The 72,089-nt window shown below is 40.4% G+C and overlaps 3 protein-coding genes across 4 annotated transcripts in view; 1 reads left to right on the plus strand and 2 right to left on the minus strand.

Moving 5' to 3' along the window:
- LOC116903198 (killer cell lectin-like receptor subfamily B member 1F) overlaps positions 1 to 2,054 on the minus strand; it is a 10,826-nt gene extending 8,772 nt beyond the window's left edge. The window contains exon 1 of one of the 2 annotated variants that reach the window (XM_032905574.1): positions 1,939 to 2,054. In XM_032905574.1, coding sequence (XP_032761465.1) covers positions 1,939 to 2,023 — 85 coding nt within the window. In that variant the 5' untranslated portion in view covers positions 2,024 to 2,054. The remainder of the gene's footprint in view (positions 1 to 1,938) is intronic. The other variant, XM_032905575.1, reaches the window with a different exon arrangement.
- Positions 2,055 to 47,850: 45,796 nt separating this feature from the next.
- Positions 47,851 to 56,557, minus strand: LOC116903205 (C-type lectin domain family 2 member D11-like). Its single transcript, XM_032905582.1, has 5 exons — positions 56,323 to 56,557; positions 52,757 to 52,882; positions 51,660 to 51,838; positions 51,001 to 51,107; positions 47,851 to 48,127 (listed from the first exon to the last, which is right to left on the minus strand). The coding sequence occupies exons 1-5, from the start codon at positions 56,405 to 56,407 to the stop codon at positions 48,001 to 48,003; spliced, it is 624 nt and encodes a 207-aa protein (XP_032761473.1). The 5' UTR covers positions 56,408 to 56,557; the 3' UTR covers positions 47,851 to 48,000.
- Positions 48,580 to 49,239, plus strand: LOC116903203 (chromobox protein homolog 3-like). The gene has a single exon (XM_032905580.1). It carries the CDS (start codon positions 48,661 to 48,663, stop codon positions 49,210 to 49,212), a length of 552 nt encoding a protein of 183 aa, XP_032761471.1. The 5' UTR covers positions 48,580 to 48,660; the 3' UTR covers positions 49,213 to 49,239.
- Positions 56,558 to 72,089: the final 15,532 nt, after the last annotated feature.

Genomic DNA, 72,089 nt, shown 5'->3' on the forward strand with positions numbered 1-72,089 from the left:
AGTATTCCTCCTGACATGATCTCTACAGGACACTGGACATTTGTGTTCCCCTACATCATAGGCCTGTTCTCCCTTTGTATCTGCAGGTTCAGCTTCCTAGAAGACTCATCTCTCAGATACTGATTCTTGATCCCCTGCACTTTTCATGGCTGAACTCCAGAATCATCTATCAGAATGCCTACCTGTATGCCTCTGTTTGCTGCTGTCTATAATGGCAAAACATCTTTTCGCTTAAATGTCTTTCTTGCTGTCATTCAACACCACGCAGTGTATGATGCAGGTGTTTAATGACAGCACATATACACATTCATAGGAATCCAATAATGAAAAAATATTCACATTTTATACCTGAATCTCATCATTTCAAGAAATACTGACACATAGTAGGGTTGTTGTATGAATGAATGAATGAATGAATGAATGAATGAATGAATGAAATGAACTCTGTACACATTTGATCCATCCTACCATCAAAGAAAAGGTTTTGTCCTTTGGTCACAAAGTATGTTCTTTTCTCTGTTTTTGTTCGTTTATTTACTGAGAGATATAACTACTGGGGTGTGAATTTCCCACAGTTTAAGCCATCTAGTCAATGGGTTGCTTCAGTTGGTTCAGGTTGGTTCAGTTCCTTCACTAATGGGTCACACACCTTATGCCTCAATGGCTTTATTCTACTAATTTTCCTTCAGCTTTCCATTCAAGTTAATGTCTGTAGGAAAATAATCTCAATGAGGGTAGGCAAATTTTCTAGTCTCTTGATTGGAGATCATGGACAGTAGTGTTGAGGAAACATCATTGCTCTTCTCAACCTGCATTTTCTTACTTCCATTTCGACAAGTCCCACCTCTGTTTTGCTAAGTAGAAACACAAGCAGAGGGAAAATGGCTTCTTTGTATCCTGGCTAGCTCACTTGGATCCTCTAGGCACTGTAAAAGCCTCCATTTTCTCCTGACCCTGACTTGAAGGTGAAGCTAGCGACTCTTATGATGTTTTCCTGATTTTAACTTTTATAATTTAATAGATCGTAACCAAACATCCTTTAATATTGTTAATCACATTGTTTTCACAATATAGGAATAATGTCACATTGGAAATGTTACAGCATTATTGATGTTAGTAAGCCCAGGTGAGTCTCAGAGTGCAGGGCTACCTCATGACAATTTGATGCATTTTCTACATTTTCATCATCCTGAGTATTACCTCAGTCTTGCACATTATTTCTCTAAGATTACTAAACTCTCTGGCAGAAAAGAGGGCTGATTTTCCCTAACACAAAATGCTAGGGGTGCAACTGCAGTAGAGCTGAGCCAGGTCTGTTCTGTCCCAGAATCTGGAATGGGAGAGCCATTAGAGCAAGTTTGCAGTATCTCTAACAGCATTAACCTGCTCATGTTTGTAAAACATTATTCCTCCATGCTTCCTTTAACTAAGGTTGATTAGGAGAAGCCCTGCTATGAAAATTACATGAACAAAAAGCTTTTTCTCTCTGAAGCTGTAGATATCTGCAGGCACGTTGTCCTACACCATCAACACAAACAGAACCACTGCTTAAAAAACAACAGAGGTGTGTGTGTGTGTGTGTGTGTCTGTGTGTCTGTCTGTCTGTCTGTCTGTCTTGTCTATCTGTCTCTCTGTCTCTGTCTCTCTGTGTAACTGCAAGTATGTGCATACCACAGTAGGTGTAGAGATCAGAGAACAACTTCAGGAAGCGATTCTCTTTGCAGCAAAAGCATTGGAAATTGTCAGTTTTCTTCTATTTCAACAAGCCACCCCGCCACACACACACTTTTCCTCCAGTTGTCAGGTTTGTGCAGCAAGTACTTTTACCTAATGAGTCATCTCACCATCCCAAAGCAATCGCTTACAATTGCAAAATAACAGGAGAGGGTTATATCTAGAATATATGCAAATTCCTAAAGAATAAATAAAGTTACTTACCTGTGGAGAGAGATGGGAATGATGCTTGCTTATGCCCTGGAGACCTAAATGTCTTTACATTACCATAGACTCTTGATGCGTCCATTGGAGACAAGGGATGAGAACTGTGAACAGTAACAGATTCTAAGTTCTGAGAAGCAACATTAACAAAAGGAAGTCTACTGTGGACACTCGGCTGTCTGTGCCCACACCCACCCACACTTGCAGCTGACGGTTTCTCTAAAGGTATTGAACTTGGTTTCCATTATGCCCACACAATTTAAACAATTTTATCTTTGAAAGAGAAGATGTAACACATGATATACTCGAGATGGTTTTATTTTCTTCTTCTTTAACCATCTGCTTTGAGTTACTCTTTCAAGGCCCAGGGTAAACAAAGCACTCAATCTTGAACTAAAGTTTAAGAATCCTGTCCCACCACACTTACAGAATCATTCTGTGCCATGTTGTGAAAATAAAACTATGAGTATGTCCCTGGGGTTATTTTACAGGAATGGAAGCTCTAAAATCCTCCAGAAACATCCAAGCCATAAAAGAAGCTGTGATATGTGGAAATAACAAAATTGTGCTTGTAAAACAAAACGAACAGAAAAAAATGACTGAAACAACAGGAAAAGGAATGAGAAGGGAGCCACATGTCCCTTCAGCATTGTCCTGAAGGTTGGCACAGATGTAGCAATGTTTACCTGACTTAAGGACTTTATCTGTCAGAGCTGTGAAGAGTGGAGGACTGAGTCAATGGGTGTGCTAACTCTTCCTGAGGGCCAGCAGAAAGAATCAAAACAGGGAGGTAGGAGATTGGGGGGGACACTCTAGAATGTACCAGAAACCAGGGAGGTGATTCTCAGGACTCAAAGGGAGGGACCTATCTCCTATCCTGAGCAGAGCTGTCCTGAATTCCTAATAGCCACAAAAGGCTTCAGAACTTATACTTCTGAAAAACCTTGCACACTTGCTGAAATCCAGATTAGATGAAGCATAAGGCAGAGTCCTCTGACTGACATTGAGCGAAATGACTGCCATCAAAGAGTGACACCTAAGGACACTTAAGTGAGCTGTGAGACCCTCACACAGGCTTCCCCTCACTTTGTAATCATCATGGTCATGGGAAATGAATGCAAGCCCCATGTTGTATGTACATGCACACACTCTGTAGTGTCGTAAAGACACTGCACCCAGAGCTGGGGTTGTTCCACAACCTTCAGACACAAAACCTGCCTGCAGAGAGCTGGTCTCCAAGGAGCAATCTCCATCCTAAGCCCACAGCCCACAAGAGAGACCTGATGAGAGCATATGGAAAACCAGACTGTGGCCTAGGACAGGACTCTTCTGGTCTTCCTCTACACCCAGACCTGGGGCTGTTCCACAGCTCACAACCCAAAACCTGAGGGCAGAGAGCTGGTGTGCCAGGAGCACTCTCATTCCAAAAGTCACAGGCTCACAGGCTCACAGGCACACGGGAGGGAAAAGCTGTAGTCAGAAACAGCAAGACCAACTAACAACAGAGTTAACCAAATGGCCAGAGGCAAGCACAAGAACCTAAGCAAGAGAAACCAAGACTACCTGGCATCATCAGAAACCAGTTCTCCCACCACAGCAAATACTGGATATCCCAACACACCAGAGAAGCAAAATTTGGATTTAAAATCACATCTCATTATGATGATAAAGGACTTTAAGAAGGGCATAAATATCTCCCTTAAAGAAATACAGCACAACACAGGTAAACAAGTAGAAGCCCTTAAAGAGGAAACAAAAAATCGTTTAAAGAATTACAGAAAAACACAACCAAACAGGTGCTTGAAAAAAATCATCCAGGATCTAAAAATGGAAATGCAAACAATAAAGAAATCAAAAACAAATTAAAAAAAAAAAAAACCTAAGAAAGAGATCAGGAGTCACAGGCACAAGAATCATCAACAGAATACAAGACACTGAAGAGAGAATTGCAGGTGCAGAAGATACCATAGAAAACATTGACACAATAGTCAAAGAAAATGCAAAAAGCAAAAATATCCTAACCCAAAACATCCAGGAAATCCAGGACACAATGAGAAGATAAAACCTAAGAATAATAGGTATAGAAAAAAACAAAGATTCCCAACTTAAAGGGCCAGTAAATATCTTCAACAAAATTATAGAAGAAAACCTTTCTAACCTAAAGAAAGATATGCCCTTGAACTTACAAGAAGCCTACAGAACTCCAAATAGATTAGACCAGAAAAGAAACTCCACTGTCACATAAGAGTCAAAACACCACATGCACAAAGCAAAGAAAAAATATTAAAAGCAGTAGGGGGAAAAAGTCAAATACAGTATAAAGACAGACCTATCAAAATTACAACAGACTTCTCAACAGACTATGATAGATGTCATACAGACACTAAGAGAACACAAATTACAGCCTCGGCTACTATATATAGCAAAACTACCAATTAATATAGATGTAGAAACCAAGATATTCCATGACAAAATGAAATTTACATAATATCTTTCCCCAAATTCAGCCCTAGGAAGGATAATAGATGGAAAACTCTGGCACAAGGAGGCAAACTACACCCTAGACAAACCAAGAAAGTAATCTCCTCACAATGAAACAAAAAGAAGAGAGCCACACAAACATAATTCCACCTCTACCAACAAAAATAACAAGAAACAATCACTATTCCTTAATATCTCTTAATATCAATAACCTCAAACTCACCTCAGTGACAAAGACAGACACTACCTAAGAGTAAAAGGCGGGAAAATTTTTTTCTAAGCAAATGGTCCCAAGAAACAAGCTGCAGTAGCCATTCTAATATCAAATAAAATCGACCTTCAATCAAAAGTTATCAAAAATGATAAGGAAGGACACTTCATACTCATAAAAGGAAAAATCTATCAAGATGAACTCCCAATTCAGAACATCTGTGCTCGAAATGCAAGGGCACCCACATTCATAAAAAAACACTTTACTAAAGCACAAAGCATACACACACAGTAATAGTAGGAAACTTCAACATCCCGTTCTCATCATGGAAAGAGAAACTAAACAGAGAGATAGTGAAACTAACAGAAGTTATGAACCAAATGGATTTAAGAGATATCTATAGAACATTTCGTCCTAAGAGAGCATCTCATGGTATCTACTCAAAAACTGACCATATAATTGGTCACAAAACAGGCCTCAATAAATACAAGGAAATTGAAATAATCCCATGCATTCTATCAGATCACCACGGACTAAGACTGGTCTTCAATAAAAATAAAAACAACAGAATGCCCACATGGAAGTTGAACAATCACAACTTAGTCAAGGAAGAAATAAAGAAATTAAAGACGTTTTAGAATTTAATGATAATGAAGGCACAACATACTAAACTTATGGGACACAAGGAAAGTAGTGCTAAGAGGAAAACTGATAGCACTGAGAGCCTCCAACAAGAAACTGAAGAAAGCATACACTAACAAGTTGTGAGCACACCTAAAAGCTCTAGAACAAAAAGAAGCAAATACACCCAAAAGGAGCAGAAGGCAGGAAATAATCAAACTCAGAGCTGAACTCAACCAAGTAGAAACAAAAAGGATTATACAAAGAATAAGCAAAACCAGGAGCTGGTTCTTTGAAAAAATCAACAAGATAGATAAACCCTTAGCCAAACTAACCAGAGAGCACAGAGACAGTATCCAAATTAACAGACTCAAAAATGAAAATGAAGACATAACAACAGAAACTGAGGAAATTCAAAAAATTATCAGATCTTACTACAAAAGCATATACACAACAAAATTGGAAAATCTGGATGAAATGGACAATCTTCTGAACAGATACCAGGTACCAAAGTTAAATTAGGATCAGATGGACCAACTAAATAGCCCCATAACCTCTAAAGAAATAAAGGCAGTCAGTAAAAGTCTCCCGACCAAAATAATCCCAGAACCTGATGGGTTTAGTGCAGAATTCTATCAGACCATAAAAGAACACCTAATACCAATACTCTTCAAACTATTCCACAAAATATAAATGGAAGGAACTCTACCCAATTCCTTCTTGAAACCACAATTATGCCTACGTGTAAACCACACAAAGAACCTACAAAGGAAGAAAACTTCAGACCAATTTTCCTCATGAACATCAATGCAAAAATACTCAATAAAATTCTCACAAACTGAATCCAAGAACACATCAAATGATCATCCAATATGATCAAGTAGGCTTCATTGCAGGAATTTAGGAATGGTTCTATATGTGGAAATTCATCAATGTAATCTACTATATAAACAAACTCAAGGGAAAAAACCCACATGATCATTTCATTAGATGCTGAGAAAGCATTTGACAAAATTCAACACCCCTTCATGATAAAAGTCTTGGAAAGATCAGGAATTCAAGGCCATACCTAAACAAGGTAAAAGCAATATACAGCAAACCAGTAGCCAAAATCAAATTAAATGGAGAGAAATTTGAAACAATCCCACTAAAATCAGGGACTAGACAGGGCTGAACACTCTCTCCCTACCTATTAAATATACTACTTGAAGTCATACCCAGAGCAATTAGACAACAAAAAGAGATCAAAGGGAAACAAATTACAAAGGAAGAAGCCAAAATATCATGATTTGCAGATGATATGAGTGTATACTTAAGTGACCCCAAAAATTCCACCAGAGAACTCCTTCAGCTGATAAACACCTTCAGCAAAGTGGCTGGACATAAAATTAACACAAACAAATCAGTAGCCTTCCTCTACTCAAAGGAAAAGACAGGCTGACAAAGAAATTAAGGAAATGACACCCTTCAATATAACCAAAAATAATATAAAAATACCTTGGTTTGACATTAACCAAGCAAGTGAAATGTCGTGCGCCCAAAGTCTTGCCAGCAAGAACGTCACGCGGACACCAGGATCCTTCTGCAGCAAAGCGTTTATTGCATCTTGAAGAGGAGAGACCCGAGCCCCAGAATGGCGCTGCTTATATACACCCTAGCTTGGTGCTTTCACACCTGATTGGTCGCTTACCCATGATCTCATTGGCACGCCCCGGGGTGGGCAAAGACTTGACGCTAACACACTCTTGCACATGCGCACACAGCTAGTTTCCTGAAAGGAAGTCGCGCTGGCTCAGCAGAAGCCAGCGCCATCTTGTAATGGTGAATGCTATCCCGGCTTTCCACGTGGGGCACAGCCGAAGCCAGTGCCATCTAGTGCTGGCGAATGTTATTGCGGCTTTCCACATCTCCCCCTTTTTGTTTTACTAGCATGAGGCTGGTCTGGGCCTCTGCAGTTACGTCCATCTGGTATGGCTCCTGTCTTAGGTCGTTCCTCTAATGTCACAGCCTTATCTGTGGTAGGGTAACCCTATCGCCACCGGGCCCCGTGTCTTAGATTGGTCTGTGCATGAGGAAAGTTGCCCGTCTCTGGATACCGCAGTGCTGTGTGACAGTAACTGCTAAACGACCTAGGGCGAACTCTACAAAAGAGGCCAGCCAGAAAATGAGTTAGTGGGGAAATCATGATCACCCTATCGCGTGCAATGAGGAAACCTCAGCGATGTAGAAGGGCTGATCAAAGAATCATTGAGTCTCTCTCATCCCAGTGCAATGGATCCACAAATCCATGGGGTGCAAGAGCAGAGAATTCAGATGTCGACTAATTTTTGAGGATAGATAACCAAATTCCAGGGGAGGCCCCTTGTTCAATGGCCACAAGTGCTTGAGTGATAATGACCTTGTCATGTTTCTGTTGAGATCTGAGTTTGCAAACCAACCATAGCATAAACACTAATCCACAGCATAGGGCTGCACCAAACAAAGCCACTCCCGATAAGTAGTGGGCACCTCATCTGGTTCTCCTCAGCCGCTACCATCAAGGGCCGTAGTCAAGCCGCTCCTATAATAAAATTTAGAATTCCCAATTGCTAGCAACTACTCCAGAAAGTTCACCCACTGTGCTTGCCTAACAATAGATTGGGGGAGGGTAACTCTAGACACTGCAGACACAATGGCTGCAGCAGTAATGGCTGCTACAATAGCAGCGAAAGTAACAAGGTCTTTCCCAGGACAGTTTAGGATCGGTCATTCTTTTCTGGAACAACCAGCAGGCAATGGAACCATGTCTGAGATCTGCACAACCAGGGCAGAGTTCCCCAATCCACAGCAGCTTCACACAGATTGCATTCCTGTGAAGCTACAGACTGCAAAATGACAACACCAGTTAAGGCAGCAAGAGTCACCAGGGGCATGAGGGGGGCAGGGGTAACAGCTGGAGTCCAGTCTTCTCCAGAAAGCATCAGTGCACAGAGGGTCAAAGCACAGGCCACAGTGGGACGGGACACACGCAGTGGTAACACTGACTGTAGCAACGCCAAAATCTCTGTGATGACAAAAGATGAGGGGGAATCTTCCATCTTCCTCTCAGGGCAGAGGAATGACTCCAGGGACCTGAACCACGAGAGCTGAATCTTCATGCAACCAGGATCAGCATGTCTCACCAGACACTCAGGCAGCTGGCACACTCCTGTAGCATCCTGTAGAAAAAACACAAACATTCCCCCTTCCCCATAAAAATACCTGGACAGGATCATGCCAAATGCAGAAGTATGCCTAGTTGTAGGGTGCCATAAACACTCAAGGGTTCCTTGGCATCCAAATTTTAAAATGGGAAATAAAAGGAGTATTATTAAATAATTGTATAGCATACATAGCATACAGGGATATAACTCCCCCTTTTTATTTATTAAGATATAAACTGTCTAGTATCATTGTCCTCCCTCATTAAGGGGTCCAGGCAATCTAGTTTGAGTTCTTAAATGGCCTCTAAAGGAACAGTATTTAGTGTTCTTAACCACTAAGCCATCTCTCTAGCACCTCACAAACTTTATTTACCTAAACATAAGCATTAATTAGAAATGTCAAATCTTGTAAATATTGTCCAATTTCAGTCTTACTAGAAATCCCTGAGTTGGCAGGGTGAGGCTGGGCATTGAAAGTAAGCAAATGGAGTCTTCCTCTTTTTGTGAGTGTGTGTTATCAACTCCATTACCATTTTCAAAGAGCTGGGTCTATGGTTTTGTTTAGTTGTCTGAGCCAGAGCACTGAAAGGACAGTGAGTTGTCAGACATTCACACTGAAATCATCACTCACTGATTTCAAGTAGAAAACCTACCTCTAATAAAGCATTAAGTAATTGAAATCAATTGTAAACTACAAGCCGTACATTGGCTATCAGTATATGAATTGAAAGCTTGATTTAAAAAAACAGTGGCTAAAGCACAGAATTTAATAATCTGTGCTGAAGCAACAGAAACTCAAGAGAATAAACAAGTGATCCAATCATACATGTAGCCTTTTCATTAGATGAACCACCTATAAATACAGTAAGCGCATTTCCTATGGGTTGTATGTACAAATATACAGTTTCTTTTTAAAATACTTCCATGACTCTAGCCTATAATTCTGTATTAACACAACTGAAGCTTTATCTCCAATGTGGATAACAAAGAAAGACCTAAGTCCTCTGGTAAGGTGAGGTACTTAGCCAATTAACATATCCTTAGAAGCTTAAAATTAGTTTCAAATATTCTTTTCTGGAGTAGTGTAACAGCTACTCCCCAAATATTAAAGCTCATTTTGAGAGCAGAAGTTTGTAGTAAAAATTTCCATATACACTGAAAGATTTAAAGTTCCAACTTCTTACATTGAAGAAGCAACAAAATTACATAATACAAGGCTGTTAGCCATTCTTTTGTAAAATTTTTAATGATATCACTTTATGGGCTCTCTAAAATTATAAGCAAGCTCACGAAATGAAAACTCACAATCGCCAGGACATCCTCTAAATCTATCTTGAAATGGCAGTTGGAGTAAGCAAACAGGCTGTAATGCTCCCACAAGTTCTAAAACCTCATCAATCCTTCATAAATCTTGTAACAATCTCTACCTGTTTGATTTTTTAATAAATAAGTTTGAGTTAGTCAATGTAACACCGGCAATCCTTAATCACAATCTTTAAGTTCTCTTTGTAACACCAGAGCACAGCCACAACTTTGGAAAGTCACCTGAGTTCTGAGTATGTGACTAGGCAGCTGTTCTTGGGGCAGTGGAATTAGCATCAAAATACAGATAACTTCAGGGCAAACCACAACTTTGGAAAGCAAAACTCAACCTCCAACAACCTAGTCTCCAAAATCCAGTTTCCAAAACACACAGTCTGCCCTTCGTGTTACAAAGTTTGACTGCCAATTCTTATATTTGAACGCACGATGGTGCAGTCTCCAATATCTCAACAAAGAGACATTGTCCTAAATTCTTTTAGAAGCCTGGTTTTTAGAGTAAGAATTCCATAAAAATATTGTCTCAATTTAGACCTGTTTCCCTACGTTGGCTCATGCCACATGTTGTCTAGAATGACTTCATCCAAATTACCAGCTTTATGTCAACTTTCTGTTACCAATATTATACCTTTTTAACCATATCCAATAACTTAAAAGCCAATAGTCCATAACCAAGGCATGTAGAGCATATTTATACATTTAAAACCAATCAGATGCAAAATTGAAGTGGCTACACATATCTTTAATATTTAGACCAAACACCATTATGACTCTTTTAGCTGTGATTTTAAGGGAAGCACCTTGTCACCTGCTAAGTCTAATAATCAGCTCATGTAGACACTCATCCCCGGGCAGCTTCTCCAGCTGACCTAGACACCTGGCTACAGGTACAGGGCTCCAAGGGCTGATTGAAACTGCTTTTTATTCATTTGTTCCTTTTTGAAATGAGTTAAAACCAAATCAAGATGTGAACGACCAGCAGATAAAGTTTTTACCATTTTCTCTTTTGAACATGAAACATAAAACATTTAAGCAACAAGAAACAAACACCACAGACATAAACTGACATACATGGACAGCTTGGTGCACCAAGGACAGACAATAGACAAAGGGGAAAAACTAGATGGTGTCCCACCAAAGGAACCCAGATTCCAATAGAAGTCAGCAGAGAGGTAGGATTTCTCCTTTCCCACCAGTTCCACGGTGACCATCCACTCAAGTGGAGTTGATATGGACGATGGATTGTCTCAATTCCTGGACTAGTCCATCAACGTGTTGAAACCAAATTCCTGTAAGAAACTGAGATATATTACAGGATATCTGAGCAGCACGACTGACATTCACAAATGGTATGGAAGTGAAACACAGTCCTGAATATTTCCACTCACAACCCAATTACATTAATTCCGTCAAGCTGTGCATGGGCATTGAGATGTCCTTTTGTTTGATTCTCCTGAATAAATTTTCAGGCGGTCTACCTCTATCAAATCTGATCAGTATGACTCTGTGAAGTTTCCAGAGCCTAATCACACCTTTTACAAGCACAAAGACAAAATTTTTCTCCCAAAATACTGTGTTCCTTTTATCTCCTTTTCTTTTCTTTTTTTCTTTAGAGACCTTTTCTCCCTCCGACATACTTTCTTGTTGCTCTGCAAGGACTCTCTGACCTGTCCTAACGGCTGTAACAGCTTCCTACACAAAGAAAAAAATAAACAAAATTACCAGCCTTGCCCACAAAGGATCCATAACTTTCGGTTTCTTCACAGTGGCTCTCCACCTAGGCCCATATGTTTCTTCTTCATAGCGAGCTGCCTCATCTTCTAAATCCTCTTCCTCAGAGGGGCTAAGCTCGTCTGTTTCTGAACTATCAAGCCCCAAAGCCTCTAACTCCTTTACCGGATAAAGGCTTTTCCTTCTCGGGGCTTTCTCCTCCTTTCCCTGTTTCTCTCCCAGGGCGTCCTTTCCCCTATCTCTCGCTTCCTCAGATCTAAAGTCCTTGGAAGGGCCTTTTTTCTTATGTGCACCTTTTCTCTTTGAGCTCTTTAATCTTTCATCCCGCTCTGTTTCTGACATGCTTTATCAAGACCAAACATGCCTCTCAGAGCTTACCTCTCGACCTGCAGTTCTGAACCCTCTCCACGAACAGAGGCTCTCCTCGGCGCCGGTGATGGTGAGGCGTTTTTCCCGGGTTTTGGCACCTTATGTCGCGTGCCCAACATCTCGCCAGCAGGAACGCACGCGGACACCAGGATCCTTCTGCAGCAAAGCGTTTATTGCATCTTGAAGAGGAGAGACCCGAGCCCCAGAATGGTGCTGCTTATATACATCCTAACGTGGCGCGTCCACACCTGATTGGTCGCTTACCCATGATCTCATTGGCACGCCCCGGGGTGGGCAAAGACTTGGCGCGAACACACTCTTGCACATGCGCACACAGCTAGTTTCTTGAAAGGAAGTCGGGCTGGCGCAGCGGAAGCCAGTGCCATCTTGTAATGGCGAATGCTATCCCGGCTTTCCACGTGGGGCACAGCCGAAGCCAGCGCCATCTAGTGGTGGCGAATGTTATTGCGGCTTTCCACAGTGAAAGATCTGTATGACAAGAACTTCAAGTCTCTAAAGAAAGAAATCAAAGATCTCAGAAAATGGAAAGATCTCCCATGCTCATGGATTGGCAGGATTAATATAGTAAAAATGGCCATCTTGCCAAAAGCAATCTACAGATTCAATATAATCCCCTTCAAAAGTCCAACTCAATTCTTCATAGAATTAGAAAGAGCAATTTGCAGATTCATTTGGAAAAGCAAAAAACCCAGAGTAGTGAAAACTATTCTCATCAATAAAAAAACTGCTGGGGAATCACCATCTCTAACATCAAACTGTATTACAAAGCAACCATGATAAAAAAAAAAAAAAAAAAAAAAAAACCTGCATTGTTTTGTTACAAAGATAGATCAATGGAATAAAATTGAAGACCCAGAAATGAACCCACATACCTATGGTCACTTGATCTTTGGCAAAGGTGCTAAAACTATCTAATGGAAGAAAAAACAGCATTTTCAATAAATGGTGCTGGTTGAACTGGAGGTCAGCATGTAAAGAAATGCAAATTGACTCATTTTTATCCCTTTGTACAAAGTTCAAGTTGAAGTCAATCAAAAACCTCCACATAAAGCCAGATACACTGAAACTAATAGGAGAGAAAGTGGAAAAGAGCCTCGAACACATGGGCACAGGGGAAATTTTCCTGAACAGAAAACCAATGGCTTATGTTCTAAGATCAAGAATTGACAAATGGGACCTCATAAAATTGCAAAGCTTCTGTAAAGCAAAAGACACTATCAATAGGACAAAATGGCAACCAACAGATTAGGAAAAGTTCTTTACACTCCTACATCCGATAGAAGGCTAATATCCAATATACATAAAGAACTCAAGAAGTTAGACTATGGAGAATTAAATAATCTTATTTAAAAAGGGAGTACAAAGCTAAGCAAAGAATTCTCAACTGAGGAATAGAGAATGGCTGAGAAGCACCTAAAAAAATAAGTTCAACATCCTTAGTCATTAGGGAAATGCAAATCAAACAACCCTGAGATTCAGAATACGTAAAATCAAAAACTCGAATGACAGTAGATACTGGTAAGGATGTGGAGAAATAGGAACACTCCTCCATTGTTGGTGGGATTGCAAGCTGGTAAAACCACTCTGAAATCAGTCTGGAGGTTCCTCAGAAAATTAGACATAGAACTACCTGAGCACCCACCAATACCACTCCTGGGCATAAAACCAAAAGATGCTCCAACATATAACAAAGACACATGCTCCACTATGTTCATAGAAGCCTTATTTATAATAACCAGAAACTGGAAAGAACCCAAATGTCCTTCAACAGAGGAATAGATACAGAAAATGTGGTACATTTGCACAATGGAATACCCAATCACAAAAGAACATACATGGTATACACTCACTGATAAGCAGATATTAGCTCAAAATCTCAGAATACCCAAGATACTTTTCACATATGAAGCTCAAGAAGAAGAAAGACCAAAGTGTGGAGCATCCTCATAGAAACGGGGGTAGGGGAAGGATTATGGGAGAGGTGGGAAAGGGGATAACATTTGAACTATAAATACATAAATATCCAAGAAAAATAAAAAAAGAAATGATAGCTCTGAGTCGTTTTAAAGAGGCTATGATTTCCAATGGAATACATTCACCATGTAAAGCATATATTAAGTAACTGGAATAAGGAAAATAGAAGATTGGAAGGGTCTGGTAACAGTTGTGCTCGAGGCCAGTCAGCAGTTACAATGTTTATCATGGTGGAGGGAGGAAGCCCTGAATATTGAACAGTGAAATAGAACAAGTAGAATAATATTGTCAAAGATCATTTGCTGGGTGAAGGATACTCTGATTTACAAGAAAAGTTTTGATGTGATGATGCTGTCATAGAACAATGTTGCCTAATGGCTTTAAGGACTTGGGATAAAGTTGAAGAGCCTGGGAGAAGGTCCACCTTAGGAAGATTGTTCAAGGCTCTGGGGAAGCCTTGATAAATTTCTTGCAAAGACTGATGTCAGCTGTAATCAAAGATATATTATATCCTAATGCAAGACAGGTGATGATAGAGAACCTTGCATTTGAGGAAGTGAATAACAAATGTATGAGATTTATTAGACCATTAAAGTACAAACAGTGCCAATGGACAAATGGATAAGGAACATGACCAATACTGGTTCTCAAATATATCGTGCTATTATTATCTTAGAACAAGCTAATGCTAAGTGTCTCCAATATCAAAATATCAGTGTTTCAATTGAGGAAAATTCAGTCACTTACAAAATAAAATGTGGCCAAACTGCTAAAAGCCTCAGATCTCAAAATGTCTACTACATTAATTGTGAGAAATATGATGCCTTCCACCAGAGAAGTGTGCAAACCATTTCTTACAGGAATGGATTTTTGAAAAGAATGCCTTTAGCTTCCCAGAGTTTGTGAATGTTGGCCACTGGACTAAGGATTTTAGGTCTGAGATGTATATCCAAGGCAGTTTTTTGCAATCTGGAAGTGAAATACGGGACCTGAAAGCTCAAGGCCCCATAGTGAAAGTATGAGAACAGCTGAGAGACACCAGTTAATAGAAAAATACCTTAACCACTGATCTGAAAAGGCGTTTAGTTCACTGAAAATGTCTGTTTACAATTTCTCTCTAAATATAGTACAATTGATGGGTTAAAACACAAAGGGAGAAATATACTGAGAATTTTTGTTTTCTTTAAAAATACGGAAATGGCAAGGCCCTGGGTTCGGTCCCCAGCTCCGGAAAAAAAAAAAAATCACGGAAATGGAAATGTTATGTGAATACGTTTTTGTTTTAATCCCAGGTGTGAGATATGGGGGTTGATTCAGACTGTCCACAGCATCTGACTATGATTTGCTTCATGCTCTAGCAGGGGTGTGATATTGCCAGCAAAAGATAGTTTACATTTGGAATTCTGAGTAGTCTTGAGAAGGTATAAGATGCCAGGGCCATAAGAGGTAGGGATGATACTGCTCCCTCTGCTCCTGCTGATGTTACTAGATTGCTGGTTGAAGATATCCTGATGACAAGGGTCAAACTCACCCTAGGGCACTTCACACCCCTAGTCAACAGGAAGTAATCTAAGAATATAAACACTCCTTTTCCCCTCTATCCTTTTTTCTCTCCTAACTAATGTTGGAGGATTGTGTTGGTGGCATTTTAAAATGGGTGTGTTACAATTTTCTCTTAGCCAGCCAGCTCCCAAACAATTAAGACTGGACTATTTTTTTTACTTATTTAAGAGCACAGTAACTGATCAGTTTCTAAATAGAGTACTATTTTAGTCTTCGATGCTATCTCCAGCCAAAATCCCCAAGATATTACATTTTTTGGCTTCCTCTGCTCCAGATATTTTTCTAATGCGCTCTCATGGACTCTCTCTGTGGATCATGCCCTATTTCCTTTCTCTTCTGCTCCCTCCCCTGGCTGGAAAGAAGTCTCACACTATTCTCTCTCCCCCTAGTCATTGGCTGTTAAGTTTCTTTATTGACACATCAAGGAATGATTGGGGAACTGGTGTTTGCATAAGATTGAGACAGGAGATTCTCTGAATAAGGACTTCCTCCAGATATAGGGGAAACAGAAATCGGCATTTAAATCCTCACACAGTGCACAATAGTGTTATGTCTACCAGATTGGGAAAGGTAGGAGTGGTTTAAGGAGGTAGGAGAGAGAACTCTATAAATAACCATAAAGTTGGGCTACAGGCCTGTTTGGAACTGGGGCCAAGATATCCAAGGACTCGTGTTTCAGTTCCTGGGAATTTTTCTTTTTCACATAAAATACTAGATTTATCAGCATCAAGGCCACTGTATACTTGTTCTGGCATGCTCTTTAGATTCTCAATATTTCCTTTGTGCATCACTAGTTGATTAGCTTCTGGTGGACTTCATCCTATGGCATGATAGCTTTCTTCTGAGTCTGTCCCATTTCTCCCTTGGAAATAGTGTATGAGGTGCTGTATTTATTAACAAATTTGCTTGGCATAAGACATAGCTCCTGCAAGAACTCCAAGCTCACCTGTTCAATCTTCTTTATCTTTGATTCCATAAACCTCCCTGGTCAGTACCCTTGTGGCTAAAGAATGACACCATAGGGTCAACACGGACAGGATACTTTTCAATGAAACAAAACAACTAGCATAAATGGAATGTTCTGGTTTGCTTGCAGACATCTGAGAACTGTTTCTGTCTTGATATACGTGGATTGCCAACAGGCACATCCTGAATTCAGAGCCCAAGATAATAGCAGAAAGCATCATGTTTTAGTCACAGTTCACAGAAGTGCAGTTGAGAGAGAAAGGCAAGAAAATATGTTTGAGAAATAAAATAACCTCAATCTGAGGAAAAATTCCCTCAAATGAAGAAAGAACCCATGTGAAGAATAAGACAGGTGACTGGCTTTTCAGATGCCCAAATCATAGGGGGGAAAAATCAACTTATGCTAATACACAGAAACACCAAAAATTGGTGCAACCAAAGGAAAAAAATTCTTCTAAAAGAATCACAGATCTATAAGGTGCTTGGGTAATAATTTTATTTCTTTTTTATTTTTTGGATATATCTAAGGTATGGGTATGCATGTGAGTATTGTGAGTATGTGTGTTCACATGTGTGTAGGTATACATCAGTGGTATATATGTATCCATGTAGAGGCAAGGATTTGATATCAGGAGTCTTCTTTGATGATGATCTACTTTATTTACTGAGGCAGGATCTCTTCATGAGCCCAGAGATCATTGATACCATTAGTCTAGTTAGGCAGCTTGCTCCATGGGTCCTTGTTTGCACCTCCCAAGCATTGTGGTTGTAAGTGGGCTACCATACCAACCAAGCCTTTACCCAGGTAAATCTGAAGTATTATCTCACTGCTCACATAGTAGGTAATTGACCTACTGAGCCATCTCAATTCCCTTCACAAAGGAGTTTTAAAATTTGTCATAAAGATGTTCATGAACACCACAGAGAAGAGCAATAGGAATGCAACGGATACATTATACCAATGAAGATGTAGAAGCTGTAAAAAATACCAAGCAGAATTTCTGGAATAAAAAAAATGTAATAACTAAACTGAAAAATATGTTAGCTTTAAACAACGATGTAAATAAGGAGATGGGAGTAAAAAGAGGTAGAGAATGGGTTAGCCAAAACTAAATGTATGCAAAAGCCTTGTGGGAAACCAATAATTTATATGCTAATTTAAAATTGATTTTTTTTTATATTATTTTGAACTGACTTATCCTGCATGGGTAGACAATGCTGCTCCCAGAAGACATGGGTTATTAAATCAATATCTCACTTCCAGGCACGAGATATAAGATACTTGTCAAGTGTCTTACCCATAAGTCTCCAAAACTATACAGATTGTTGCTGTTGGTCTTGATTAATTGTCTACCATTACTATATGGCAAGACCCTATTTCTGAAGATACTGCCCCATACCACGTGGTTTCAGGACAAAAAGAAAACAATCTAGAATTGACCAGGAAACCTCTGAACTGCAGGTAAGCATTCATAATGCAGGAATTTCATAAGCAGGCTGCTGATGAAAAGGCTATCAGTGGTCTGGCCTATTCAGCAATTCAGCATCAATTGCCCACACAAGATGATCATAGCCGCAATGCTGGTATCAAGGTTACAGGGCTAAACTATTGGTTTCCTATTAGATTTGAAGAACCTATTCCAAAAAAAAAAAAAAAAAATCATGCCTTGTGTTGCTAAGGGTTTTAACCCATGGCATAGAAGTCATACGCCCTGAGGTGGTTTGAATAGGAATGCCCCCCATGAACTCCTGTGTTTAAATGATTGGCTCAAAGGGATTGGCCCTATAAGGAGGTGTGGCCTTATTAGATAAAGTGTGTCACTTTGGGACAGGATTTGTGGTCTCATATGTTCAGGCTACACCCAATGTGTTACTCAGTCTCCTTCTGTTGCCTATACATCAAGATATAGAACTCTCAGCTCCTCCTTCAGCACCATGTCCTCTGCCATGGCAATCATGGAATAAACCTCTGAAACTCTAAGCCAGCCCCAATTAAAGATTTTCCTTTATAATAATTGTCTTGGTCATGGTGTCTCTTTGCAGCAATGAAACCCTAACTAAGACAGGCCCTAAGGAAGAACCCACTATTATTGTTTTAGATAGTCAGCCACATTGTCAGACTACCACCTAAATATCCATGTTTATACCCATAGATTAATGCTGTGCTCCACCTTGATCTGAAAAGATTCCTATTGCAGTGGGCCCCGGCTTGGTGAGTAGGGGTTTTATGAAGGCAAAAAACACAAATCCAGCACTGCCCATTGATATAGCTTAGGTGGCAGTTGGCAAGAATGGCAGGATAATATTAATGTTTAACAACAATAGGGTACAGTTATGGCATCATGGTGTTACCATTTGACCTAGTAACCAAAATCATTATGGTTACAGAAACAGAGCACAGAATAGCGAAAGTTTATGCTAAGTTTATGTGCGTGACAGTCAAGCTGACCTTAGTTTTACCATTGAGTTCATCACATTAGGCATATGCTAAATCTCAAGAGCTGAGCAGAGATGGAGATAAAGCAACCACAGTCAAAGGGGAGAGAGAGCAGTAGCAGCCAGGCCCAGGGACTGGTTGAGGAAGGAGCTGAAAGTGCTAAAAATCTATCTTTCACCTTGACCACAAGCATTTCTAAATTGCCATTGCCTACTTGGGCAAGCTGAGCTGCTAAGCTCCTGCTAGCTTGAGCCAGAGAGACAGGGCCAGAATAGCTTGCAATTCTCCCCTCACAAGATTCTGGGTCTGAAGGGACTCCATCCATATCCACTACAATATCACAGAATCTTACCCTTCAGTGGCCACTCGCCTTCTGGTGAGTGGAGTCTGATGACCTTAACATGTCTCCTTGTCTTGAAGAGGCTCTATTGGGGTATCACCTTGCATCAGGCTGGCTGGACTGATGTCTGATGTTTTATTGAATTGGATACAGGGATGGACCAGGAGAAATGCCTGATAGTGCATTATTTGAATGTCATATATCCAATTCTCTGATGTCTTCCTGAGGAGACTACGGAGTACAGACAAGTTAGGAATTCTTCCTGGCCCAGAGTCAGTTTGTTAGAAGCAGATTCTGTTCATTTGCTAGGAGGAAATAGGCCTCAGTAGGGTTCTGATTTCTTCAGTGACCTCAAAGGCTACTGTAACATTCCCTGATGAAAACATCGCCCAAATTATTGGAATTATGGACTAAAAGTGAGGAAATAATACAATGTATTTCATGCCTTGAAAATCTAGGGATCTAGTGTTGAAGCTGTTCAGCAGAAACAATGAGTGTCAGTCACACCCCTTCGTGCACAGCATCCAGGCAGGAAGCTCAGTTATGAGGTAAGAAACCAAAGCTTTTGCTGGTGTTTCTGAACTCTGACCAGGACAGAACCAAAGGCGTTTTCTGTTTCAGTAAAAATCAGAACTGTCCACCTTTGGGGCCTCTGCTTCTAACTCTGTGGCCCATTTTGTCTCCTACCTTAATAGCTTAAGCTTTGAGTCTTGTGTGTCAGCTTTTCCTTACTTGAAACTGAGGTTTGTCGTGTAGTTTGGTTGAAAAGAAACAAATGCAGTAATAAAAGTCAGGTGTACCTCCTCCCCGCCTTGATTTTTTTTTTTTTTGAGACAGTATTTTTCTGTGTAGCTGTGTAACTTGAACAATTTTTAGACCAGGCTGGCCTTGAACTCAGAGATCCACCTTCTTCTGCCTCTTGAGTTCTGAGATGAAAGTCATGTGCCACCATACCCAGCTAGAGACTTTTTTAATGTAATTTTTATTCAGTAAAATTAGCTCATTTCTTACCTATTTCCATGAATTTTGAGAATATGTATAATCACCTTGATATCAAGGTATAGACCCAAACTCCACCCCAGTACCCCATGTTCTTGTGTAGACACTCCTTTCCTCTGTACCCAGGTCATCCTTCTCTTTCTGCTCTTACACACTACCTTTTCAAGAATACCATGGAGCTGGGTCCCTGCAGTAGAGTCATCCACACTGCAGTCAACAGCTGTGTGTCAAGTACCAACACAGCTGGATACAGAAGAAGATGCCAGAGCAGGAGAGATGTGAGCCTCGGGCTGGGATTGCACAGTACGCATCTCTAACCCTAAACGAAAGGCAGTGTTACGAACGGATCAGGGAAAACAAACAGGAAACTGGTGGGTAAACCATGAGCAGAGAGAGAGCAGGATGGTGGCAGGTAGAATTTCCCAGCAGAAAACCACTGCTCTGCGGACAGATTCTCTAAAGTGCAAGGGGGGTGTTTAGGCATAAATTGTTTTTGCAACTTACTTTTAATAGTTTTCGACCACTCCTCTAGCCCACCACCCAGCAGATGTAAAGTGGAAGAGAAAAGTTATTAGGATATGGGGGAAGTGGACTTGTTTAGCAGTAGTTCTTTGGGGGCGAGCTTGGTCTTCTTTGTCAGCAGTTCACCACTGTAGCGAAGACCAAATATAATTTAGCAGCTGCAGAAAAGTCTTCTAGGCAGCAGACACCAGACACAAATCAGAGGCTACAGTCCAGTCCATTCAGCAAGAAGACACCAGGCAGCTGGAGTTCTATCCAGAAGAAACTGTTAGGCTCGTCACCCAGTCTGTGGTGAGGCCATAGAAGCAGCAAGCTGCTGCAGGAACCACACCAGCAGTTCTTGGGTGAGCGGCTCTCAGTGGCAGCATTACCAGAAGTTGAGAACAACAACTCCATGTAAGGTGAACAAATACATGCAGAGAATAGTGAGGCAGAGCAAACCAAACCAATGTTCAGCACTCATCTCCCACTGTCTGTGGGGTCATATTTATACTTCTTCATCCCTGGTCCTTTCATGTGTTTGCTAAATCAAAACATCCTTTCACCTGTGTCTGTTTCAGGAAAACATTCTTTCATGTGTTTAACAATACATCCTTTCACCTATGTGTCCCAGCAAACCATCCTTTGACACAACCAACCTTCCAAAGAAACTAGAAGCTTCCACTTCAGGGGTGGATTAGTTTTGTTAATGTTTTGATTTTGGTGAGTACGGTGATGGTGCGTGGAAATCACACACATGGCATGGCCCACATTTAGAAGTGAGCAGACAACTATATGTAGTTGTTTCTCTACTTCAATCATTTCCCCCAGACCTAAATAATGTTGGTTTACTTTGTCACAAGCTAAGGAATATTTGAGTTTTTGCAAAATACAAGGTTTAATTCACAAAGCTTCTGTAAACACAGACAGGTCCTTTAAATAAACACAGTCAATTCCCCTGTGTGGGTATGTGAATAAGACGACCAGGACATGTGGTAAAAATAATCTCCTTTTTCAAAAAATTGCTCAACTGTTTTTCTCTACCCTATGCCTGGTAACAGTGAGCATATTTAATGTATGTATTTACTATGCATGTGTCATTTTTGTTCAATTTTAGGATCATTTTTTCGATGAGTATGTATGTATAATGTGTGTACATGGTATTAGTTGTGTATGCATGCCCACTGTAAAGTTGCCAAAGTGGACAGTTCTTAAGTAGAGAAACTGTGATATCTTTTCTGTATATGATGCTAAGACAGTTGCTTCCCATGGTGAAGCACCCCAAGGTGATAAGCTCAGACCTCATCCTGTGTCCAACTGAATCAAAATGGATCATAAACACAAACATGAAGCCTATAAATTTAAATCTACTAGAAAGGTTAAAAAATAAATTTCTGAATGAGAGTTTGGCTTAGTAAAGTTGTTTTGTTTTGTTTTTTGTTACAATATCAAAAGCTTTATCTATGCACCAAAAATACATTGGGTTTAATATAATGAAAACTCCCTTCTCTGGTCTCTGAAAAAGAATAACAAGATAAAAAGGTTTGAGAAAAAAAGAACTGACACTCACCCTAAAACTGTCTAGTATTCTATAATATTAGTAACTAATAACTAATAATAGAACTAGTTAATAGTTTGTTACACTAAGCCTTGTTGCCCAATGTTTGTTTAATATTCATGCAAAAAACTGGTTCTAAATCACATATCAAAAAAGTTCAGATTACCCTATTATATATAAGCCTGAACCATGATAAGCTTAGTAGTCCCAGTCAAATTGTTTCTTCATATCCAAAATGTGACTAGGAATGACAATACTACTGGTCAGCTTGTTCTTGAGGATACTTTACCAACCAGGAAATATGCCGTTTGTTCTACCACTCTTGCATCATGGAGATGAAAATGAAAAAGCAGCATGGTCTTCAGTAGACTGTAACCTCTGAGTGACACTACTGCCACCTATAGGTGACAGCTGTTCAGAACAACTTTTCACAGTCACAATTCACCACTACTTAAAGGAAATGAAATTTTAATTTTGCTATTTTCCTGCCTAGTGAAAAGGACACGTCTGCCATGAAGGATAGCAGCAGGGATCCAGTTGGCCACAGTGTTCCCTTTGGTCGATATTGTTTAGATGTAGTTATTGCTAACTTTCAGATGATATACAAAGTCATATTTTATTATAATAAGCCTTTCCCTCAGTTCCTGAGAGGCAGAAGCAGGGAGATCTCTGTGAGTTATAGGCCAGCCTAGTCTGCATAGAGAGCTCTAGGCCAGTCAGGGCATCATACAGACACTGGTTCCAAAACAGAAACCACAGCAGCAAAACAAACATAGTTGTATACTAGTGCTGTTCTTAAAAACAACCCCATAAAAACAACAATGCCAACCAACCAGAGCTTCCAGGGACTTAACCACTACCCAAAGACTATACATGGACTGACCCTGGGCTCCAACCTCATAGGTAGCAGAGAATAACCTTGTTGGGGCACCAGTGGAAGGGCAAGCCCTTGGTCCTGACAAGGTTGGACCCCCAGTGCAAGGGAATAAGTGTGTGTCGGGGCAATACCGCGGGGATGTGTAGGGGAAAAACCCGTATGGGGGAGGGAGAGGGGAAGGAATGGGGGCTTACAGACAGGAAACCTGGGAGGGGAATAACATTTGAAATGTAAGTAAAGAAAATTCTGCTGAGGGATGGAGAGATCACTCAGCAGCTTAGAGGCCTGACTGTTCTTGCAAGGGATCCAGGTGTGGTTCCCAAGACCCTATATGGCTAGCAATGATCCATGAGTTCCAGGAGACACAATGTCCTGTTCTCACCACTGTGGGCACCAGGTACGCACATGATACACATATATACATGCAGGTAGGCAAGCATTCATACACATGAATGAAAAATAAATAAATCTTAAAAATATACGAAGAGGCTTAAACAGGAACAACAACATGAATCTCTATTACAGTTTTGAAGGCCAGAGGTTCAAAACAGATCCTTTTTTTTTAAACGTATTTATTCACTTTACGCCTTGACCACAGTTTCCCCTCATCTCTGCTCTGAAGTGATCGTGGTCCTCATTGTAGCTGTAACTGATCTTTATGTCGCTTTGTCAGGTAAGTGACTTACTCTCCATATCCTGCTGCACTCTGTTCATATTCACATTGTCAGTTATACTTACTGAGCACTGTGAGCTAGGCATTATGGGAAGGGCTCCAGAGAAAACACATAGGCAGTTCCTATTCTCTGGGAACTTAGGTTCCAGCAGGAAGATGCAGTGAAGGAACACACAGGATGTGGTGTGCATAGGAAGTCAGGCTCAGGGTCTCTGGGAAGATGATATCCACAAGCTCTAGAACCAGAGGTCCACTTGGGGGAACTGTCCAAGGCAAAGAACAAAGAGAGAGAATCTCAAGGAGAATGCTGCATATAGAGGAAAGTAAGGGCAGTGAAGATTGATATAATTGGGAAGATACAGACACACCCCCACCATGACCCACAGTTTCATCTAATATCTCCAATCACGGTCTGAAAATAATGAATAGAAAGCTCCAAAATATGTGATTCCTAAGCTCTTGGTTGTAGACTCTTCTGAATAAGGTGATAAAATCTTGTACAACTTTTCTACCACAGCTAAAGGAAATGTCCCATGGGTCCCATGGTGTACATACGTGCATACATATGTACATGCATGATGTGTTTCTCTCTCTCTCTCTCTCTCTCTGTGTGTGTTTGTGTGTGTGTGTGTGTATGTGCATGTGTGTGTGTATGTGCATGTGTGTATGTGTGTTTGTGTTGTGTGTGTATGTGTGTGTGTGTGTGTGTGTGTGTGTGTGTGTGTGTGTGTGTGTGTGTGTGTGTTGAAACACAGTTTCCTGTGTAGCCCTGGCTGTCCTAAAACTCAGTATTTTGATAAAGCTGACCTTGAACTTGGAGATGGGTCTGGCTCTGCTTCCCAAGTGCTAGGATTAAAGGTATGCACCACCAAGGCATGATATTGTTTTATGAAATCAACTTTAGCTGCACTAATGACAAATACACAAGTCTAAACATGACAAACACTTGCCAACAAGTTTTAGTGTAGCCTAAACTATTATACAGAACTAAAAAGAGTCAGATAAAAAGAAGTGACATCACCCTCACTTCCCACTGCATTTGTCCTTTTCCCTGAAGCCTCGTGATACTGGATACGAGAACTGGGAACAACTATAATGCAGTCCCACTAAAAACATTTGGGGAATCAGTGTCAGCATTTAGTATTTTGCTTCAAAGATCACTTTTTTCTTGAAATTGGGTAGGCATTTGAAAGAGCAGGACATTTATTCTGATATGTTATAGGAAGGAAAAAGTAGGGAAGAAAAATATGTGTTATTTTTCTAAGCTGTCCTCTGAAACATTGCTGCATTCAAAGCTTCTTACACACACACACACACATATACACACATACCCACACCAACATATACACATGCTTGCACACTTGCATGCACACATATTACATTATTAAAAACTACTCATAGGGGTTGGGGATTTAGCTCAGTGGTAGAGTGCTTGCCTAGCAAGCGCAAGGCCCTGGGTTCAGTCCCCAGCTCCAAAAAAAAGAACCCAAAAAAAACAAAAACAAAAACAAAAAAAACTACTCATAGATGAGCATGCTACACAGCTCCATCAACATAGCCATTCAAACACTTCCAAGCGCCAAACCTCAGCAGCTCAGTAGCTTCCACACAGTTGAACAGACAGTCTGAAGCCAGAGAGCTTTGGTTACAATTTTAGACTTTCACTGTCAGTCCATTTTTATGCATTTGTCCCCAGCAACAACAACAACAGCAACAATGACAACAACAACAAAAAATATGGCAGCTGTGAAACTAGAAAGACAATTCTCTTTATAACCTCTTTCACAACTTCTGGGTCCTTTGCCTACATCTTGTCCTTCATCATAACCATATGTCACCATTCCGTGTTCTTTCGCTACATGGCATACCATGCCCATGCTCACAACTGTTTACACTATACACTATAGGTTAGGACTGCATGCAAGGGGGTACAATAAGTTTCATTCTTCTGAGTTTGGGTTACTTTAATATTTATTTACATTATTTAGTATTATACTTTCTAGGTTCCCCCACTTTTCTCCAAATTTCATTTTTTCTTAACATTTCAATTATACTTTGTTCTGTACCTGTAATACACATTATCTTTCAGTTGGTGAGTCTCTGGGTCAGATCCCTTTCCTTGTTATTGTAGATAGGGGAGCAATTAACATGGATGTGCAAGTATCTATGTGGTAAGATGTGGAGTTCTCATCATATATGCCCAGGACTGGTAAAGCTCAGTCACATGACAGGTATAGCCATCTAATCTCCCGAAGAAAACCTCCCAGCACTCCCAGCACTCCCAGCCACCTCTACCACCAAACCAGCAGCCTACCACAGTAAGGCCAAGGACTATGCCTGTGGGACCAACCGGAGTACTCCCTTTTCCCACTGGGCCCCAGGGTTAGATCTAGCTCCATGGGCCCCCACTCCATTCTCAGCTCTTCTGCAGCATCCCAGAGACACCTGAATGCCAAAGAGTCTGAGAACCTGATGGCCCCATATTCCTTGCAGTCCTGGGGACCCCTGAGCTAACTCTAGCTGTGTCCTGCTCCCAGACTGTGTTTTCACACCCCTGGAGCAGTGCCAGGCAGTGGTGGCAGCAGAGTGGGGTAAGCATGGTCAACTTCCTGCATCCTGCTTCCTTGAGTTCCTGAGCGCTGTGGTAGAGCAAACACAGGACCCCAATATCCCTACAAAGAGACTCAGTTATAAACCTACATATAAGTGTGTGTGTGAAGAATGATAGGGTTCCCATGATTAAAATTTTGGTATCAAAAATTATTTTAAGCATGCCACATTTTGCATGTTGACATCTCCACATAGTAAAATCCATACAAGGAGAAGTTCTTTCTTCTTTCAAGGAAAAGGATGGGTATGAAGGAAGATTATAGGAAAGGAAGCTGTAGAATTCCTGAAATCAGGGACAGTCCGAAGGAGCAGACAGCTTAGAAATGAGTTCCTCACAAAATATAATCCCAGCACTCAAGAAGCACAACCAGGAGGATTATACAAGCTCCAGGCAAGGTCAGTCCATGTAGTGAGATTTGGGCCAGGCAGGAGGGCATAACTAGATTCTGTCTCAAAGCACAAAACACAAAGAAGAAAATAAAATACATTCCTTAGAGCCCCACAGAAAGGCTCTGTACTGGGGACCCTCATGCTAGGAAGAATCTCCTAGTGATCAGTTATGATAGCTATATTATAAGCACAGACCTCACAACTAAGGTTTGGATAGCTGCGCATGACATGGGAATGTTTCTTTATGATATTTCTTTGCCCTGTCTCATTTTAGTGAGGAAGAAAAAGATAGCCATGGAGCTGTGAACATTTGGTAGTCAATGTTTTTATTCAATCCTCCTGCATGGTACTAGATGCCTATGCAGCTCTATTTGACAGCCTGGAGGAGCTGGCACAAAAGGATCAGTTATCGATTTGTTGTTTTTGTTGTTGATTATGTACTGCCGAGAGAGAGAGAACCTGAGGGTAAAGCATGAGGAAGGCAGATGGGATATATGCGGAGCATATTAGTTTGTACCACTTTCTAGTGTTATTGCTTCTGGCTCAAGCCCCAAGACATAGAAAAGACATGTTTTCATGCAGTAAGGCCAGCCAGGCCAGACATAAAATCTCTTGCAATACCTTGTGGCCATGTAATATCCCATCCTGCAGGACAGTCAACAAGGGTCAAGAGGGCACCTGGAAGAGAATGGGGGACAAGAGACACGAAGAAGGATGACAAGAGTATGATCAAGGTGACAATTTTAATTCTTGCAAGCTCTGGTTATATACTATAGCAAGGCTGGAGGAGGAGGAAATCTTCAGGGGGCTGGGAGACCTTGATGTACTAGCCAATAAGGTAGTTGGCTCACACCTGCAGGATGTTGGCCTAGGTCTTGTATGAAGCTGGCTCCTAGCAAAAGTCACAAGCCCTAGGTCTGTAGGAAGCTATCTCTTTGCAAAGATAACAAGCCCTTGGTCTGTAAGAAGCTAGCTCCCAACAAAAGGTCACAAGCCTCCACTTGGCAAGCTTATTACTAAGCAACGCTGACCACCAGATTTGTATCAGCACTTCTGTGAGCTTAGCTAGAACACTGGGTTTTTTCCACTGAGTTTGTCTTTAAATGAACCTTCATATGTTATTTGTCTGTCCTAATTAGATCAATGTTGGGGTCTCAGGCAAGTCAGCCCCCCACATCTCCCCCTTCCCTGTAATAAAGGATGAAAGGCCCCTGATTTTAGCACTCCAGGGTGGCAGGTGGCTCAGTGGGGAACGAATTCCCTTTTATCCTTTTGGGGTAGAGCCTGTCTTTGGATTGATCGAGGAGCGCACAATCTTACCTGTCACTGGATACCCGATCAGCCTTAAGGACTCCTGTCTTAGGTGAATAGGGGGGGTTTCTCAAAAGTTGCCCATACCCAGCATGGACTGAGCAGGGGACAGACAGACTGAAAGGTGAAGGAGGCTATCTTTGCAAGTAGGGCCAATGTTAGGCAGTCCAAGGGCAATATCACCCAAATCAGGGTTGGTTGGAAATGGGACTTGAGGCTGAACCTTCTTCACCTAAATCCTCTAAATCCAATCTATGTAATGTACTTGAATAGGTTTCACTGCTAAATTATCTATGTGTTGTTTAATAAGCTAATTAAGCGATTAAAGACCCAAGAGCCAAAAGATATGAGCAAAAAGAGGCCAACCAAGGGCCCCAACAAAGAGGGAAGAAGGGGAGTAAGCCAAAGAGAGATGGAAAACCTATTTTGACACCAGCTTTGCCTCTCTCTCTCTCTCTCTCTCTCTCTCTCTCTCTCTCTCTCTCTCTGAGTGTGTGTGTGTGTGTGTGTGTGTGTGTGTGTGTTTTTTCTAGGCCCTCTCTCACCTTTTTCAAGCTTTCTTTGACCATATTCTAAGACACAGAAAGTCTCCAAGCACAGCCTTTCTCTCACAAACCAGAATTCACTGTGATTGCTCAAAGTTGGGAAATTAAATGTAAAAACCCAATCAGAAACAAGTACACTTGTTAGCATGCTTGGTTTATGTAAAACGTGGACCAGACAATTGTTCTTTCTGATTAACCTCTGACTCTTAAGGACAGTATGGGTCAAAATTAAAATAGCCAGATATACTTAAAACAGTGCTCCATTTTGGATAGATGTGGAACTATAAAAATTGAATGAATTTATATGATTGTAAATGTTTACCATGAAATATCACAGAAGGGATGCCACCAGGCAGGAAATTACAATTTTAACTGATATTAAATGTCTTAAATAATTTGGAGAAACCTCAGCATTGAATTATAACCATCGGGAAAAAAAATAAAGACGTAAATCGGTATCCCGTGCATGTTATGTAAGAAATAAGCAAACCCCAAGTCAGTGCAGTACAGTATCAATAACTGAAAGTTAATTAATATGTTAATACATGGAAAAGATAACATGTTGACTGCCATTGTTGAAATTCCCAAAATAATTACAATAGACAATTCAATTTGAGTTCCTGAAACAATCATAATTGCATTATCCAAAAAGCTAAACCCTACAAAAGGTATCACATTGTGGAAGAATACATATCTCAGCTGTCCTGGAGTTGGTGGTAGAAGCTTCCAATTTTTCTTGTGCAATGGCAATGGACAATCAGTGCAGCTCTTTGAGCAGCTCCTCTTGGTGGAGTGCAGGCTGTAGATAAAGTTGCATCAGGGGGAATTTCAACAGACCCGGGAGTCCTAGGGACTGCACTGTCTTGGCCTCACCTAGGATCGCACACAAAACCTGGAGATCCAGCACCAGGGCAGCTCTGGTCAGACTGGCAGGGAGAGCACTGGGCATGTTTGGAGCCTAGGGAGCCCAGTGTCTGGAAGGAATAATCCCCTAGAGGTGTTGGCATTTTCAAAAAATAGCTGTTTAATAAAGGGATTTTCAGGCTCTTGGACACCAAATAAGCTGTCTCCACCAAGTGGTTGACAAAAGAATTGTATGGCACATCCGCTCCCTGCATCACCTTAGTAAGCACAGAGGAAAAGCCAGCTTTAGGGGGGAAGTTTCTTCCAGGCTGTCAGACACACCTGGCGAACTTGAGCCAAGAAACCAGGAGAAAATAGCATCTGAGCCTCTAGAGTGTTGAACAGGGAGGATTGCCCAGGGGGTTGGGGGTTGCGATCCAATTGAAGCCTCAGGTATCAGAGAGTAAGCTATAGTCGGAGATAACTGGCTCACCTGGGGGTTTAAGGACTCTTTCTGTTGCCATTCCTGAGACAAGGGTCACAATTGAGGTGGGCTTCCTGCCTTCACATCCAATAAAGAGATTGCTAACACTGGAGTACTGACCTTTAGTAGAACTACAGCCCTCCCTGTGGCTCTGAATTCCAGGACTCCAGTAGCAGTCCCCAGCCCTTCACCAAGCTGTCTTACTGGGTTAGAGACCCATGGAAAATAAAACATTGATCCTGACCTTGGCCACAGCCTCCAGTTGGAGTAGGCTGAAAAGCCCGTGCCAAGACTTTCTCCTGATATCATCCTAGGGTAAACATAGCCAAAGCCTGTTCCGAATTCTGTCTGGTAAAACAAACGTCCTCTCAGTCTACTGCAGACTCTTTCTGGAACTACTTTAGTGGCTCCCCTGCCCCCTAACCTGGGGAATATTGACCATAGTGTCAAGAACTGGCTGCTGCAGGGATGGTCCTAAGTATATCATTAATAAGAGACCAGTAACTGAAGGCAGCAACTGGAATATTTTCAGGGCCAAAAGTCTCATAATAGTCTTTAAAAGAATCCCTAACTCTGCGCTATCTTTCTGCATCAATTGTTCCCTCCTTGGGGAATCATGGACAAAAATTTCCCACAAAGTCTAATAATTTCTTTACATTTCTTTTTTCTTAACCCTATTCTTCACATCGTGAGTAACTCCTTGAGTCCTGTTGAAAGAATAAAAAATGCAGCTAAGAAGTCAGAAGTTTAAAAATGCCTTAAATACCTCAAATTCTAGACCCTGCCCTCTACCTGTACTAGCTGACCATAAAGTTAGATTAAAATCTTAGAGAACAATCTTGAGAAACAGGGAGTTTCTCCTTGTGATTTTTGACTGGTATTCTTGTGATTTTCCAATGACACCACCCCTGCCCCCTTAGATTGTGGTTTTGAAAGATCCCACGCAGAGAGACCCTTACTCAAGTCTTGGGAAATCGCGGACCCCAGACACAGAGAGACCATTTTGGATATAATAAGCAAAGGCGAGGTTTATTACGGATACAAAGATCTCTGGGCCGACACATATCCCACACAGGAGACAGAGGTGTCGACCCCGAGAGGCTGGGAGAAAGAGTATTTAAAGGCAGAGGCTGTGAGCCCCAGGGGATGGGGGATGTCAAAGGGGAATGCACCACAAGTTACAGGATTGTTCTATGGCTCTAGGAGATAAGGGGACACCAAAAGGTTTTATGGCCCCCTGGTTCCTGGAACAGAGCTACTAAATCAGGAGAACGGTTGGGTCTTTAGGTCCTCATTATTTTTAAAAGTTTGTCAAAATTGATGAAGCATCTGTATTTGAAACACCTCTGGTTAGGCTTGGGCTGCCCGGTTTCCTGGAATGCTCTCTGCAGGACACAATGGCTGGAAAGCACAAGTAGGGGCTTATCAGGGTCTGGAGGACATCTGGTTAAAGTATGATCCTGAGTAAACTGGGGGGATGTCTTTGGATGGTTTATGGGTCAGTCCTTGATAGCCTGAGCTGGTTCCTGCATTCCTTTTCTTTATCTTTATGGCCCGCTATTCCTGGCGGCAGTGCTTAGCCCTGAGTCTGTGGCTTTTGGGGCTTACTCTTTTAATTTTATATTTGTAGATTTTAAGCTTGTATGATTCTCCTTTAAGGGGGGGTCTTTCATTTTCTCCCTTTAAATACCCTTTCTCCCAGCCTCTCGGGGTCGAACTCCACTGCCTTTGCGTGGGATATGAGTCTCGACCCCAGTGCACTGGTTCCTATCAATAAACCTCATGTTTATTACAGCAAGGATGGTCTCACATGAGTTCTTGGGGGGTCACATCATCCCGAGATTTGAGTGAGGGTCTCTCTGCTCCAGGGGTCTTTCACTGTCACAAAGGGTGACTGTAGAATGCTTGTTCCATCACTCACCACTGAGATCTGTGTCATACAAAGAGAAACACACCAAGCAGCTGAACCGAGGTCGGGCAGTCCACGGCATGGGGGGTGGGGTGGGGAGCCAAGGCTCGGAGGAAGAAGGAAGAGAGGACTGTCTGTTCATGGGGGACAACCCACAGTTACAACCTGCTGTTATCTGAGGTGAGGCTGTAGGGCAGACTCAAGGATCATCTGAAATAGAGAGACACATGTATTGGATTACTGTATTTTATGACAAATTTTCCTAAAGAGATAGATGGGCTTCTGGCCACAGGAAAAATCTGCACAGAGAGTCATCAGAGCAATCTTGGATGTGGAGAGACAACCCTGAGTGTAACAGCTTATATGTTCTTTCAGATCACTTCTCCTTCTATTGTGAACATTTGTCATGAAGAGATATAAATAATATCTGTAACAAATGAATGGCTGCATCATGTGCAGTAAACTGCACTGGGAAGTAAGAAAAACAAACCTTCTAAGTGTAGATGTAACTCAGACATAGTGTGGGTGCTTAATGCAGAGCCAATCCCAAGCAAACACACGTCCTGACAAACTTGAGTTATTTGGATGTCTTCCCATTTATTTGTCATCTCTCAACACATTTATGAAGAATGATTTCACTCATAATCTATACCATGATGATGGCATCTGGGGGAGATGTTGTCTGCTTCATCACCAACTGAAAACTTTTCTTTACTGGGGTCAGAACTACAGATGGGCAGTGGGGACTCCAAAACTCAGGAAGTCAGTGCAGAACCTGGGTAAGACATGTTGATCCTCTGTTTGCACTCTACCTGTTCAAAGAAGCAGAGACTCCAGGGATATTGGGAACCTTTCTAAAGTCTCCTCATCAAAAAACCCAGAGACAGCTCTTATGTAAGCATAGTTAGCCATATTGAATGGAGTAATTTCACTGGAATGGTAAAATGCAGACACATTCATGTTCATGACTAAAGCCCTTAAGGAAATTTACTAGGAAGTGTGGTTTCCTCTACTTCATACATGTGTAAAAGACATCAAGAAATGAAAATCACCCTCAGTGAGGTCATCCATAGCAACAGTTGGAACATGACAGCAAGCACCAGTCAATTACCTTGTACACACATTATAGGTTTCAACATGGATGAGTGACAAAGATGTACTGTTCAAGTCAAGATCTGAGGATGTAAAATATGCTAGGTGCCAAAATTAGTGTAGGTGTTTAAATATACTGGGGGCCTGTGCAGTAATTACAGCGTTTTTTTTTTGTTTCCTTTTGTTTTGTCTTTTGTTTGTTTTCTTGTTTTTCATTGTGTTTTTTGGGGGGTGGGTTGTTTGTTTTGTTTTTGTAGTTTTTTGTTTTGTTTGTTTATTTGTTTGTTTTTGCTTTAGGGTTCTCGCCTGAGGAAGGAGAATGTGCCTACCTGAGTGACAATGGGATCAGCAGCAGCAGGTACTACACAGGTAGGAAGTGGATTTGTAACAAGCCCAACAGCTACACCTCACAGTGCCCACCAGGGTAGGGACTGTGCCAAAGCATTCATGAGAAACAGATGCTCTGTGCCCTGCTATCTTCAGTTGCTTCTCTACTCCAATTTACCAAAGCCATTATCAATATCCATCAATAATCACATTGACAGCAAAGATGAAAACTAGCTTAGAGGATCATAGATATATTGCATAGAATTTAGATAGTTGATAATAAATCAAATAGGTGTTCATGTATGAGTTAATACTAATATGTAAAACTAAAGTATAAATACATCTGTATTAGTGAACTCCATTTTGAACAGGTATGAATTTTTCATTGGCCCTTGCTGTCACTTCAGGGAACCTAAACATGGGAGTGACTTAATCCATGGAAATTTTTCAATAATTACAAGAAAGATGATTATTGATCTATGGACTTTAAACATTATTCAAAACAGAGTCATCATCCCTTTTAAAAAATTCAATAGGAAGGAGATCTAAACAGGATTAAAAGTGATGCTGAACACGCTAACTTAATAATATTATCAGACCCTGGGAGGTATGAAGAAGGGTGTAGAGTCTACTGCTCTGAATGTGGAACTGGGGAGCTGGGAAGTAGGTATTGTTCTGCCTCTCAAAAACAAATGGCTGGCTTGGAAGCATAATTTTCCTCAACCTTTGGATCCATGGTCAGTTCTCTTTTGGCACATTGGGATGGATCCGAGGCAACCATGCTGTGATGAGCACACTGGGAGGGACAGACTATAATTATAGGATCCTTCCAGTTTGTACCTGTGCTGAGCAAAGAGCCTCTTCTCTGAATCCCAACAGATTCAGGCTACATCCCAATTGTATCTCAACACCCAGGTATTCTGAAACATCCAGAATTGCAAATGAGACCCTAATCTCCACCCCAATACCTGTCGAAACCTGGACCCTCAGACCCCTGGACACAATAACCCACCCAACCAGAGACCAGAGCTCCTTCTGGTTTGCACCCGTACCTGGAGCAGAGCCTCTGCTCAGGATCCCAATCTACTTGGCCTACACCCACGCCTGAGTAATAGCTCAAATCCCAGGGGTTCTTACATGTCCAGAATCACAAGAAAACAGGATCACAGGGTCACAGGAGGGACAGGTTCTAGTAAGCGACAACAAGGCCACTTAACACCAGAGATAACCTGAGTATTAGAGGCAAGCACAAGAGCATAAACAAAAGAAACCAATACTACTTGGCAACATCAAAACCCAATTCTTCCACCACAGAGAGTCCTGGATACCCCAACACACCTATAAAGAAGGATTCAAATCTAAACTCTCATCTCATGAAGTTGATAAAGGACTTTCAGAAGGACATAAATAACTCCCTTAAAGAAATACGGGAGAACACAATCAAACAGGTGAAGGAACAAAACCATCCAGAACCTAAAAATGGAAATAGAAACATTAAAGAAAACACAAAGGGAGACAATCCTGGAGATGGAAAACCTAGGAAAGAGAACAGGAGTCACAGATGCAAGCATCACAAGCAGAATATAAGAGATAGAAGAGAGAATCTCTGATGTATAAGATACCATAGAAGACATCAAAACAACAAAGAAAATACAAAAAGCAAAAAGCTCCTAATTCAAAACATTCAAGAAATTGAGAACACAATGAAAAGACCAAACCTGAGAATAGTAAGTATAGAAGAGAGTGAAGATTCCCAACTCAAAGTACCAGGAAACATCTTCAACAAAATTATAGAAGAAAAATTCCTCCCATCACATAATATTCAAAACACCAAATGCACAGAACAAAGACAGAATATTGAAAGTGGTAAGGTCAACTAACATATAAAGGCAGACCTATCAGATTTACACCAGACTTCTCAACAGATGCTCTAAAAGAAAGAACATCTTGGACAGATGTCATACAGACCCTAAAAGAACAAAAATGCCAGCCCAGGCTAATATAGCCACAAAACACTCAATTATCACAGATGGAGAAGCGAAGGTATATATATATATATATATATATATATATATATATATATATATATATGTGTGTGTGTGTGTGTGTGTGTGTGTGTATATATATATATGTGTGTGTATATATATATGTGTGTGTATATATATACAAATTTAAACAATAACCTTTCACTAATCCAGCCATATAGAGACTAAAAGAAGGAAAATCCAACACAACAAACCTAAAAGAAGAGAAAAACTCAAGCATAGTTCCACCTCTAACAACAAAAACAACAGGAAGCAAAAATCATTGGCCCTTCATATCGTTCAACTTCAATGGATTCAATTCCCCAATAAAAAGACATAGACTAACAGACTGAATATGTAAACAGGACCCAAGATTTTGCTGCATACAGGAAATACACCGCAATGACAAAGACAGACACTAACTCAAAGTAAAAGGCTGGAAAAATGTTCTCCAAGCGAGTGATCCTAAGAAACAAGCTGAAGTAGCCATTCTAATATCCAATAAAATAGACTTTCAACCAAAAGCTATCAGAAAAAAAATATGGGGAAGGACACTACATACTCATCTACCCAACAGCTACACCTTGGTAGAAGGAAAAATCTACCAAGATGAACTCTAAATTCTGAACATCTATGCTCCAAATACAAGGGCACATGCATTTGTAAAAGAAAAGTAACTGAAGCTCAAAGCACATATTGAACCTCACACAATAGTAGTAGGAGATTTCAGTATCCCACTCTCATCAATGGACAGATCATGGAAACAGAAACTAAACAGAGACACAATAAAACTAACAAAAGTTATGAACCAAATGGATTTAACAGATATCTACAGAACATTTCATTCTAAAACAAAAGATTATACCTCCTTCTCAGCAACTCATGGTACTTTCTTGTATCAGTCTATGTAGAGTGTATAGACAAGTTAGGGTAAAATTCTGCACCTTTTTTGTTTTATTCTCTTGAATCTAGTTTTTATAGGAGTCTCCCTCTATCAAATCTGATCCATACATCTCTGGAAGATGTCCAGAGCCTAATCACCTTTTCTAAAAACACAAAGACAAAACCTTTTTCCCAAATCAGCATATCCTTCAGTTGGCAACCAGAAAAGCTTATGTCTTGCATTCTCTCTCAGAGAAATAATTTAACCACAAAACTCAAAACCACACACATTTTGAAAATTAAAGTAATATAAAACAAATGAAGTAAACTAACAAATATCCTGTCATGCCAGGATATTAACCCAAACTTCCTGTGGAGCTGACAAAGAATATGAGTTTCCTGCAGACTGTATGTACTATCTACCTGTTACGCTCTCTACCGGGAGCCACAGACTTCTATTTATTAATACCTTTTAGAGTAGGTAATTACCACTGCTCTCTATTTGGAGTCAATTTTCCCTATCCTAGTTCCAAACTTTGGGTGAAATTTCCCATGTGATTCGGACAAACTCTGTATATAAATCTATCCTAAATGCAAATAAGCCACCCTTTGAATTAAATATACTCTAATCAGCATCTGCTAAGAAAGCAGGCCCATTCTCCAGCTCAGAGCACCCATCTTGCCTCTGTTCACAGGAGGGAACCTCAGAGTCCTCTTTCTTTGTTTCAAGTTCCCACATTTGAGCCCATGTGACTTGTCTAGGCACCACCTTTCTCTCACTTAGGAAATAAAACTCTAAATCTCAGGTTGATAATCTTAAATTTCTAGTGGATTCTTGCCTAACACATTGGATTCACCACCTGTTGCATTAATAAAAATTTCTAATTTCCTATTTCCTAAGTGAGCTCCCTGCCTACATTCTGTGCATGACTGACACTAAGCATGGCTGCTGAACAGACTTAGAATTGAATCATTACATTTTCCTGGCAGAAATACATTATATCAATTCCTCAGTTTTAGCCCATAAGTTAAATAACTTTTGGGTCTCTTGAGCACAATGATAACATAACCTTTGAGGCCATTGGAGATGTCAGTGCTCTTTTGAGGCCTATTTCCTTCTAGCAAAATAATGGGATCTGCTTCTTGTTGTGGGTAGACATGGCACACCATTCATCCTAAGAGTTAATCATGCTGAGCCTATCATCAACCTGAATAAGAGATCACATCTCAGAAAGGATGATTCACCAAAAGCCATGCTAAAAAAGTCATAGGAAAAATTATTCTGTTAATGAAATGTGCTTTCCATCCCTGAAACGCCACACTCTGTGGATAACTTATGGCATTGTACCCAGGCAGTTTGTTAAGCTGGCTGGCTTTTCTAAGTTCTAAATCACAACTTCTCCCTATTCTTTTCCACCTATTTTGGATAGTGGCCAAAGCCAGACCTTTTCACTCTCTGGCTTTTTCTTGGAGCTGCTTATTATCATGTGATTCCTTGTTGATATCCATGGTTGAGTGAACCTGATGGTTTTTTCTTCTCCTCTTTATGTTATGACCCTCCCTGCCCCCTGAGATCATTGGTCAATATCTGTCCACAAAGGCAAATGGACAGGGGCAATGGACAGAGAGTCCAAAAGTCCAATGAGTATGAATGGATATGACCACCCTCAAAGATCAGCTTTGGGGAGACAGATCAACCTTATTCAGGATGGATCAAGGGTTATATAGTTTTGTGGAAGGGGGTAGAAATATCCAGAGTGGGCAAAGGTCACTGGGTGAAGGCTAAGGTATTGAGATGCCTCATTAGCATGGGGAAAGCATTCCAGGAATCTCAGGTTCTTGCTGAGCTTGTTTTTTATGAGGACTGGGGAGATGGGGAAGGGGGATTGGACCTTCAATTTCCTAAGGACAATGTGACATTCCTTGGATAATCATTTTGATCCAAGATGCCTCCGGTAGAGAAATGGAAGCCCCACTGACAAAGGGAGTCCACAATTTTGCATGGAGCTAAGGGTTTTCTGGTAATGTCAGACTTTGACCTTAACAGCACAGTTTTCCAGCATCTACATCTACTTATTTTACAATAGAAAGGTGTCATCGCAGCCCTCAGTCACTGTGCTGGGGACAACTTGGTACTAAACCAGAACATGATTAGCAGTGACTTGGAATGCAAGATTCCAAGAGGTTGATATAATGCTCCAACTACCATGGAAGAAGAATTAAATATAAGGACTTGGATTAGCTACTGTAGGATGATGTCACAGGTGAGGCAGGTACAGGATAGAAGGAGGCCTGTCATCGGAGGAGAAGGAAGGATGGGCGGGAGAGAAGTTTGAAGGAAGAGGAGGAGACTAAGAGAGAGAAGAGGAGAAGAGGAGACAGAGAGAGGGGAGAAGCCATGGCAGGTGATGTTAAGATTCTGCTCTGTGTATTTACAGGTTGTTATTAATATTCTCAAGGGATGGATGGTACCGGGCTTTGTATGTTTAAGTGGGCAATTATATTTTACCAATTGGATCTAAGATTATTGTGTTGTGTGTTCTTTTATGTAAGGGTTTGAGTGTAAATGAAAGGAAAATTATACAGATTTAAGGTTTAAAAATATGAAGTTAAAAGAGTAAGTTTCAAAATTCACAGACTCAGGGCTAAACACTGAAAAGCAAGTCCAGGCAGCCCCACCCTGCCGCTAGGACTAACAGACCATAAAGATAAAGAAAAGGAATGCAGGAACCAGCCTGAGTTATCAGGACTGTCTCAAACCATCTGGCAGAAGGGCACCTCCCCCAGCTTACTCAGAGTCACACCTTAACCAGATGTCCTTCAAACCCTGATACGCCCCTAGCTTCTAAAATCCTGTACACTCCAGTCAATACGTACTCTCCTACTATGCTGTAATCTCACTGCCATGTTTAAATGAGCCAATCACTTATAGCTGCGCCAGAAATTAGCCAATTGTGTGTAACCGCACCAAACCCCCTAGCTTTCCCTATATAAACCCCTGACTTTTGAGTTTCGGGGTCGACACCTCTGTCTCCTGCACAGGATACGTGTCGGCCCGGAGATCCCCATAATAGATCTCAGTAATAAACCTCGCCTTTGCTTATTACATCCAAAATGGTCTCTCTGTGTCTGGGGTCCACAATTTCCCAAGACTTGAGTAAGGGTCTCTCTTCGGGGATCTTTCATTTGGGGGCTCGTCCGGGATCGGTGTTTCCTGGGGCGCACCATCCTGAGACTCGAGCTAGGATCTTTCATAAGAAAGTGTGCGGCTGGGCTGTGTTTCCACCAAGATATCTAGCAGATCTCTGGGCACCGCGGTGTGGGCCTAGCGGGGTAAAAGACAATTACTCCTTTCTATTTTATATATTTTTACAACAACAAGATACTGTAGATATTGCGAGCAAAGAGGCATTTTTAATGTGGTTGCTTATAGAACAAAGGGCCTCCTTGACTGCTGGTGTCAAGGAGCAAATAGAGGAGTCTTTATCACCCTTAAGTAAATCAAGTAGAGGCTATAATTGACTGCTTAGTATGTGAAGCCAAGGTCTAAGCCAATTGATATTGCCTAAAAAACTTCGAAGGGCACTTAGGGTTAATGAATTGAGGAAGTTTATAACTGGTTTAGCTGGTCTGAGTGAGGTTAGGGTGATTTCGGTCCCTAGGAATGTGATGGGGAAAAAGAGCTGGATCTTTTCTTCTGTGACAAGGCCTCTATCTTTTAGGGCCTTTGTACCTTCTTGTTTAAGGCCTTCTAGAGTTAGTTTTTTATCTTTTTTCATCTAGCCACATTAATGGGTCATCCATATAATGGTATATATGGCGACCTGATTTAATAACAGGTTTTAATGCATGGGCTGCCACTTCCTAGCAAATAGGTTGTTAGCCATGCCCTTGGGGAACATGATCCATTCAATGTATCAGCTGGTCCTGAGTTACTAATTTTAGGTACTGGGAAAGCAAAGCACTTTCGATCTTCTTTGTGGAGTGGTATTGAAAAGAAATAATTATTAATGCCTAGTACCAATATTGGAGTGCTTATGGTATGGTAGAGGCAAGTGGGAGATCAGACTGAGGTAAGCCCTGAATTTTCATCATTTTGCTGATTGCCCTTAAGTCCTGGAGGAACCTCCAGGTTCTGGTTTCCTTTTTTAAATTACAAAGACTGGGGCATCTAGAGAGACAGTTATGTCCTAAGTCTAATTGGCATTTAAATAATTGTAAGATTATCAATTTCTCCATGTTAAGAGGCCACTGTTAACCCAGATGAAATCACCCATGATTCATTCTAGGCAGGGAGTTTCTAACAGTGGCCCTTAGAACTGGGGGTTCTTTTGATCTTGGTATTTTATCTATCTGGAAACATTCTCCCTGTTCCCTACAAGCAAAGACCACATTTAAATCTTCTAAGATATCTCTACCTAGAAAGTTAGTAGCCATGTCAACCACTAAGGGCATGATGGCACCATTTGTTCCATCTAGGTCTTCCCATTTAAAAATCTTGGGTAATAAATGCTTTGGAGAGACCACCTACTCACATCAGTTGAGGCCCTGGTAGGAAGGTCCAATTTAGGAGGAAATTCAACTTGCCTTAGTATAGTCTTATTTGCTCCTGTGTATATCAGGCATTTTAAGTTGTTATTGCCAGTTTTTATTGAGTGTTAAGGGTGAGATTTTTCTAGGATGGGAATAATTCAGTATAGTTATGGGTTTTTCCTTCTTACAGGTGGGAATGGGGGCTGCCCCTCAAAGAGTTTAAAGGTGGCAGGAGCTTGCCTTCTTGACTCAAAGTCACAGAATTGTTCTTAAGACTCTAGGGTTTAAATGAGGGGAAAGGTCAAGCATTCTCCTGAGAACAGATCCTGATTGTCCTTTAGGGTAAATGTTTGTCAGAGTTGATGAGGCATCTGCATCTGAAACACATCTGGTTAGGCTTTGCGTCCAGTTTCCTGGAATACTCTCTATAAGACACAATGGCTGGAGGGCACAAAGGGGACTTGAACAAACATCACAGGGGCAGAACAAAACCCATTACTCATTTACTCAGTCAGGTGATAAGCGGGAGAGTCAGAGTCTCTGAACCAGTTCTCCTGCATTTTTAACAATCTGTCTTCCTGAGTCACATCCTGTTGCTGAGTTTTGAACTAATTTAAAACTCTATCTTTCAATAGGTAATCCCCAGACAGGATTTAAAGTGGAAACTTAAGGAGTCTTTGTAAAGTCAGTTGTGTCTGATGGTGTTTTGCTGGAGCAAACACATGAAGGAGTGTTTTCTTGAAGCAGATGCAAGTGAAAGGATGTTTTGCTAAAGCAAGCATATGAAAGGACAAATGATGAAGGATCATTCACTAACGACAGCATGATGTATTGGTTTTCCTCACATGCATTTTTGAGCTCCATTTGTCCTAACTCCACAGAGATAAATGCATGAAAACACTGTGAAATGAACCTCTTCCAGAACCTCTTGAATGAGACTCAATGATCTATGCAAAGGAAGAGAAGTTTAATTCAGATATGTGGGGGTCCTCCCACTTCAAGGGGAGATGACCCAAGGCAAACTCTAACAGAGACTTATATACCTTGTAAACAATTGGGGTAGAATTCAAACAGTTTGGGCAGAATTTGCACAATGGTAACTAGGCAGGGCACTATGCATTTGGTGAAGCAAAACAACTTTCAGATCTAACTCAGTGTACCATTCAAGACCTTCCCAAGGGTGTGGGGGTGTTGGGGGAGTTGGTTGGAAGCCACAGTAGCTTTGTGTGACAGTTTGGCTTATAGCTGTTCCAGGAAGTAAACCAGCTTTTCTCTTCCTGCAAGGGAGGGGTCCTTGTGTGTAGGATGTCATACAGATGAAGGCATGTAGAAGCTAGAATGAGGCCTGCTATTGGATGAAAAGGAAGGATGGGCAGGAGAAAAGTTTTAGAGAGAGAAGGAGACTAGACCAAGGTGAGAGAAGCAGTGGAGAGAACATGGAGGCTGATGTTAAGATTCCTCTCTGCACCTTTAAAGATTGTTATGAAAGCTCTTAAGGAATGGATATAAGAATGGATGTGTATAGGGCTTTGTGTGTTTAGATGAGCAAATTATATCTTAGCAATTGGATCAGAGGTTATTGTGTTGTGTGTTCTTTCATGATGTGATTTAAGTTTAAGAGGGTATGCCACGGTTGGATACACCAGGCTGCCACAAAATTGGGATGCATATTTCTGGCATGGTGGCAACCTACCATGGGAATCTCTTGGGTAGAGAGATTGTTGCCAAGCTCAGAGAGAAGCCATCGGCAGTATGATGTGGGATAGAGCAGAGTGGGTGAGATGCTTTGCTGACTGAGATGAAGATGTCTACCAGATAATCTTGGGGCACTGAGATGCCAGATCTAGTGCGGGGTAAAAGACAACTTTTTTTTTATAATGTTACAGCAACACCTGTGCTCAGAGGTCTGAATTATCCCACTGGCCACAGATTGGCCCCAACTTTGGCTCTCAAAAAACTTCTCAAAAAGTTTTTGCGGCTTCTTGCTACTTCCTCAAACTCAGGCCAATTGGCAGAGTGATGTCAGCTGACACACATGGAGTTTTATTAAGACATACTCGTGTGCTGAAGCAAGATACATGCCAAGGCAAGACCAGTGGAGGACACGTGATATTTGAAAGGAGTATAAATAGGACCCAGTGGATTGTAATAGGGTCTTGGCATGGCTTGCTTGCATAGCCAGCTCTGCAGTATTTCTTGTTCTCCATCTTTGCTGATCTTTGCTTCACTATGAGAGGCACAGCAGAAAACAAAGGATTGGGCAAGCTACTTGTAGTCAATTAAGACAAGCAACACATTTATGATTTGTATGCCTTGTTAGACTTGTGTGCCTTTGTTTAGATAATGTGATAGAAGCATCCTGTACTGGTTAACAGACAAACATAAAACATCTGAAGAAGGAGGATAGTTGGGTTCTGGGGCCTGGGAACGTGAACTCAGTTTTGATTCTGTCAGCAAGATCTCATTCCTGAGATAGTACACTCAGAAAAACTACCTCCTAACACATTACACTTTTTATTACTTTTTATTACTTTTTTATTACCTGCATGAGTAAAGCACAAGTTTTTAGAACACAAGACAACTTTATGGGATCAGGTCCCTTCTACCATGTGAACGCAGGTGCCAATCTCAAGTTGTCAGGCTTAGTGTCAGGGGAGCATTACCTTCTGAGCCGTGTCACAGACTCTGAATATATACTTTAATAAATAGTAAAGATATGTTATGTATGGTGATACACAGCTTTAATTCCATAAATCTGGTGCTTACACATAGTCCTCTTTACAAAAAAATTTAATCTTTATTATTAATTCAGTTATAATGTCAGAGCTAAGAGAGAGAGAGAGAGAGAGAGAGAGAGAGAGAGAGAGAGAGAGAGAAGTATGTGACCTGATATTTTGACCCTTTTGGGACCTGTCAGTGCAAGGTAGTGAATGATCAAATAAAATCTAAAATATTGTGTTCTTACAACTTAATAATATGTAAACTACTGCAGGAAATATAATGCTTAAGGCGGTTCAGTAATTAACTGTGTCTTGCTAGGAAATGAATCTAATGAAAATAAAATTCAAGTGACGTGTTTGAAATTCTCAAAAAATTAAATAAGAAAGTAAAATGACTTGTTTATAACATGTTCTTAGTCCACTTTAACTAAAAAAGGAAAACTGAGAAGTAAATCTAAAAATATTTTAAGAAACATTCCTTACTAATCAGATTAATAATGCCAATTGGTTAACCCTGTCTAGGTCTCCCTTTGTGTTGGGCATTGAATTTTATAAAAGAATGTTGATGATTCTAAAAATATTTCAAGGCCACAGAACAATAATCATTTTTTGTGATAATGGAATTGAAGAGTTAAATTTCAAAAAGTTAGTCACAAACAAAGTCCGGACATGCCTGAGGGAATTTGAGATAGGGCTCACCGGCCCGGCTGTCAGGGACACTGGCCATCTGGAACCGCCCCCTCCCCTTCCTTCACTCCCTGAGGATGGGTCATCCCCCTGCTGAGTGAGATGAGTCACCCTACCCACATTGCTGAGATACTAGGTTGCACGTATGCTTTGCTGATGTAACTCCACGCCAAAAGTAACTGTGCACCATTTGAATCGGCCAATCATGTGTAACCGCACGAAATCCCCTGGCTTTCCCTATATAAACCCCTGCCTTTAGAGGCTCGTGGTCGGCTCCTCTATCTCCTGCATGAGATGCGTGTCGGCCCGAGACCTCGGTGTTGACCCGAGATCTCGTTAATAAAGCTGCCTCTTGTTGTTACATCAAGATCGGCTTCTCGAGTTTCCTGGGGCACGCCGCCATCCCTGGAGCGAGAATCTCCCCGTTTTGGGGTTCTTTCAGAATCATTTCACAGTTTTATTTGCCCTTCATTTTTTAAGGTCCTAGTCACTCAAAGAAAGGACTAATGGGAAAGGGAAAAAAAAAAAAGCTTCATATCTGGTCATAAAAAGGAGAGGTTATCCCCTTCAAAATTTTTGACCCAGAATTGTTCCTACCTAAAAGAAATGCAGGGACAAAATGGGGCAGAGACTGAAGAAAAGGCCATTCAGTGACTGGCCCAAATTTTGATCTATCCCATGGTCAGGCACTAAACTCTGACACTATTGATGCCATGTTGCTATGTTGCCCTTGCAGACAGGAGCCTACAGTGGCTGTTCTCTTGTCAGGATCCATTTGCCACTTCTCTGGACAAAAGGGGAAAACGAGAGAGAGAGTCTGCCTGGCAGGCACAGTCAAGACAGCTCAGGGTCTATTGGCAGATTCCTTGGCCTGCTGAGGCATAAAACAATAAAAAGTGGTATACTTGAGACTCAAGATGAAGATTCTATTGACCTTGGTAGTAGAAACATGGAGATTTTGGGGTAAGAACAAATGTCCTTTATATATTTCAACAACATTGTTCCTGTTAGCTTGTGGCTTTGCTTGCCACGGTACTGTAGTGTAAGGAGGCTGTGAGAAATACACTCGGGGCTGACATGGTCTAGACCTGCAGCCCCCCATACCTGTCTCTTGCATCTTTTTTCTATCTTTTCTATAATCAGCCTCACTTCCCCCTCAGAGGACTGTTTGACTTTGGACCAGCCAGACCAGTATAGGTGGCATTCAAATAGAGACTCTCTGAGAGTGTGGGGATTAAGTGGTGGACAGCACAAAAAAAAAAAAAAAAAAAAAAAAAGCACTCAAAATAGGTAAAGGTGTGATGAGAATTTCCTAGGACTAAAAGACAGAAAAATACAGATAAGAAAGCTCAGAAAAAGTAAGAAAACTCATGAAAAGTAAAAAAGAAAAAGGAGGGGCAGGAATGGAACCAACCATATGCTTTTTGCTTTTTGTATCATTAAAATAGAGCAACAGCAATCACATAATTTTTTAGATCTTGCAGAGAAGGTTTCTCCTTGGTTTCCTGAGGAAGGTACAAAGCACTTAACCTGGGAACTGGGTGCAGAGGTGTGCTTGGCAGCAGCCAGTGAAAGGCCTTGCACAGCCACATTCCGGGCTGTGCTGCTCTGCATTCACAGCAGGAGCATCCACCCACCCGCAGGGAAATGGAGATTTTAACAGCCAGCAGCAGCAGGATGAAAGGAAAGTGCATGAGCCATGCAGAACTCCCCCTCTGGGGCTCTGCAGCAGACAGCACTGCAGACATCTTAGCTCTGGCAAGAGTAAACACTTGGGATTCCTACTTTTCATGCAGGCAACACCGAATATAAATTACATTAACTAAAATATGTGAAGCAAGTCAGAAATTATGTACATTAAAACATGTTTGTAAAATGTATACTTTATTCAAATAACCTCAGAAGATAACCCATCTTAATGACTACATACATATTCACATATATACATGTATGCATATAAATTGTACATATTAAAACTAAACTATATGTTAAATATAAAGTATATAAGGTGAATAGAAATTATACATTTAGTATCAATTATATACACTAAGAATGATTCATATGCATTAGTGTATACATTATATACAGTAAATAAAATATACGTTAAATGATGATATACTTAAATGAAAAGTATATATATTAAATATAAAATATGTGTTCAAAATATAAATTAAATATAATTTAAATCTATGAAATATGAGTCATAATCTATATAAAACACATAAGTTCACATTTCCTCAAGGACAGAGAATTGTGGAACAAATCCATGAAATCAGTTGCTTAAAATAAAAAAGGGAAGTTGTATACTCCTTCACTTTTATTTTGAATTTTTAATAGATGCCAACAGATTCTTTGCTGCTAAGTGTTTATTGCATCCTTCAAGTAGGCTACTTATACTCAGGTGAAAGGAAAGGATCCACTTATTGGCATATGACATGGTACTGATCTGGTATTAATACAGGAAAGAAAACATGTTTGCGTTTTGCCACCAGATGATAAAAGAGCTCAGCTAACTCAGTTGCTAGAGCATGAGACTCTTAATTAAGCCCCATATTGGGCATAGCAGAACGTGGCTTTATGATCCTTTTCACTAAGTCTATCACCTATTTTTTAAGAGGAATCGTCACAGCTTTTACTGATGTCAAAATAGAGTTACATAAATTCAAGTTCCAACATCTTCCCTACGGAAGCTGGTAAATTCAAGTAATAAATGTTGGAGGTGCTACAAAAATATTTTGAGGTATATAATTGCAAGTTATAGAGATGTAAAAAATGATTTTTTTAAATGAGAGTAAAAAATGAGGGGTGTTTTATATTCTGACCCCCACACTTTTTATTATTTCAAAGTTCAAAATTTTAACATTCATCGATGAAATTCTGATAAGTTAATAAAACATTGACAGTTTACAATTCAATCACAAGCTCAAAATTTTAATTTCCCTTTAGTTGTTTTCTGAATATAAACTCAAAGATATGGTATTCAACTATAAGAAGCCTGTGAGAAATACACTCAGGGCTGGAGTGGTATTGACCTGAAGCCCTCCCATTATCGATCTCTTGCATCTGTTTTTCCGTCTTTCCTATAATAAGCCTCACTCCCCTCTCAGAGGACTGTTTGACTTCGTAACAGCCAGACCAATGCATCCTCTGAGGCTCTTCCAGCAGCTGACTAAGACAGATGCAGATATTCACAGTCAATCACTGGGCTGAGGTTGGGGACACCTATAGAAGTGTTAGGGGAAGGATTGAGAGAGCTGAAGAGGATGGCAACTCCATAGGAAGAATAGCAGTGCTAACTAACCTGGAATCCTAGGAGCTCCCAGAGACTAAGCTACCAACCAAAGAGGTACCTGGGCTGGTCCATGGCCTCCAGGACATATGTAGCAGAGGACTGCCTTATCTGTCCTCAGTGGGAGAGGATGCACCTAGTCCAGTAGAGAACGAATGAGCCAGAGAAGGGGAATGCCCAGGGTGGGGTAGGGTGGGCATAGGACAATAGGGGGAGAACATCTCCTCAGAAGTAAATGGGAGGGGTATGAAGTGAAGAATTCTGGAAGGGGGGGCCAGGAGGGGACAGAATTTGGAATATAAATAAATGAAATAATTTTAAAAAGAGAAAGAGAAAAAGAAAAAGGTAGAGGTTACTAATACTGCTGTGATTTAGTTTATGTTTAAGATGAGTACCAGCTTATACCTGAATACCTATTTAACATAGAACCATTCATGACCTCCAAAGCAAACTTGTCCACAGTTGTCATCTTTGATGTCACCACACATTATGAACTTATTATTTTAGCAGATTGTTAATGAGGCAGCAACTGTAGATAAGATGTTATGTTCCTCATGATTGCTATGATATACTCTCTACCCAGGATACAAAACTACTTGCACTGTGAGGTGTAGCTTTTGGGCTTGCTACAAATCCAATTTCTTTTTATGTAGTTCCTGCTACTGCTGATCCCACTGTCACTCAGGAAACCAAGTAGTTCATCTCCTCGGATGGAAACCCTAAAGGAAGAAAAAAAAGATTTCTGCAGAGTCTGCCATTGCATTCAGTCCTGCAATCATATCTCTCATCTTCTACACCTACTTACAATATGGATCAGAAGCACAGTCCACCAGACTCCCATGCACTAGTTTTGCACCTAAGGATTTATACATCATCAGGGTTTGACTTGATCAGGACACCTCTGTCACTCATCCATGTTGAACCCTGTAATGTGTGTACAATGTTCACTGCCACGTTCATGTGAACTGCAGCAGTGGGTGGCCTCACAAGGGTGATATTCAGTGCTCTCTTGAACTATTTTACACATGTATGAAAGTGGGGGGAAATGCACCACTTAGTAAATGGCTGATAGCTCTTTAATTATGGTCATAAAAGGTTTCTTGTTTTACCCTTCCAGTGAAATGGGTCTATTCAAAATGGCTATGCTCACATTCAAGAGCTGTCCCCGAGCTGAAGCGCACAGGCGGGAGACTGCAGGGTCCACGGCCCTGAGCATGTGAGTGCTCTTCAAGTCTCTGATTAAATTTTAAAAATGGCCTCCAATAAAACTACATTGCAAAAAATGGGAAAGAAACAGAATGGAAAGAGTAAAAAAGTTGAAGAGGCAGAGCCTGAAGAATTTGTGGTAGAAAAAGTACTGGACCGTCGTGTAGTGAATGGGAAGGTGGAGTATTTCCTGAAGTGGAAGGGGTTCACAGATGCTGATAATACTTGGGAACCAGAGGAAAATTTAGATTGTCCAGAATTAATTCAAGCATTTCTTAATTCTCAAAAAGCTGGTAAAGAAAAAGATGGTACAAAAAGGAAATCTTTATCTGACAGTGAATCTGATGGTAGCAAATCGAAGAAGAAGAGAGATGCTGCTGACAAGCCCAGGGGCTTTGCCAGGGGCCTTGATCTTGAGCGAATAATCGGTGCCACAGACAGCAGTGGAGAGCTAATGTTTCTCATGAAATGGAAGGACTCAGATGAGGCTGACTTGGTGCTGGCAAAGGAGGCAAATATGAAGTGTCCTCAGATTGTCATCGCCTTCTATAAGGAGAGGCTGACTTGGCATTCTTGTCCCGAAGATGAAGCACAATAATTGTTTGCATATATATATATATATATACATATATATAATAGATTATATATAATTATATTTATAATTATATAATGTATATTATATGTATAATATACATTATAGATGATATATATATATAATCTGGATCTTGGGTTTTGAATTACTAGTGTGGAAAAAATAGCATTCTAATGAAAATCAAGTTTGATATGCTGGTTTTGAAAGTATTGACAGTAGTTAGGATATTTTTCGTTTTTGTTCTGCATCAAAAGGCACTGATTCCTTTGAGCAACTAAGAGCTTTCTGTAGTTGCTTCCTTTAACAGTAGAATATTTGATACCATGTTGTATTTCCTCAGCTTTGAAGAACAGCTTTTCTTAATTACTGGGGAGATTTTACAGTCATTATTCAAGTCAGAACTTATTTTTAACTGGGACACAGAAGGACCATTCTGGATTTTTTTGTTTGTTCGTTTGTATGCAGTGTATGCATAAAACACATAACCTGTCTGTCTTATCTTGTTTTTAATACTCAAAAGAACTGAATGTGAAAACGCAAGTTGATGAGATTCCATCACCGTGAACATTTTCCTGAAACCATAACCTCTCAGAATAAGCAGAGTCTGTAATTTATTGTATAGTTTAAAACCAACCCCATCAGAATTGATGTATTATCAAGTAAATACAGTAGTTTATTTACAGAATGTTGTCCATACGAACACCTCTTTCAGAAAATGGAACTAGACAACAAAGTAGTATGATTTAATAACAAGACTTGGCCGAGTGTGATGGTGCACACCTTTAATCCCAGAACTCTGGAGGCAGGTGGAGCTCTGATTTAAGAGGCCCCTGGTCTACAGAGGCAGGTCCAGGTCAGCTGGTCTGTGTAAAGGCTCCTCTGGTGAACCATTCCTTTGTAGAAAGTTAAAATCTGCACTAAAAGGTTATGATTCATGGAATCTGTTTGATGTGGAAATAGAATCATGGTTGGAGCTGATGTTGGCGATTTAAGACCTGCTGACTAAGTGCGTGAACAAAATTTGCTAATATCAATTAATGCCCTGCATGCTTTTTCTTTACCCTGACTCATTCCTTACTGGAAGGATCAATCTTCTCAGTATTTGCATACTGGTTCATTGAGTCAGAAAAGTAACTTTGTAGTATCAGAATGTCATCCAACTGTATATTTACTTTATTGTAAATAATGGTGAACGGTGGTCAGTAAATAGTTTTATAGTCCTTTAAAAAAAACAAAAAAAAAAAACAAAAACAAAAAAAAAGAGCTGTCCCCATTGATCATTTATGACTAGACCTTAGGGGAGATTCTCAATGCTCCTGGAGTCTCTGCTTCTGTGACCAGGTACAACCATGCAAACAGAGGACTGATAATTCTCAGATTTGCAGTTCTAAAGAAGCTTCCTATGGTTTTAGAGACTTCCTCAGCAGGTCTATCTAACCACAAGGACAGTTATCACCAAGGAAAGGTTTTCAAGTGGTCATAGCAGACATCTATCCCAGATGCCACCATCATGTTAAATATTTGGAGGGAAATGACTATGTAAATGCTTTGAAGATGATGGCTAGTAGACGGAAGAGTATCCAATAGATTTAAATTTATCAGGATGTGGAATTTTCTGGGGGTTGGCTGTTGCATGAGGCACACATGCCCAGGGCACACCTCTAGCCCAAGGGCTTTTTTTCTTCCTTCCCAGTACAGTTGGCCTCACATGAAAGCCTTTTAACCCTCATAGCCACAACTTACATATATCATAACACACAAACACATTAGAAGGAAAACATTGTGAAAACATACAAGTTGTTATACTCAGTGTTATCTGTCCACTTCCAAGGGTGCTCTGAGGACTCTCTGTGCAAGCCGATCCAGTAGTTAGGTGACCCCTTGTATCTCTTCACAAAATTCTGTCAATACAGAAAGTGAACATTTGTGTCTCTGTTTCAGATGATCCTGGAATCTCTCTACTCTACAGCTTCCTCAAGAGATAACAGGGGGCATAAATGAAAGTCACAGATTTTGGATCTGTATTAGTCCCCATTCCCAAGGAAGCCACTTGATATCTGTAATTCTAATGAACTTCATTTGAAGTAAAGAACCAAATGTAATGATACATTCCTCTGTGGCCAGATTAGTTCTCAGCTAACCTCCTATTGCAGTTATTAACAGTATGCAACATGTTCTATCTCATAGGAAAACGCTCATGTCCACCAGGTATTCTAGTAAAATGGCAGATCTGACCTTCCAGCTGACTGTGAGCACTGTGTGAGAGAATGTTTCCTGGATGTCTCAGGGCTCCAGTCAGAAGTCAAGCATCAGCAAATGGCACATACTCACACCTGCCCCATGTCTCCATGTGCGTGGGATGGGATCCTTCCTCATGGTTCAATGATAACCTCTATCTCAAGGCAGGACAATATTCAACAGAACAGACAAACCAATCCCTACCCACTTCTTACCAGCTCATCCTCGTTGTCAAATCGAGCTAGCTCAGCCTCTTGTGCCTTGCAGAAGTCCTGGCTGAATGTCCAGTTACTTGCATATTCAGAAAAATAAAAGCATTTATTTCCAACTCCAATCCAGTTTCTTGGGCAAGCAGCGTAGGTATTTATGGTTGAGATCTGTGGTGTCTTTTTTACTAAAATGAAGATGATACAAGGAATCATAACAAGCATGTCTTCTCTCTTTATGGAATTCCCCCCTGAGCTCTGCTGTGAGGTGTGAATTTGATTGTAGCTCTCCTAAGTGATCTCTAGGAATCCTCTCCTGAGCATGATGTGCTTTTATCTAAAGTCTCCCACCTTGGGCCTGTGTTCCATTCTCTCTTGGGTGCTCACTGACAGTACAGCTCTCAAGAAGTACATTTCTATAATAGCATCACTTCCTGAGTTTTGGGTGACTGATTACTACAGTAGGGATGACTACAGCAGCAAGCACTCTGTATGGACAACTATTAGCTACCAGACTAATAATTGAGATAGCAGTGAGGACTTTGCATAGGTAGTGTATACAGTGGAAACACTAAAGGATAATTCACACACTTAAGAGGACAGTGCAAGGTTTTACTATACTAGTCTAGAAAAAATGTAGTATGAAAATCCTATAAATTCATCACTTCAGGAACTTTCCATTTAATACTTTCAAAACACAGTTAAGCCCAGTAACTAAAACCATGGGTTATGGGGGAAGGCAATGTACCTTCCTGGCCATATTATTTTTCTCTGTCCTTACACTTGTTACAGGATCCTCCTTGGAGTTTTTCTTCCTTGTTCTCTGTCTTGGACAGTTCCCTCAAGTAGACCTATGTTCCCTGCATCTCTCTTATTGAATGTCATCTTCCCAGAAATACTGAGCCTGGCTTCCTGTGCACACCACAGCCTGTGCTATTCCTTCACTACATCTTCCTGCTGGAATCTAAATTCCCAGAGAATAGGAACTTCCTGTGTGTTTTCTCTGGAGCCCTTCCCACAATGCCTGGCTCACAGTGCTCAGTGAGTATAACTGACAATGTGGATGTGGACAGAGGGACGCAGGATTTGGAGAGTGAGTCACTCACCTGACAAAGCAACAGAAAGAGCAACTATAGCTATAATAAGGACCACAATCACTGCATAGCAGCAGTAAAGCTTAGCAGGAGATTCAGGGGAGAAGATTCTGAGACAATTTCCATGGAGCATTTCACCTGAAAAATATAAATATGAGAACACCAATCTCAAAAATCTTTCAGAGAAAAAGATAAATTTACTACAGGATCGTCTGTAGATTTTACTTATACTTTCCTAATGCAAGCCCCTTCATAGAAAGGTCTCGATCTATAAATGATGTTCTTGACTCTTAAGAGACTATAGGAAAGTGAAACAAAATGTTTGCCATAGAATATTCCAGTTATTAAACTAAGGGCCAATAAAAGAGCAATAAACAGAGAGAGGGAAGATCATGGAACAGAGAGCTACCCACAGGATTAGTGTCATCAGAATAGACCTGGTTAAACCAGAGAGGAAAAGATGAATAATAAAACAAAGAGCTAATTAATGTGCCAGGTTTGACATCACCAGAGCTATAATAATAGCTCAGGGGGGGTGCAGACCATAAAGTCATGAATTCAAGGCCAGTGTTAGCTAAATACTGAATTTGAGGCTGACACTATATTAGGATTGGTTCTATCTATCTATCCAACATCTATATAAACTCTAATGAACTAACAAAATCTAATTCAACATGGTAACGAATAAGAAAATAAAAAAGGACCATTTCAGTAAATTCAACCAAAAACCATATGGAGAATTCAATGTAAGTCCAAAGTAATAACTCTACACATTAGGACTTGAGGAACATCTGACAAGAAGTGTGTAGCTGCTAGTATTCTCATGCTAATTATGTTTCCAAAAAAAAAAACCTGTTTGCAATGTCCCACACATAAGACTGAGGTACATTATACCTAATTGGTTCTGATTGGTGCATAAAGATGCTGGCAGCTAATGACTTGGCAGAGCAGACAGGGGCCAGACTTTTAGGATTCCCAGGCTAGGGAGAGAGGCATGAAAAAGAGGAAGGAGATCCTCCCATCTGGGAGAAGGAGAGCCAAAGAACCATTAGTAAGGAGTAACTTGAGAATATTGGAGGAGGTGGATTAAACACGTGGAGGTTAGGAAGTGGCCAAACCATTGAGCTATTTAAGGCATATAAAAATATAAAGGCTGTGTTTATCCCGCTACCAGGATCGATTTTAATAGCAATCAATTTGGTTCAGCTACAATAACCAAAAATAAAAATTCAATTACAACCAGCAGGAATGATCCCCATGACCACTCCCATTGAGAAAGAGCAAGGCAAGGATGTCTGCTCAACATTCAGGCGTGACTCTGGGGGTCCTAGCCTGGAAAATAGGGCAAGAAAAAGAAATAACAGTCTAACTTCAGAGATAAAAATATTGATAGCCAGACAACATGGTTACAGCTACATATAGAGTTCTAAAGAGTTTATTAATTGGCTATAAAGGTAAGGAAAGAGTTTGCAATACTGTAGGAAACAATGCCAATGAATGAAATCATTTGCATGTTTGAACACTAGCAATTGCCAAAGGGAAACTCATGTGTAAAGATAGCACCTCTCACAGAACTGTCAAGCAAGCAATTACACCCCCAATAAAACATATTCACATTCAATTTGGGAACAATAACAAGTGCTCTTAACCTCTGCACCCATTCCTCCATCCCTACCACTGTGTTTTAAAGCTCTCAGTACATTTTACATACAATTTCTTTTAAGTAAGAGAAGAAAAACACTGCCTGTCCATTGTTTATCTTCTTAATTGGTTTTCAGGGAACAGAGCAGAAACTTCTCATTCCATTGAAACCAGTGTATTTTTCTGGTGTGTCGGTAAAGATTTGGATATTGGAAGCAAAATTCATTGCCTGAGACAAGCTCTCACTCATAAAGATTTTTTCCTTCATGTATATTTAGGTTTATAACCTTCTGTGTTTGTATTTGTGATCCATTTCAATTCAATTATTGTACAGACTATCAACTGTGAGTCTTCACCACAGAATCAATAGTTCCAGGACCCTATTCAGAAGAGATGTCATTTTTCTCAACCTAAGATCTGTCCACATGGGCCATTCTACAGTACAGACACACACACATACACGCACAAATATTATGAACACATATTTTTTCCAAATGATCAAAAAAATGAAAAATTGACATGTATGCAGCAAAACTTGCACAAATATGATTAATATTACCAGGTTTTGTAAGAAACACAGGAAAAACAGTTTAACATTTTGATATCCCTTTTCTCACATGCCCTTGTCTTCCAACACACATCTCCATAAGATGAAAATGCCTGTGTTTATATTGAAAATCTGCAAGTGTTTACCGTAGGCTTATGAATTAAGTCATATGTCACAACTCAGATGTTCCCGACTTTGTCCCAAAGTAAACCAAAATGAGTCAGTTTAGGAGGAAATGATTGGAAAGGAAACACTAACTAGACCTCATGCTTGGCCCTGCCCATTTACTGCTCTGGCTAAATACTCCTCAGCCTGCTGTCCTCAGAAATCCCTAAGTTAGAGCTTGCTAGACAGTGTAAGTATCTCCTAAAGCATTTTGCAGAAAAAGCAGTTTCTCTTGGGCCAGGAAGATGGCTCAGGGGGTAAATGTGCTTGCTGTTCAAGCAGTACCACCATCACCACCAAAACTCAGAGGAACAACAAAACCCACCTAGACCCCTTACACTTTATTTGGAGAATCTGATCACAGAGCAGCTGTTTTCTGCTGAGAAATTCTAACTGCCATCCACTTGCTCTCTTTAAGGAACTGAAAACAATTCTCTTCTTCTCTTGCATGCAGTTTGAAGCATTTCAGGAAGTTATCCATCCTCGAGCAAGGGGCTTTATACTATTATCTAGGAGGTTTTTTTTTTCTTTACTTTTAGACAAATTCGTTAAAACTTAATACATATTTTTAGTCATCACAATAGCACTCCATCACAATGTAAGTGAGATAGTAACTGATTTAACAGAGGCCTCCAAGCACTTATACAGAGACAGGCCTGCCCAGGTTAACTGGCAGGAGTTTCTGCTCTTCGGTGAGACCATGGTGAGACCACGGTAACACTCTGAAAGGAAAGGGTTAGTAATTTTCCACCAGCCTCAGAGTGCCAAACAGCTGCTGCCATTGAGGAAGTAATGTGCCAATATTATCTGACTAGGGCTTCTGAAGTGTCTACCAGACACCAAGCAGCCCTTTCTCCCGGGAAGAGCTGTCCCAACCTTATCTAACAGTAGTCCCAGGATTGTAGATCAAAGACCCAGACCCTGCCAGAGTCCACAGCAACCTAAAGGACAGTTGAGCCCACCAATGCTTGTATGCCCACTCACCATCCCTGTAACTTGTTCTTTATAAACTGTATAAAAACTGTACTAATGAAAAGTCCCAGTCCCCTCTCCCCCCAATGTAGGCTGACTCCAGTGTACTGGAACAATAATAAGCTTGCTTTTGCATCAATCTTTCCAGTCTCATGTCCCATTTACAGAAATCTCCCAGTAGTTAAGACTCAGATAGAGTCTTACAACTCCTCTCTGCATTTCTAGTTTGTTTCAAGTAGCATTAAAGATATACCTGTTTCTCCCTCTTCTAGGAAGTCTGTGGTAGTGACCTCTGTCTTCATCAATCTCATAGAATCTTCATCCCGTGAGGATCTCATCTCAACTGCAAATGAAACCGGACAGGGAGTTTTGTCTAATACTGGGCGTTTCCAGACAAGGCCATTTAAGGAAGTTCAAACTTGTTCACTTTGTGACTTGTTTATTCTTACTTTTCAGCAGGACACCCACTCACACAGAACAGGAAGCAGTTTTTTGTTTTTGAAGGGGGGGGGGTTGGTTGTTTGTTTTGTACTGAGAAACAGGAACACTAGATAGGAGAGGAGATGGAGACTCTGTGTGTGGTACACTGTAAATGAAATAATCAGAACTGTGAAACAGTAAATGATTTGACAAAGCAAACAGCTTTTAATTTTAAAGCAAGTGTTTATTTACTTAGACATGGGATCTCACTGTGGAGCTGTGCTGGCCTCAGACTCACTGGATGAGTAAATCTCTGAGGGATACAGCACTAATGTCACACTGGGGGATCAGCATTTATTGACAAGGCAGAGTAAACGGTTAGAACTGTTTACAGAAACTAGAAACCGGAGATTCTTGGTAAAAACATTACAATGCAGTGTCCAGGTTGAAACAAGATGTGAGTGCAGAGAAATCAGCATTTGAATAAGCCCAGGGTAAACTTTGCAGAGAACACAAAACCTTATGCCTACACAAGCTTGTCCTGGAGGCAAAATGGTTCCTCAACACCCCATGCTCTATAGTGGCCCTCCTAAGGGTGAATGAAAGGAGGACATAACTGCTGAAGGCATGGCTGAGGGGAGGTTTTTATAGTAGAGCAAGAATAAGTATAAGCAGAGGCCTCTGGAAGGATCAAGAGCGAGAAGAAAAAGTAGATTCAACAAGGCCATAAGACATGGGGAGAATGTATGAGAGAAATAAAGAAAAAAGATGTCTACCCTGAGGTTTTAAACTATTAAATAAAAGTTTAGATTTGTGATTCTTTTAGCATTTTGATAAGATTACGTTTTAAGATCAGTAATAAATAACTGATCCTTTCTTTGTAACTGCAAATTAATGGCTGCCAGTAAGAGAAACTGACTGAGAAAATTACCTTGCTTACATATACTTTGTTAATCTATAACGAGTAAGTTCTTTAGTGACGAATGTATGTGTAATCTTGGGAATAGTTTGCTTTACAATTGTTTTTCACCCATGACATGCAATCAGTCTGGATATGTGAGGGATTTGGGGAACATGTCTTTATCTATATCCACATGGTAATTTTTCACTTGGCGAAAAAGAGAATGTAACTATATTGTGGTATTTATACTGCTTGAAATACTTTCCTAGGATTTGCAAGCTGTGAGAGAATGACAAAAGTTGTTGGAGCTTTGCTCCATGCCCCAAATACGTATATATGAATATATGTAAAATTGTAGGAGCTTGTTCAGGCTTGCTTCATCCACCAAATGTGCACATGTGTGCCTGCTTTACATAGTCACTGACTACACATGTCATCCTAGAAGAGTTGAATCCACTGTCTGAGCTGGTCTTCCCTATCTGACACCTGGGTCAGGGACCCAAGGAGGCATGTTTAATGAAAAGGAAAGGGAGGTTGTTACTTTAAAAGGAAAGAGAGAAAGCATTTCAGATGAGGATAGGAGTCTCATTCCAGGGTGTCTTTGACCTAGACTGTTGAGTCAGGTTACTAAGGGTGAGGAATCATTATTGTGTGATTGTGTGCTATATTTTCACTCAGTGTAGGACAAACTGAAGCTAAGAACAGAAAATACTTACTGATACTATTCAGCATATACTTAAGAAAAGAGGAATTAACATAAATACTGGTGAGTTTGAAGATTTTCTCTCTTTTGTACAGGAAATCACTACAGGCACTCTCTCCAAGGATTAGATGTAGAAACATGGGACATAGTAAAAATAGATTTTTAAAACTGATGTACTAAGAATGGAGGTAAAGACATGACTGCTCGTACATTTTCTATTTGGAGCATGCTTAGACAGGCCCTACTAAGTGAGAAGGAACACCTTTCCACACGAGTCTGCTGCCCCATCCTCATGAGAGAGCTACCTTGTTGTCACCTTGCTAAATAATCTAAAGACAAAGTTTTTCCTTTAGTAAAGTCTCCTAACATGGCTCAGGGGAACAAACAGAGGAGTTAGAGAGTGATAAATTAACTCAAGATGAAATTGACCCCTTAAAGAGGAGTTGGCAAGTGTTGTGCTGGTCACAGGCCATCTCCCAGGGCCTCTGGAAAAATGTAAAGACTACCAAAGTCAACTGTAGGATTTGCTCCTGTCCTGTGTCAGACTCAACAGCAGGGTGAACCATTTGGCTGTTTTCTCATTGTTATGAGAAATTGGACATTAAAATTGGTCATTGTGTGACTATGCAGAAATGTTCAGTGTCCTACTTCCATGCACACTCTCCTCACTAGAGTTATTTATGTATGTAGGGATACTTATTCTCATGGAGTCTGTGTGTGTGTGTGTGTGTGTGTGTGTGTGTGTGTGTGTGTGTGTGTGTTTGCATAGATTCTCCGCATGTGTCAGCTTTATGTTTCTCCAACTCCACATCCTCGCTTTCAGAATTCAGTCTTCAACAAATAGGGCCTTACTGTGAGGTTTGAGGAGGTAACCAAGGACCATGACAGTAGTCTGTGATGTTTTTGAGACCTCTGTGGTCTCCATGAATATCAATTCATGGGAGAAATTCTTATCCTTTGCACCTTAATTTCCAATGAATAACATATTTCTACTAGGAACAACATTGCCCATCCATGCAAACCTTTCCTATTCCAACTCCTTTTGAAGGAGTTATATTTTGAAATTAACTTATTAAAAAGTGGCTTTTGATAGGCATTTTCACATGTCCTCAGTTTTGGTTCATCTACCCTCTCCATTTACTCTTCCCCAGTCCACTCAGCCCTAGGCCAAAGAATTCATCCTTTTTCTCTAACATGACTTTCGTTTTTACTATTCCTTAACTTATGTTGTTCAACAGGATTGTGAGACTGTAGACTTTCATGGGTCTTTCCATACCACCAGGCTTTGGTTTAGTCCCCAGCACTCCCCCATACCCACACTTAACATTTTGTCAGCTCCACCCAGGAGCTGACAACAAGAGTTACCTGGCAAAAGCCTGGTATGCCTAACTCATTATAAAATGGGCTGCTCACCCCTCCTCTCTCTCTCTTGCTCTCTTGCCCCCTTGCTCCTTCTTCATCCCCCCTCCTCTCCCCTCTCTCTCCCCATTCCCTTCCCCCTCTCTCTCTACTTGCTCACTGCTGGCCTCTCCTCCTCTACTCTCTCTGCCTTTATCTGACTCTACTACCCTCTTAACTTCCCTCACCAAACCCTGAATAAACTCTTTTCTATACAATAACACTGTGTGACTGGTCACTCAGGGGGAAGGGATGCCTTATCCCAAGCTGGCTCAGGCACCCTCTTACCCCATAACTGACTACACCTCCACCAAAGTATGTACCCTCTCTGTTTATCTTTTTATAAACACAACATCCAAAAGTGACTTCCTTCACTGTCCCATGTCCCTCTATCCTAAGCCTTTTAACCACCAACATTCTCACTCTCAGCTATTGCTTTATCTATAATCTTCTAACCCCTTCTCTTCATGAAGCCCCCTTCCTAGTTTCCTGGCTCCTATTATGCCCCATGTTAAACACATCAACAAGTGATTTCAAGCAAGGATCTGCATGAGAGAATATACAGTGTTTGTCTTTCTGGACCTCCATCACAACACTAACTACAATATTTTCTAGTTCCATCCATTTACTTGAAATTTTCATAACTTAATTTTTCTTTACAATTGAGTGATGCTCCATTTGTTTGTGTACCACATTTTCCTTATCCATTCAACTTTTAAAGACCATAAAATCTGGTTCTATTCCTAACTACTGTGAATGGAAGAGCTAGCTATTAATTTGGGTGTACAGCTTTCTATGAAGCAAAATATGAAAAAAAAAAAAAAAAACCTGTCAAGGAAAAACCAGGGATGATACAGTTTAGCCATGTCACAGTTTTACATCCAGTGGGTTGTGAAACATTCCATTTCTATCCCAAAGTAGCTGCTTTACCCTATTAACTGTGTGTTGCCTGTAGTTTTATAATCACAATAGGACTTTTTTCCAGGACTGTGCTACCAGATGCTACCTACTCCCTTCTTTTCTACTTGGCTTGACTCCTGGATCAGCTGCCTCCAGCCCAAACCTGTCTCCTCTCTCTCTCTCTCTCTCTCTCTCTCTCTCTCTCTACTAGCCTCTGCCCCTGGAGGGGTCGCTTTACCAGCCCATTCCAGGGTGCCTTGAATCCATGGATGAAACACACCCTGATAGCTTGGCTGCCCTGATTTGCCTCTTGGCCCAATTCCTTGGGATACAATTCCTCTTGCCTGGAAATGTATTCCCTTGCCAAACAACCACAAGAACATTCCTTCTGCCCCCTCAGTCCTAACTAATACCTCTGGCAACCTGCCCATAGCGAAGCTTTTGGCCCTGGCTGTCAGAAGGTCTTACGTGACTGCTGCCTGAGAGAAAATGTCCTGTCCCTCCTTGTGTCTCTTTTCTTCCTAGGGTAAGAGAAAGTGGCTGAGAAAATTACCTTGCTTACTTATACTTTGTTAATCTACAACGAGTAAGTTGCTTAGTTACAAATGTGTATGGATTCTTGGGAATAATTTGCTTTGCATTTGTTTTCCATCCATTACATGCAATCAGACTGGATATGTGAGGGCATTGGGGAACATGTTTTTACCTATGTCCTCTTGGTAATTGTTCACTTAGGGAAAAAGAGAATGTAACTACACTGTGGTTTTTATACTGCTTGAAATATTTTCCTGGGATTTGCAAGCTGTAGGAGAATGAAAAAAGTTGTTGGAGTTTTGCTCCATACCCCAAATGTGTATATATGAATATATATAAAGATGTTGGAGCATATTCCAGCTTGCTTCATCAACAAAGGTTGTATGTGTTTGCCTGCTTTACATAGTGACTGACAACACATGCCCTCCTTGAACAGTTGAACACACTGTCTGAGATGGTCTTCCCTATGACACCTGGATCCTGGACTCAAGGAGTCATGTTTAATGAAAAAGAAAGGGAGGTTGTTACTTTAAAAGAAAGACAGAGAGGACATTTCAGATGAGGCTAGGAGTCTCATGCCAGGGTGTCTTTGACCTAGACTGTTGAGTCAGGTTACTAAGAGTGAGGAATCATTATTGTGTTATTGTGTGCTCTATTTTCACTCAGTGTGGGACAAATTGAAGCTAAGAACAGAAAAATACTGACATTATTCAGCGTATACTTGAGAAAAGAGGAATTAATGTAAATACTGGTGAGTTTGAAGATTTTTCTCTGTTTTATATAGTAACCCTAGGTACCCTCGTCAAGGATTAGGTATAGAAACATGGGACATAGTAAAAATAGATTTTTAAAACTGTTGTACTAAAAATGGAGGTAAAGACATGGCTGCTGGTATATTTTCTATTTGGAGCATGCTTAGACAGGCCCTAGTGAGGGACAAGGAGCCCATGTCAACTCAACAGCCTTCTGCCCCATCCTCATGAGAGAGCTCCCTTGTTGTCACCTTGCTAAATAATCTAAACAGAATGTTTTTCCTTTACTAAACTCTCCTGACAGAGCTCAGGGAAACAAATAGGGGAATTAGAGACTGATAAATTAACTCAAGATGAAATTGACCCTTTAAACAGGAGTTGCAAGTGCTGTTCTGGGTATAGGCCATCTCCCAGGGCCTCTGGAAAAATGTCAGTACTACTAAAGGCATATGGAGGATTTGCTGCTGTCCTGTGTCAGACTCAACAGCAGTGTGAATCATTTGGCTGTTTTCCCACTGTTATGAGAAATTGGTCATTGAAAATCTCTAAATGACTCTCAAAAACTTCTTGGAGATGTCAATTTGTTTCACCCCAAACCGGGAAAGGGAATAACACTGGAAATGTAAATAAGAAATACTCAAGTTAAAAAAATAAATTAAAAAAATCTACAGCTGATTGCAATAATTACAATTTCTGAGAGAATTAAAGGTAAGTCGTTTGATCTACATTCTGATACTATATATTCAGATATTTATCTGATTTAGTTCCCCATATCGAAACAGCTCCTTTTGCCTTCTAGCTGTTCAACTATTCTAGTCCTACTTTCTGAGTTACAGGGCTTGCCACAATCTTTGTTCTCTGTGGATCACATCTGAGCTCACACTATGCTTCCTGATCCTACACATGAGGAAAACTGTATGGTTGATTCCCTGGCAAAAGTGGTTGCTTTCCTGATGGAGGCTGCTCAGAAGAGCCATGCATTTACTACTTCACCTACACAGTGCTGTCTGGGGCTTCAGTATCACCTTCCCCTGAACACTGCCAGTGTGACCATGCAGAACTGCTGAGTGTCCCCCTTCCATGCACACTCTCCTCAGGAGAGTCATTTATGTACTTAAGGATACCTATTCTCATGGAGTATGTGTCTGTGTGTGTGTGTCTGAGTCTGTGTGTGCGTGTGTGTGTGTGTGTGTCTGTGTCTGTGTCAGCTCTATGTTTTCTCCAACTCCACATCCTTGCTTTGGGCAGCATAATTCAGTCTCCAACAAACAGGGCCCTTCTGTGAGGTATATGGAGGTAACCAAGGACCATGACAGGAGTCTCTGTTTTCGAGACTTCTGTGGTCTCCTTGAGCAGCAATTCATAGGGCGGTATCCTACCCCTTGCAACTCAATTTCCAATTAATAACCCATTTCTTCTGGGAGCAACATTGTCCATCCATACAAACCTTTTCTAACTCCTTTTCAAAGGAATTATATTTTGAAATTAACTTATTAAAAAGTGGCTTTTCATAGACATTAGCATGTGTGCTTAGTTTTGGTTCATCTACCCTCTCCCTTTACTCTTCCCCAGGGCACTCAGCCCTAGGCCACAGAATTCATCCTTTTTCTCTAACATCACTTACATTTTTACTATCCCTTCAGATATTTAATAGGATTGTGAGACTGTAGACTTTCATGTGGCTTTCCATACCACCCTGCTTTGGATTAGTCCCCAGCAATCTCCCATACCCATACTTAGCATTTTGTCAGCTCCACCCAAGTGTTACCTGGCAACAGCTAGTTATGCCTGACTCATTATAAAATGAACTGCTTACCCCTCACCCCCCCTTCCCTTCTTGCTCCCTGTCCTCTCTTCCTCCCTCCTCTCTCCCCATTCCCTTCCCCCCTCTCTCTCCACTTGCTCACAGCTGGACTCTACTCCTCTACCCTCTCTGCCTTTATCTGACTCTACTACCCTCTTAACTTCCCTCACCAAACCCTGAATAAACTCTATTCTATACATTAACACCGTGTGACTGGTCCCTCAGGGGGAAGGATGACTCAGCATGGGCAGGCCCAGGCACCCTCTTCCACCATACCTGACTACTTCTCCACCAACCTTATCCCCTCTCGGTTTACCTTTTTATAAACAACACCCATATGTGACTTCCTCCATTGTCCCATGTCCCTCTATCCTAAGCCTTTTAACCACCAACATTCTAACTCTCAGCTATTGTTTTATCTATAATCTTCTAACCTCTTCTCTTCATAAAGGCCCCTTTCTAGTTTCCTGGCTCCTACTTGTGCCCCAAGTTAAACATGTAAAAACTAGAGATTTCAAGCTAGGATCTGCATAAGAGAATATACAATGTTTGTCTTTCTGGACCTAGGTCACAGAACTAACTACACTACTTTCTAGTTCCATCTATGTTCTTGAAAATTTCATGGCTTCATTTTTCTTTACAGATGAGTGATGTTCCATTTGCATGTGTAACACGTTTTCCTTATCCATTCAAATTTTAAAGACCGTCAAAGTTGGTTTCAGTTATCACTACTGTGAATGGCATAATTAGCTATTAAATTGGCTGTACAGCTTTCTGTGTAGTAAAATGTAAATAAATCTCTTGAGTATAAACCAGGGATGATATACCCTAGTCATGTCGTAGTTTTACCTCCAGTGGTTTGTGAAATCTTCAGTTTCAATCCCAAAGTCGCTGCTACACCCTATTAACTGTGTGTTGCCTACAGTTTTATAGTCATGATATGACTTTTTTCCAGGACTGTGTTACCAGCCCCTCCCTGCTCCCTTCCTTTCTATTTGACTTGGCTCCTGGATCCGCTGCCTCCAGCCCAAACCTGGCCTCACTCTCTCTCTATCAGCCTCTGCTCTGGCAGGGGTTGCGTTACCAGCCCACTCCAGAGAGCCTTGAATCGGTGGATAAAAGACGCGCTGACAGCTTTGTTGCCTTAACTTGTCTGTTAGCTTAATTCCTGGGCGCAAATATCTCCTGCCCGGAAATGTTTGCCCTTAACAAACAACCACTCCATCTCTCCTTCCACCCCATCAGCCCTGCCTAATATCTCTTGCAACTTGCCCATAGCGGAGCTATGGGCCCTGGCTGCCAGAAGGTCTTACGTGATCGCTGCATGTTCCTCGTTCCACAGTCTGGCAGAAAAAGGGCCTGTCCTTCCTTGTGCCTGCCTTTTTGAGGCCCAGAAGTCCCACCTTCTGCCCTGCAATTGGCTCCTGGCCTTCTTTGTTGACAAATCAAGAACCAGTTATGAGTGCCTCCTCTTACAACTGTGTTTTAGAGAACCATTTTTGTTAGGAATCATGTGATGTACCTTTAATTGTGGGACCATCCTGGATTCCCTCAGTGTTTACCTCCCGCTGAGCCTTGCTAATGCACGTGAAAGCCTTTGTTCTTTAGAAAGGAACATCTTAGCTTTTCAGTTTGGCCCTGGGCATAACACCTGGGTGGTAACACCTTTGATGTCAGTTCTTGGTTTTGGTTTCTGTTTTCCTGATGAGAACATAAACTCGTTTTTCCATTGTGCTTCCTGGGATTTTCCACTCAATGAATTTGGGGTATATATGCTGTGAACCTCAGGAAAGTTTTGGCATTCGCTTAACAGAAATGACCCGAGTCTGTGTTTTTTCTTAAATCCCCCATGCCTATGCTGATTCTCAGTACTGTACTGTGGGGGTGTCCTCAAGTAGAAGTCCCACTGAGATCAGGATAGAGAGGAGGCTCTGACAGGATTGTTCCAAGAGCCTGCCCGCAAAGTGGAAGGGAGGTATTGGGTGAATGGGCCACAACATTGGAGCCCAGTAAGAGGGATACCGTGAAGGACACTACGGGAATGGAAAGCATGTGCAAAGGAAAGTAAAAATTTGGGCCATCAATAAATAAACCTTGTAAAAAGGGACAAGGTAATGATAAAAGTTTTTTTGTATATGTGTTCTTTTAGAGTTATGCTAAAATCTAGACATCTGGGTCCCCTTGGAAAGACATCATCTAGTTTTCTCCCTCTATATCTATCTGTTCTTGGTGCACCAAGCTGTCCGTCTGTCAGCTTATGTCTGTAGTTTTTGTTTCTCATTTCTTGAATGTTTTGCGTTTCATGTTCAAAAGAAAATATGGTTAAAACTTTTATCTGTTGGTTGTTTACCCCTAGATTTAATTTTAACTCGTTTCAAAAATAAATAAATAAATAAATATAAAACAGTCTCAATTGGCCTTTGGAGCCCTGCACCTGTAGCTAGGAGTCTAGGTCAACTGGAGAAGGTCCACCCCAACCCCCCAAGGGGCTGATTGTCTGCATAAGTCGATTTTAAAGGGGCCAACAGCTTCTTGGTTTCTATGGTAAGGGAGCTGATAGTTGTTTCTTTTAGAAAAGTCTCTGCAATTGTGTTTATTGGATTCAACAGGTGACAAGGTACTCGTCTTAAAATTATAGCAAGAAAAAGTAAGAATTGTGTTTGGTCTAAATATTAAAGATATGTATAGCCACTTCGTTTTTTGTTTCTGATTGGTTTTAAATGTATAAATATGCTCTACATGTCTTGGTTATAGATTATTGGCTTTTAAGTTATTGGGTATGGTTAAAAAATTTATAGCATTGGTAGCAGAAAGTTGGCTTAAAAACTTGTAATTTGGATAGAGTCATTCTAGACAACACATGACATGAGCCAACCCAGGGAAACAGGTCTCTAAAGATACATCTAACTTGGGATAATATTTTATGTAATTCTTATCCTAGAAACCAGACTTATAAAAGGTAGGATTTAGGGAAGTATCTCTTTGAGGTATTGGAGGCTACTACATCATGCGTTAGCGTACAGGAATTGGCAGTCAGACTTTGTAACATGAGGGATAGACTTGGTGTTTTAGAGAGACTGGATTTTACAGACTGGATTGTTTGTTGGAGGTACAGTTTTGCTTTCCAGAGTTGTGGTTGTGCTCTGGTATTGCAAGGGAAACTTAAAGATTGTGGTTAAATTGCCAGTGTTCCATTGACTGCAGTTTACAGTTCTATCACATGCTCAGGATTCTAACCCACACATATTTGTAGTTAAGAAAAAAGAAAACAGGGGGGGATTTAGCTTATAGTAGAGCGCTGTTTAGAAGGCGCTTAAGGCCCTGTCTGATCTCCCCAGTTCCGAAAAAAGAACCAAAAAAAAAAAAAAAAAAAAAAAAAACAGGTGGAGATTGTTACAGGATTTATGAAGGGTTGATGAGGCTATGGAACTTGTAAGAGCATTACAGACTGTTTGCTTACTCCAACTGCCATTTCAAGAATGCATATAGAATTATCATGGATCTGGAAGATTGTTTTTATGCTGTTTCTTTACATCCTGGTGATTGCGAAAGGTTTTCATTTAGTGAGCTTGCTTATAATTTTGGAAAGCCCATGAAGTATTATCATTGGAAAGTTTTGCCTCAAGGAATCATTTATGTCCCTACATTATGTAAAAATGTTGTCGCTGCTTCAATACAAGAAGTTAGGACTTTGAATTTTCCAGTGTGTATTATTCATTATATAGATATTTTATTAGCTGATCCCTCTGAAGGAGTTTTACTACAAGCCTTTGTTCTTATCCAAATTTTGGAGTAATTGTTGCTCAGAAAAGATTCAAAGGCAATATCAATATAGTCAATACTTGGGACATCAGTTATATCCTAAACAAATTGTGGCACAGAAAATTCAAGAAAAGATAGTTTACTTTAAATTATTTTTAAAAGCTTCTAAAGATATGTTAACTGGCTTAAGACCCTCAAGCTCCCCAAGGGGGAGCTTAAGCCTTTGTTTGATATTCTCAAGGGGGATGCAAATCCTAATTCCCCTAATTAACTAATGAGAGACTGAATTGTTTTACCAGTAGAGGACACTATTAGTCAACAACAGATACATTATCAATGGTTGGTTTGCACACACAATAGTCCTTTGGCAAAAGAGACCATTAATGTAGATTTATTTTGCTTCATCTCAAAGTAAAGTTTTAACACTCTATTGTGAAGCTGTTATTGTGTTAATACAGAATTGTAGTATAGAATCATACAAATATTTTAAAAAGATTGTCTTAAGAACCTGATGGAATATTTATGCCTTATTCCAAACAGCAATTAAGTTGGTTATTATAGAATACTGATATTTGGCCTATTACATGTGCAAACTTTTCAGGCAAAATTGATAATTTTCTTCTATACATGCTTTTGTATTTCCTGTAAATTTACAAATGTAGCCCATAGAAAATTTGCTTACTGTATTTATAGATGGCTCATCTAATGAGAAGGCAGCATATGTAATTGAATCACTTTTTATTCTCTTGAGTTTCCCCCTGCTTCAGCACAGATTATTGAATTATGTGCTGTAGCCATTGTTTTTAAAATGTTAAAATCAACCTTTCAATTTGTATACTGATAGCCAATGTATATCTTATGGTTTACAATTGATTGAAATTGTTTCCTTTTTAGATACTGCTAACCCTCAAATTTGGCAATTATTTATGCTAATGCAACTGATTTAAGAGAATATACTGTTCCTTTATAGGCCATTTAAGAACTCAGACTGGATAGCCTGGACCCCTTAGCAAGGGCAATGCCACAGAAAATTTATATACCAGGCAGATTATAGGCCTTACATAGGAACAATTAGCCAAACAATCTCATTCTTTATATCATCAAAACAGTAATAGCTGGAGACAATAATTTGGTATACAAGTTAAGTTGTAAATACAAGTCCTCAGTGTCCTCAATTTCTTCCTGTATCACATAATGGTGTTAATCCTCAAGGACTTATATATTATAAGTTATGACAAATACATGTTACTCATATTTCTGGTTTTAGAAAATTAAGATATGTATATGTGGCTATTGACACCTTTTCAGGCTTTATTGTTTCTTTGCTGTTCCACTAGATGCTAAGATCATGAGAGATTTGCTTTTGGCCTTCCTTCCATGAATTTTCAGGAGTTTTCTTATCGCTATCATTGAGTTATGTTGCCTCAGGGGATGGCCAATAGTCCTATGTGTCAGGTGTATGTAGCCTCTGCCCTAAAGCCTTTGAGGCAGAAGTATCCACAGATATATATTGTCCATTGTATAGATGATATTTTGTTAGCAGCTCAAGATGAAAAAAGAATTGTTGACAGCATATGCTGATTTACAAGAAGATGTGGGCACTGCAGGGTTAATGACTGCCCCTGAAAAGGTTCAAAAGAATTTCCTGTATCAATATTTAGGACATGAATTATTAGAAAAAGAAATTCGCCCACAAAAGTAAAATTAGATTAGATACACTGAAGACCTTAAATGATTTTCAAAAATTATTAGGGAATATAAATTGGCTTCAACCAACATTAAAATTAACCACAGGACAGTTGAAGCCATTATCTGATGTTTTAAAAGGTGATTCCTCTCCAAATTGACCTAGACAATTAACTCCAGAAGCGCGAGAATGCTTAAATTTAATACAACAAGCTTTGGAAGAGGCTCACCTTAATTATATTGTTTATTCTAGGCCTCTTTTGTTTTAGATTTTTATATCTGTTCATTCCCCTACTGGGCTCTTTTGGCAGAATAGCTCACTTAAAAGTTTCACCTACAAAAATAATGATGGCTTATCCTCAGACCATTGCTCAATTACTGTTCAAAGCTCAAAAAATTAGCTTACAGACCTTTGACAAGGAACCAGATTTTATTATTACTCCCTATACCAAGGAACAGCTACACTATTTAGCCCAGGGATTTACAGATTGGGCTATTTTAATGTACACTGTTTAACATTTCAGTTTGTTTAAACATGTTTGACATGTTTAACATGTCAGTTTGATAACCATTATCCTGACAGTAAGATTTGTCAGTTTTTAAAATTGCATCCAGTAATTTTTCTACAAATTATGGTTAGTTCCCCTTCACAAAAGACTCGTTTAGTATCTACTGATGTTTCCTCCAATGGATGTTCTGCAGTAGTGTTTAGAGGGAAGATAAAGGTTATAAAAATTCCTAATTGTTCTACATAGCTAACAGAATTGAAAGCTTTACAACTACTAACTTTGATAATGTTTCCTGATACACACTGATAGTATATATGTCTCTCAGATATTTCATCCCTTGAGACCGCAGCCTTTGTTGCTCCTGTTTCATCCATGTTTGCCTGCTTATTACAAGTACAGTCTTTGCTACGGCAGCATTGGGAGCCTATTTTTATAGGCCATAGAAAAGGACATTTCATGTTACCCAGCCCCTTAACACAAGGCAATGAGTTGGCTGATTCTTATACTCAGTCTCCATGCTATTATATGTTAATAAATATTACTGCTTATGATAAAGCTTTACAGATACATAAAAAATTCATCTTAATATTAATTCTTTGAAGTTTCACAATAGAGTAACTAAAGAACAAAAAGCCCAAATAGTCAGTCAAGGTCCCCAGTTTGCCCCATTTATTTCCTTTCACAATTTGGGAGTTAACCTAAGAGGGTTACAGCATAATGATATTTGATATATAGATGTTACCCATGCTATTAAGATTCCTTATAATTCTCAAATACAAGATATTATAAAAGTATTATAAAATTTTAAAACAATATCATCATAAATAGAAAGGGTGGGGTTATATCCCTGTATATCACACAATTATTTAAATAATGCTCTTTTTATTTTAAATTTTAAAATTTGGATGCCGAGGAACTCTCCGACTGTCTATGGCACCCAACAACAGGCATACTTATGCCTAAGAGAAATGGAAGGATACACTTACTGATATATGCCATGATCCTGTTCAGGTATTTTATATGGGGAGGAGGGCATGTTTGTGTTTTTTCTGCAGGATGCTGCAGGAGTGTGCTAGCTTCCAGAGTGGCTGGTGAGATATGCTGATGCTAGGACAAAAAATGATGTTGACCTGTGAGCTTGCTGAGTGTCCTGACAATGGTGACTGGGACCTGTTTTGGACGTATATTCCTGACCATCTTTACCTGCGTATATCCCAGATTGGACAAGCTGCCCTGCCTCAAGCTTTTAGACCTTGTGGGACAGAGAACAGGGAGACTGTGGAAAATGTCTTCAGAAAAATCAAAGAGAAGATATGACTCTTCTCTTTCCTTTAATGTGACAAGTTATTCTGACTCAATCATAGACTTGTCAATCCAATATTGGAAATAACAGTTTTCATTTGGAAGATTGGTTCTGGACATTTTCAGAGACATTTGAAAATTCACAACTGTCTTGTATGAAGTTACATTTGCAGCAGATAAAATTGATACAAGATCTAGATTTTGAACAAATGTTAGTGCATGTGTCAAAACTCCTAATCTTTCATTAACTGGTCATGTTAAAATTACTTTTATTTCTCCTACAGTATTTAATGTAAGTTATAGTGATTGTATATAGTCTAATTTTGGTGCTGTATTGAAATCTGACATATACCAGCTTTTGTTTTATTGCTTGTATTGTAGGACCTTGATATTCTGAAAAAAGGCTTACAAATATTGGAAGAAGTAAGTCAGGCTTTAAGCAGAAATAATAGGATAATGGGTTTGATTATTGCTGGTTTAGTGGTATAGCTATTTAATCAATATCACTATTGCTTTGACCCAAGTAGTTAAGACAGTTACTTGTGTTAATCATTTAACAAAATGTTAATGTTTTGAGTATTCAAGAAGATTTACGCGTTTGGAACAATGGATTGATGATCTTTGTGTTACCTGAATGGTACTAATGCTAGAGATAGTCTTGACTATTCTTCGCAGGAATGCCCTCTATGTGAAGCTGCTGGGGACCAGAGAACTCTACCGTGGTTGTGGGGACCTCAGGCATAGTTCCATTGCCTGTTGGTCATTCAGGAGAGGGTCAGCTGATCTTGAACCGTCATGGGAGAGACTTTGACATCATCGTTGCTATTGTAGCAGCCATTGCTGCTGTGGCTACTGTGGCTGCAGTGTCTGGAATTGCCATCTCCCAATCTGTTGTTAAGGCAAGCACAGTGGATAAACTTTCAGGAGAAGTTGCTGACAATTGGGAATTCTAAATTTAAATCAACAGTCAGAGCTTTTACAGGAACAGCTTGATCTCTTATGGCCTCTTGTTCTCCTATCTTCACCTTTGTGTGAAACCTTACAGTGGCCCTCAGTGTTATGGCTCTCGGTGCCACAGTAGTTGGCCTTTTGCTTCTTATCACATGCACAGACAGCAATCCCAGTCCCAGGCATCAATTAAGCAAGTGTTGCTCTCCTTGCCAGAAGACAATCCCTCCGCCCAAATCTGGCTCAGCCTTTACAAGAAGTAGTTAGCCAAAGATGGGCGACTCTTTGTGACCAATGCCCACCTAAGACAGGGGCTCTGAGACTGACAGATATTCTGAAAGACAGATTGGTTTTCAGAAAGTGACCTAAGACATGTGCTACTTTAAAAAATTAAAAAAGGG

Source organism: Rattus rattus, chromosome 6 (genome assembly GCF_011064425.1).
Source record: "Rattus rattus isolate New Zealand chromosome 6, Rrattus_CSIRO_v1, whole genome shotgun sequence".
NCBI lineage: Eukaryota > Metazoa > Chordata > Mammalia > Rodentia > Muridae > Rattus > Rattus rattus.

Coding starts and splice junctions, on each gene's coding strand:
- LOC116903203 (XM_032905580.1), top strand. CDS start 48,661: ATGGCCTCCAATAAAACTACATTGCAAAAAATGGGAAAGAAACAGAAT.
- LOC116903205 (XM_032905582.1), bottom strand. CDS start 56,407: ATGAGATCCTCACGGGATGAAGATTCTATGAGATTGATGAAGACAGAG. Junction 51,839..52,756: donor TCTTTCTGTTGCTTTGTCAG/GTGAGTGACTCA, acceptor TCTTCATTTTAG/TAAAAAAGACACCACAGATC. Junction 51,108..51,659: donor TTGACAACGAGGATGAGCTG/GTAAGAAGTGGG, acceptor CTGTATTGACAG/AATTTTGTGAAGAGATACAA.